At 37.7% G+C, this 54849-nt stretch overlaps 1 protein-coding gene across 10 annotated transcripts; it reads left to right on the forward strand.

The window, feature by feature from the left end:
• Positions 1-6834: 6834 nt before the first annotated feature.
• RIMKLB (ribosomal modification protein rimK like family member B) lies at positions 6835-47983 on the forward strand. 10 transcript variants are annotated; one of them, XM_033117325.1, is made up of 10 exons: positions 6891-7221; positions 8691-9506; positions 15983-16046; positions 17387-17518; positions 20338-20569; positions 30698-30928; positions 32789-32875; positions 34184-34387; positions 36026-39889; positions 40381-40407. In XM_033117325.1, the coding sequence occupies exons 5-9, from the start codon at positions 20395-20397 to the stop codon at positions 36487-36489; spliced, it is 1161 nt and encodes a 386-aa protein (XP_032973216.1). In that variant the 5' UTR covers positions 6891-7221; positions 8691-9506; positions 15983-16046; positions 17387-17518; positions 20338-20394; the 3' UTR covers positions 36490-39889; positions 40381-40407. The 10 variants fall into 10 exon arrangements, with proteins under 10 accessions (XP_032973213.1, XP_032973214.1, XP_032973216.1 ...); XM_033117330.1 differs by lacking the exons at positions 15983-16046; positions 17387-17518 and adding exons at positions 43362-43524; positions 46975-47983 and having other exon boundaries at positions 6892-7221; positions 36026-36171; positions 40381-42891; XM_033117331.1 differs by lacking the exons at positions 15983-16046; positions 17387-17518 and adding exons at positions 43362-43524; positions 46975-47962 and having other exon boundaries at positions 6892-7221; positions 36026-36171; positions 40381-40590.
• Positions 47984-54849: the final 6866 nt, after the last annotated feature.

Below are 54849 nucleotides of genomic sequence, written 5' to 3' on the forward strand. Positions count from 1 at the left end.
GGAGGGGAGTCATTGCCAGGCAGCATGAGGGGAGGAGGGGCTGGGAGAGCCAGTCAGGAAGAGCTTATGAAAGGGGTGGAGAATGCAGTCTGTATGCAGCCTGCAAGACCTCTCTGCAGATATTGTGTCTTTGTGAGCTGACTGCAGAAGCCATGTGCATGCAGAGTGTATGTGAATGTATGTGTTGCTTATTTCAGATTGTGGGTCTGTGTGAGCTGCTGACTGCAAGAAATGGGAATGTATTGTTGAAAGGATTTTGCAGTCAGAGTGCTTGTTTGTGGTTGTGTGGTATGTGTGACTGACTTTTTGCCAAATGCACTGTTCAGATTCCAGCTCTGAAAGTTTAGTGGAAGTCTAGCTGACTAAGCCAAGACACAACAAAGTCAGAAGGAAATATGGGGGCACCATCAGATGGAAATAAAGAGAGAGGCCATTACAACAAGTGAAAAGAAAACGGAGATTTGGAGAAAGGGGGAACAAGAAAACAAGAGAAGCAATAGAAATTCCTTCCTTAGAACAGGGAGAAATTTGAGAGGAAGGAAAGAAAAGCAACATTCTTCTAGAGAGAGAGAGACACTATGTACCCTAGTTCTTCTGATACCTTGGTGAAATAGTTCCTAGTTTTTCTCCCTTATTTCTTTCTAGACATGATTTATCATGACATGTATATTACAGGTATATTTTAATTACACCAAGGGATATTTAAAAACTTAACAATTATCCAGAAAGGAGCATTAACAGTTCTTAGATGAGAAAAAAAGGTTTTTTGTTATTGTTGTTGTTATGGTTGGTCAGGAAAGCTAGTGGATATAATGGAAAGACAGTCAGTTTTGATCAGAGATTAATTAAAAAGGATTTGAGAATTTTTTTTTTTGGTGATTAAAATAGTATGTGACGTGCATGACATTTCAAAAGCAAGGGTGTTGAAATATGTTCTATCTCCATATTGTAAGGATAGTTGTTATTACTATGATTATTAACAAAATTTTATAGGGACCACCTATACCTAGAATGAAGATTTAACTTCGTCACGAAATCATCTTCTTCCAGATCTAGGCAGATAAACACAGAGGCAGCATAACTTTGAACTTGGATGTGGGCTGAGGAAGGAAGTCTTAGTTGGGAGCATCCCAGTTTTGGTTTGTTGCCACAAGTACATATTTTTGATGATTTCAAAATGCCACCATTATGATGTCTTTCTCAGTTTGTTGATCACTTCAGTTTTTCAATGTAATTAGAAATTATTAGAATTATATTTCCAATACTACTTTTGCTTCACTTGTGAATGTCTTTTGTTTCATTTAGCCATCTTTTCCTCCTTTTCTTTCTACTTTTTTTATCTGCCTCCATCCATTGTTATTACTTCCATGATTCCCCGATTTGATTAAAATTCTCTGTTATCAAAATAATTTTTCTTTCAGGCTTGTTTTTCTTCTCATTCCTTTCTCGGGTGTCTTTGTATCTGGCAGAGGAGGTCTGATGGTGATACAGAGGTAGGGAATGAGGCCTGGGAGAAAGCTGGCAGGGAGAGGGGAGGAGGAAGTTGTTCTTCAGCTGTTTCTGCAATCAGCCAATAAGAGGCTGCCTTAAGCCCGCCTCTGTAAATTCCTCCTCTCCTGCCCCACAGTTCTCCCCCTCAGTGTCTTTCTACTTCCCCACCTTAAATTCCACCTCCCCTGTCCCCCACCCCATTTCTTGGTGACATCATTTTCTACCAGCTGTGACTGCCAGGAGACACTGACCTACTTTTGTCCTCTCTATTAGGAGCTAAACCCTGCTTTCTCTGCTAAACCCTGAATTTCTGCTAAACCATTTTTGTACCAATGTGTCAGCGGGTCCTTTTTTATTTATTTATTTATTTTTCTTTTCTTTTTTAACCTTTTTTTTTCATATTAGTTTCAGGTTTACAGAACAATGTAATGGTGGGTCCCTTTTTAAATGTCAAACATTTCACAGTCTCCCTCAAGATAGTAGTTGTATTGTTAGTATCTAAATTTTGAGAAAAAGCATAATGATAAAAAGCTTCTATGCGTTTAGCAAATTCATTTATGACTTAAATGGTTCTGTACTTTGTTAAACAAAATAGAATCTATATATTTGGAGAACAACACATATTAGTAATAATTTTTTGTTGAAAATTTATAGATATACTTGGTTAATGGACTCTTAGATCATTTGTGACAAATTCTAATATATATGTACTATTATTTTTCAAATGTTTGTGTATGGTGTTGCAGACATAAGCAAAAACAGCAGGCATCGATATCTAAATAAAACTTTACATACTAAGAAGTGGGGGGAACTGCAGACAAAATAATTTCATATTCTTTGGAGGGATTATAAGAAGTGGTTAAGAGCATGTACTTTGCTTGGATTCAAATAATGGTTTAACCACTTGCTAGTTGTGTGTGTTTGGACAAGTTACTTTGCCTCTCTGTGCCTCAGTTTGCTCATTTGAAAAATGGAGATACTCAAACCCAGTAGTGTTATTGGTAGTATTCATATATATATAAATGCTCAGAGGACATTCTATGTTCTAAGACATATTAGGTTTATTTTAAGACTGGGGACAGAGATATCACTATCTGTGCTTCAATTATTTCTGTGGTAATTTCCTCATTCACGATTTATTTACTAAGCATGCCAGTGTTACAGATCCTCTATTTTGGTCTAAGTTTTCTGTCCCAGTTGTCCAAAAAAATTCTTGAACAAGCAAAAAGGATTGGAACAAAAATATTAGAAATTTGCCTAGTAATTCCATTGTGTCACTCAACACAGATTTTCTTTTCCATTTTTTTTTTCTTTCTCTTTACTGTCTCCTTTGACTTTATATTATGCGGTTAGAATAAAACCCAAACTGAAAAGCACTGAGAGAAGAAAAATCAAGGAAAGAGTGGTTTGGGGATTCAGGTGGATTTGATGGAAGAAAGGTTAAATTGGAAAAACAAGGATGATTAAAAAAAAAAAATTCTAGCTCAATGACCAATATGGATTTGAAAACCAAGAGAATAAAATGATTTAAAAACAAAATGAAGAAATAGGGCATGTAAAAAATTTGTACAGAACAGATAACTTGCACTGTTTCTTTGCACTAAAGATAACCAAATGAACTTACTTCTTCAGTGTGCAAAAGACAGTAAAACAAACCAGGACAATCATGGTGGTGCAGGTCATTAGGATGCTTCTAACATTCTCTCATTCATTCAGTCTGTAAATGTTGTTAATCATTCAAGGTGCTGCTGGTGACATAGATGTGTGACAGATGTGGTTTGAATATCATCATTTCTGTGGTTGAAATGTCTACCAATTCAGTCGTGTTTCCCTGCATATAATGGGGGGGCTCTTGTTTTCTTTTTTCCCTCTTATGTTTAGAAGAGAACACACTGCCTTTCTACATTTACTTATTCCATTCTCTCTTCTTGCATTCTTCCTAGATTGATATACTTTTAGGATACTCCAGTGGACCAGGAATCAGGAGACTAGGAAATAGCCACCAGTGATTTTATCCTATTGCCTCAATTTTCTCTCCTGTAAGAGGGGACTAACAACATCAACCTGACAAGGATGCGTGAGGCTAAAATGAGTTTATAAATGTTGAGTGCTTTAAATAAAGAGCATTTTATAAATGGTTATTTGTTTCTTTAAGACACTAGTCTCAAACTTCCATGGATGTAAGAATCACTTGGTATACTTATAAAAATGCAGACTTATGGTTGAGTCCATAAACTTTGAGTTTGGCTCAAAAAATGGAAATACACAGGCTGATTCAGGTCAGGGGTGACAGCCAAGAAATCTGCATTTTAAAAAAGCATACCAGATTATTCCTATGTAGTAGAGAAAAAGAAATATTACTAACAACCAGAAACAAAGGAGGGGAAAACCCACATCATTCCTGTTAGTCTTTTTTTCTTTACATCCTTTCCTTCTCTGCTTCAGCCAACAGTCTTTCCTCCCTTTCCCCACCCTATCCTTCTTTGTGTCTGGCATTGGCATTTTCTTAGCATAGTTAGAGAGGCACTCAGTGTAATGTGCAGAAATGGAGTGGAGGAAAAGGAGGGGGATGTGGGTGGAGACAGGCTAGATCAGTGTTTAGCTATTCTAACTGTGAAGACTGTTGTCGGGCTGGTTTTAGCCGGCTAGCGGAGAGGAAACAGTGGGGTGAGCTAGATGTACTGCAGCTGTTCTTACTCTCTCTTATTTGCTAGTATAGGTTCTGATATAAGACACCCGCTACCTTTTCTCCAGCCACATGAATTTTATGGTAACCACATTAGATATCCCATAAAGAACACGATCTTAGGTACTGATAACAATCCTGTATTCATTCTTGTTTATAATTCTCCTTTTTACTACTTTGAGGCCTTTAGATTCTGATCAAATGCCAGCTTGTTTCCTTGTCTTGAAACCCAGGAGGAAAAGATTTGCACCAGATGGTGTCTATAGGGTACTGAAACATTTTTTCTTGATATGCAATCTAGATAATAGGTGAGTTATGCTTTTCTGGCTGATGTAGATATACACCAATGCAACAGAAGTAGAATCAGAGATGCATGGGATTGGTTGGAGCTGGGCAACTTTGTTAGAGAGGATTTTGTTTTCATCAAACCCTCGTTTTTATGTGCCTTCCCCCTAGTATCTTTATATTGTCTACCAATAAGTGTTAAAAATGTTTCTTCGGCCAGCCCAGTGACTCAGGTGGTTGGAGCCCTGTACTCCTAATGCAGAGGTTGCTGGTTCAATTTCCACGTGGGCCAGTGAGCTGCGCACTCTACAGCTAAGATTGTGAACAATGGCTCTCCCTGGAGCTGGGCTGCCGTGAGCAGCGAAGAAGGTCGGTGTGTGCTGCCTCCAGCTGCCATGTGCTGCCAGGAGAGGCCAGTGGCCAGCATGAGTGGCCGGCAGCCAAGGTGAGTGGCCGGCAGCCGGCTAGAGCTGCCATGAGCTGCCATGAGCTGCTATGAGCAGCCAACTGATGACTGGCCACCGGCGACTGACTGCCTTAGCTGGTGGGAGCGCAAGGCTCATAATACCAGCATGGGCCAGGGAGCTGTGTCGTACACAACTAGAATGAGAAACAATGGCTTGAACCGGAGTGCGGGGCAGGGGTAGGTGGAAGAAGGGGAAAAAAAAAGTTTCTTGCTGCAAATCTAGCTAATATTCTAACCAGCTAATCTGATTGGTTAATTGAAATGTCTCGGTAACACGTACATTTCAATACTGTCATATATAGTTAATTATTCTAACATCTCTGTTGTCTACACCTTGGTCTTCAGCTTGGCTGTATATTAGAATTTCCTGGAGGGCTTTTAAAAAACATTGGTGCCTGGATTCCAATCCCAGATATTCTTATTTAATCAGTGTTTTAAAGGTCTCCATTGATTCTAACGTGTTTAGGAATATGAGCAAAAATCTGGAAGTGTTTTGGTTCAGGCATAGGATGCACTTCAATTTCATCTCAAAGATATTATTTATCATAGGGTTGGTCTATAATATACTCCTTGAAAGTAGGTAACTATTTTTAGTTTTTATAAAATATTTTATAGTTAATTTTTATAGTTGAGTGTTAAAATACAGAGAAGTTTCTTCAGAAGATCACATAGGTAAGTGGAATTAGAAATCTGATCCATTCCAGAAGTTATCACCCTAGGTTCTCTGAGGGAAATCAGCAGAAAGACCAGACTCAAAAGATTGGGAAAGGAGCGCTGCAAAGAATTTGTTGGCTGAGGCCACTGAGAAGGGAGATGTGACCTGCAAGTAGGCAAACTGGTTAGGACATTATTTTATCTCATATCTGGGATTTCAGGCTGTAATAAATGACTCAGGTTATTTGGAAATGAACCTTCCATGTGAAGTAAGTAGCAGTCATCTGTTGCCTTTGGTTTTATTCTATATGATCTAGAAAGATTTAACAGAGTAGTAACCTAGTGGAAGACACTCATATACTTAGCCTCTTTTGCACTATAGCTTTTTAAAATATAGTCTGAGAATTTACAAAATGCTCTTAAATGTATAATCTCATTTCATTCTAACAGCAACCTTGAAATATATTCTTTTCAAGTCTCTGATGAAGTTAAGTATACTAATTAGCCCAAAGTTTACCCTGGTTTCTAAGTGGCAGCTGGTATGTACCACACTACCTTGTATCTTTAAAACCTGTCTTGAAAGCTTCTAGAATATATGACGTATTTTAAAAATTTGCCGCACACTATACAGAGGCATTGTGTATATTCCATACACGAATAAGGACTTTAATAGGTATTAATTATCTTTGTCCCCAAATCTTTGCCTCGGAGGCCATCAAAAAGGCTGAGCGGGAGGTGGGCTGGGCTGGGCTGGGCTGGGCTGGGCGCGAGGCAGAGGCGTACACTGCGTCCTAGAGGCTTGGTGGGCTCACGTCAGGGTTCAACGTATGATTGAATGTTGCCCGAGAGGGAATGTGAGGGCAGGGAGGGTGTACAACGGAAGGGATTAATCTCGCGGTTTCGAGTAGGGAACAAGCCTCGCCCCTCCACCCGTTTCCCTTTCTCCGTGAAGACGGTTTGGGGCGGGTGGGGGAAAGCGCGTCCTCGAAGCGCTCTCGCGCTCCCGTTTCCCTCCCAGTGTGCGCGCTCCATCGCCTCTTCGCAACCCCAGAGCCCGGCGATGGCCGCGGGTGGGGACCGGGTGCCTGGAGGGCGGGTCCCACACCCCAGGTGGCCCACCCCAGGTATTAGACCCGCTTGGCGGGGTTGGGCTGGCAAGCCGGGCCCCCGGCCCCGCCGGCCACCGCCCCCTCCGTACGCCGCGCAGCCGCGCCTGGAGGGCGGGGCCGGGGCGCGCGCCGGGGCTCTGCACGCGGCGCCTCGGTCTAGGGCAGCGCGGGGCGGCCTCAGCCGGCGTCGCGCGCGCTGTGTGTGAGCGAGGTCTCGCGCGCGCGCTCGCGCGCGCGCGGACGGCAGGAGAGTGAAGGAGCGAGGAGCGGCCGGGTGTGGGTGTGTAGGAACGAGTGTGTGTGGGAGTGGGGGTTGAGGGCAAGCCAGAGCGACCGTGAGGCTGTGAGAAAGTGGGCGAGTGTGCGAGGGCGCCCGGCCTGGCTGCGGGAGCCGCGGTGGCGGTGGAGGAGGGAGGCGGCTCCCGGCATCCCGACCCCATCCCCCTTCTCGGACCTCCAGCCCGCGCTTCCCTCCGAGGCCCCAGCCGGGCTCAGCTGGCCGAGTGCAAGGGAGCAGCCGTCCAAGCCAGGTGAGCGGTCCGATCGCTTCCCTCCCCCGGTGTCGGGAGTGAGGTGGACGCGCGCCCGCCCCGTGACTCCCTCTCCGCAGCGGACGGGTTCGGCCGAATGGACTCGGAGGCGAGCGGGGGCTCGGTCCCCAGAGTGAACCGGGCTGTGCGCGCCCACCCGGGACCCGAGGTTTGGGAAGGCCGGGGGTCGCTTCAGAGCCTGACGCGATGGGAAGCGAGGCAGAACCTGGGCGGACTTGTCGGGTGTGCTGGGAGGGGATCGGTGATGCCTTGTGCGTGTGACTGGGAGGACCGTGTTGGAGAGGCAGCGATCTCAGGCGTGAAGTATGGTCTCCCTGTTTTGAGCGGTGAGGGGGGTGTGGTAACCCTGGGAATGTGCTGTGCTAACCTGTCCCCAAGAGTGTGGTCATCTCTGCTGCCCCTGCTTCCGTCAGACAAATTCCTGTGGTATGACCGAGGGAGGAGGATGTGGTGTTCTTCCTACAGTCATGATGTTTTTAATTCCATGTTTTCCTCCTTACGTGTAAATTTTAGAGCGTGACAATCATTCCTCTTTCCTTTGACAGCCCTCTGAATAAGAATGGGGTGACAAAATAATTGCCTGTTTTTTTTTTTAAAGCATTTGACCCTGATGCAACTTCTACCTCCTCCTTCTCCCCTTTAAAAAAGCCTAAATAGGGGCTAATTTCAGAATTACTTTACTAATTTATCCTTATGTATGATAGCAGATTTGTAATCCCAGTATTTTATCCCATTTGTGTTTATGAATAGAGATGGGGCGTTAATTCTGTCCTGTGAGTGGAGGAGTTATTATGCTAGCTGTGTTGGATGTAACTTACATGTGAATTTTCAGGGTGCTGTTTTCCCATTAATTACGGAATTGTTCCCACATCTTTGTGGAGTTGGGTTAAATGCTAAATCTGTATGGGAAGTATATGGGTAGCTTAGTATGGAAGATATTTCTTTTTTGTGGGCTTGACACGTTTATTATATTTATGGATGATTTTAATAACTGTAGCCGTTAAAATTTAAATGTTACTTAAATTTCATTTTAATCCTTTCCAACATTGGGTAGTTTAAAGGTCATTTTTTTTCTTTTTTTTAAACGATTCATTGTCAAAATAGTTTAAGATATTCATTTGGAATACAACACTGGAATTCCAGTCATAGAGATTTAACACTTATTTTTCTATCTTTTAGAATGAAAAAGTCTAAACAGTCATAGTTAAATTTTTTGTCTGATGGTTAATTGTGTTACCTGGTTAGTGTGTCAAAAGGGAGGAGGCCTATTTTGTTTTGAGGTAATCTTTTGTTTATTCCTTTCATCCTGGTTAGTGCTATTAATTTCCTTCTTTCATGTCATAGATTTAGTTGTTAGTTTGGCAACATGGCTGTTGATGTTTTTTTCTTTCTTTCTCTCTCTCTCTCTCTTTCTTTCTTTCTTTCTTGTCTTCTCTTACCCCTACCAGGTGCTGGAGTCTGCTTGTCAGGGAGGGGGGCAGTCTGTCATTCTGAGAACAGAGAGCCAAGAAGGGGAACAGCAATTTCAGTCACATACAATCTTCCACTCAGTCTAGAGCCACCTTTTTCTTTCCGACTGTCCCCCTGCAGGTGGTAAGGAGCTGCATATCTAACCTTTAGACTTTTGGCTACCAGTTAAAATCCACTTAGTTTCTGTGGGGATAGCTTTTAAATTTTTTTCTCAAGTTTCCTTAGAGCCCCTCTTGATAGCATCTAGAGGTGGAGGGGAGAGTGACATCAAGAAACTCCCTTTTTCCCCCCTTTTCATTCAGTTCCCTTTTCCTCTTCAGAGGGAAATTGCCAGCAACATCTTATAAATCCTCTACCCCTTCTCAGCCATATTGTGAAGAAACAGACTAAAGTGAACATTCTGTTTTCCTCTGACCAATGAACACCAAACAAGTTTCAGGCATTAGTTGGTTGGTGGCACAGGATGAACCAAATCCTTTAAAATATCTTCCAATTCTTCCTTTGCCTAATTTGTATCCACCTGGGATTTGCTACTGGGGTAAGTCACTACACTGATTTTTGTAAACTTCTTTCCACCCTTTGAGCTGAAAGACTGAACAACATGAACCCTGGAAGGGGTTGAGGGAAAGGGACAGAGCAGAGCGAGTTGTCCTACACTTTGGGAAGTAGCTTTTATCATTCCTTGGGGAGCAGGCATAGAGACCTAAACTGAGAGAAAATGGGTGAAGGAAGAACTTCTAGACCCACGAACAACATGTGAAGAGTGAGAGAAAACCAAACATAAAGTAAGGAGGGTGAGTTTTATTGTATGTTGCTTCCTGACAACTGTTTTGGGGGGTACTTTAGTGATGTGGATTTGTAGAGAGAATTTATGGCAGGTTAGTTTAAAAAGTATTCTCTGCAAGTAGGATTAAGTTATAAGCATATGAGAAAAGAGCCTTTGGAAATTGTAATAGTTATTTTAAAATCTGAGTTAGTAGATTGTGATAGGAATGATTTTAAAAAGTGTTTTTAAATGTTAGCTGTACTGGCATGTGCAGTTGTTTCAAGAGAGGTTGAATAGAGGAGATTAGGTACAGATGTTGGGGAAATTGTCTTTCATTACTTGGAATATTCCTGCTTGTCATATTAAGGGTTGTTAAGAAATAATATAGTACCTACAAAAATATCTGTACATAATGTATTTCAGAGTCATGTGCCATATGTATCTGTGTATGTGTTAGGTTTACAAAAAAGGGCTTTCTGGTTTCATAGTAATGAATGCCATGGTGTTATTTTCAATGTTTTCTTTTCCAGTTTTTTTTCCTTTTAAAATTGGCTTGGAGGACAAAAGCCACAGTGCTCGCCAGCTCTACTCCCTTAGAGCCTGATCTGCATAGAACCCATCTGCTTACATCTTTTTTCCTCATCTTACTAAAATTGTTTTTTTTCCTCACCAACTTTAATTGTTAACAAAGCTAATTATTTCAGGATCAGTTGTGTAGTAATGACGGAAAATAGCGTTTGGCTTGGTTGGGTTGTTTGTTTATAAGAAATAACAATTTTTGATAGCTATGTTTTGATCGAATGGGATCCACATTTGCTTGGTATTTAATGTTGAAAATAGCTATGGTTTTTTTGATGATCCCTTATGATTCAATTCAATATAGCAAACTCCTTAAATTAACTCCTAACCCTTGACTTTTGTGTGTCATATATGAGGTTCTATGTTGCCCACTGGGGATAACAGCAGATAATAAAATAGGGATTCTATCTTGATGGCATTTACAGTCCAATTTCATTGATCCCTGTACTTTCCATCTGTCAGTCAGTATCCCCAGCAATGTCTGGAGGAATCTACTAGATTCTTATATAAAGTGTGTACCAATTTGTGAATTGATGAATTAGCAAGACAAATTTGTGTAACCATTGATACACCCAATTCATTTTTACTACCTTTCTTTCAAAAATGGCATCACGTTATCAATTTGTGACCAAAAACAAATCCAAACCTAGCCCTTACTTAAATGTTTTTAATATAGTCAGCTCCTTATAGTACATTCTTCTCTCCCTCTCCCTCTCCCCTGTCCCCTCTCCCTCCTTCTCCCTCTCTTCCTCACTCCCTCCCTCCCTCCTCCTCCTCCTCCCTTCCTCTTTCTCTCCCTTCTTACACTAGCTCTTGGCTTCATGTTCTTCTTAGGAAGAAGGTCTCCACAATAGAACAAGGATTTGCTACATAAGATGAGATGGATTCTGTTACTGCTCTGCTGTCTCTTGTTTGACAGCATTTTAGACTTTGATACATCTTGAAAACTACATCTTGAAAATTCATGCAAGTTTACCCAAATAGTAACCTTTGAATTCCCTGATGCTTTGGAGTTATCAGTTGTTAGCCATATCTATAAAGCGTTCAGCTGGAGTACATTAATAGCTTTCCAACTCTTTTTTTCAAAGTAATATCCAAATGTTCAAAGAAAATTTGGCCCAACATTTAACATGTTAGATGAACTTTGAGCTATACAGTGCATTGTGTCTCGGGATCATTTTTCAAATCTTGTGCCATGTTCTAAAGATACTTTGATACAACATTCCTCTGTTAAGTGAAATTTTAAATCTGTTAAAATTAGAAATTTTATTTGCATTCTAGAGTTTAATAGGTTTTATGTACCACAGACTATTTTGGGAATTTTAGTAACTAAGCTACAGGTAATTTAAGTAACACCTTTTCTCACCTTTTAGTTGAAAATGTGTAAAAATTTATATGTTAATTTGCTTATGACCTGTTTTTCCTTTTCCAATTTTCCTTTCATTCTGGTAAAATACATACAACATAAAATTTACCATCTTAACCATTTTTAAGTACATAGGTTAGTGGTATTAAGTACATTCATATTGTTGTACAATCATCACCATATCCATCTTTGGAACTCTTTTCACCTTCCAAAACTCAAACCCTATACATGAAAAACAACTCCCCATTCCCCTAACCCGCCAGTCCCTGGCAGCCACCATTCTCCTTTCTGTCTCAATGAATTCGACTACTTTAGATACCAGAGCGTAATGTCCTCAAGGTTCATCATGTAGCATGCATCACAATTTAATTCCTTTTTAAGGAATAGTATGATATACTACATTTTGCTTATTCATCTGTTGATGTTTGGGTTGCTTCCACCTTTTAGCTATTGTGAATAATGCTGCTATGAACTTGTGTGTACAAATACCTCTTTGAGACTCTGCCTTCAGTTCTTTTGGGTATATACCTAAAAGTGGAATTGAATTGCTGGATCAGATGGTAATTCTATTTAAAAATTTTTTTTAAAGATTTTATTGGGGAAGGGGAACAGGACTTTATTGGGGAACACTGTGTATTTCCAGGACTTTTTTCCAAGTCAAGTTGTTGTCCTTTCAGTCTTAGTTGTGGAGGGTGCCGTTCAGCTTCAAGTTGTTGTCCTTTCAGTCTTAGTTGTGGAGGGCGCAGCTCAGCTCCAGGTCCAGTTGCTGTTGCTAGTTGCAGGGGGCGCAGCCCATCCCTTGCGGGAATCAAACCAGCAACCTTGTGGTTGAGAGGACGCGCTCTAACCTACTGAGCTATACAGGAGCTCAGTGGCAGCTCAGCTCAAGGTGCCGTGTTCAATCTTAGTTGCAGGGGGCAGAGCCCACCCTCCCTTGCAGGACTCGAGGAATTGAACTGGCAACCTTGTGGTTGAGAGCCCACTGGCCCATGTGGGAATCAAACCGGCAGCCTTCGGAGTTAGGAGCCACCGGGCTGGCCCCTCTATTTTTAATTTTTTGAGGAACCACCATAACGTCTCCTATAGCAGCTGCACCATTTTATTACATTCCCACCAACAGTTTGCAAGCCTTCCAGTTTCTCTACATCCTTACCAACACTGTTTTTTTTGATAGTAGACATCCTACTACTACTATGTGTGAAGTAGTTTCATGGTTTTGATTTGCATTTACCTAGTGATTGGAGATGTTCAGTATCATGTCTTACTCATGACATTTTAACATCAGATCATGTTTAGCTGTATGAGGGCTGGGACTATATCTATTTGTTTACCATGGTATTTTTTAGGTATAGTGCATTGTAGAAACTCAAATATTAATTGAATGTATTACTTAATTGAATGCTTAGTTTTGTGTATTTAGTAGTTCCTTTATTAGAGTCTTAGTTTATCTGGAGTTATGACTAATTTTTGCTTTTTGCGGGGGGAGGGATATGGAAATACTTCTCCAGGGAGGTTGTGAAAAGGATATAAAAGTTATTAAATCGTTAAATTTAAAATGATTATCTTATTAGTGTAAGAAGAAAGTCACACTTCTAAACAGTACCATTACTTGTTGACATGTGCAACCTTGATATCAAGGGAATAATTTCCTTTAGCTTTTGAGCTAAGTATGATAGAGTATACTTGTTAAGGTAGAGTTAGTGGTCTGTAATAAAGAATCCCCAAATGTCTTAGACGTAAGCAGGATAGCGTTTTGTTTCTTTCCCATGCAAAAGACGTAGTAGGCAGTGCAAGGCCATGGCACCACACAATTGTTAGGGATTCAAGTTCTGACATACAGCTCTGCTTTTCCTCGGGTTGACTCCTGTCTTCAGAGTCCAGCCGGTTGTTAGAGCTGTAGTCATAACATCCTCATTCCAGGTAGCAGGATGGAGGAAGTGCCGAGGGAGAGTACACGTCCTAAGTATGCTTCCTGGAAGTTCAGTGCAGTACTTTCACTAAGCTCTCATCCGCCAAAATTTAGTTATATGACCACATCTAGTTGCAAGAAAGCCTAGGGACAGCCTTTTAGTTACAGCCTTTTAGTTACATGGCATTGTATTCTGCTTAATGTCAGATATCTTATTACTAAGGAGTAAGTAGAAAACGGATATTGTGAGGCAAGTGGGAATCTCTGCCATAGAATGTGTGGAATTTGAAGTCACTCTGGGCTCTACCACTTTCTAATTGTGTGAATTTAGACAAATCAACCTCTCTGCTTTACTTGCTAAACGAAGACAATAATGTGTCAAAGGGATGGTTGTGAGGATTAAATGAGAAGATACAAAAAAACTGCCTAGCACAGTATTTGGACATATACTCACTGAAAATGTGAATTTATTTGCTTTATCCAAATTTCCTTTAATATCTTCCCTTTAATATCTAGGTATAGTAGAAAAGAGTCCAAAGAGAGCAGAAAACCTGACTCCTAGTCCTGCCTCTATTGTGATATCTTGGGCAGGCCATTTCTTTAAAATTGGATAATATATGCTTGTGTTCCTCACATAATTAATTATATGAGATTAAATGAGAAAATATATGTGGAAAGTATTTTTTGAACTGTAAATGGAGAATATGTTTAATCTTACCTGTGTGCATTGTTTTGCCTTTGTCCTGCACATATTTTTTTGTATGAAGAAGGGGAATTTATTATAGGCACTTGTCTATATATTCCAAAGTGTTGCCTTTCCTTACCTTCATGGCTTTTTCTGTTTCTGTATAAACACTCAAGGTTTACTATTATTTTTCTTCAGTCTTTCGATAAAAGGAACATATTGAATTTGGTTAGGAAAATGGTTATCCTTTCATTTTTCACCCATAATCATGTATATAGCTTTTAAAAAAGGGTGTTATAGGTGAAAGAGCTATAAGAAGGAGAGAGTAAACGTGTCATGTAAATTTTGGGAAATTAGGTGTTTGCTCCGTTTTTGAGGTATATACTCTTTTGAGTATAAGGAGGGTACCCTAGGGACTGTCATACATTCCTTTTCTGTCACTGGTAAAGTCAGTTTTGATTAATATCTAGCCTCCTGCTTTTGCTTTAACAGCATTTCAGCCTACCTTTAAGTTCATGTAGTAAAGAAAATGACATTTTATAAACTCAGAATATCTAAACAGCAATATTAAGTGGCATCTTAACTAAAGGATACAATTATATAGGAACTTAAATAAAGGATACAATTATATAGGAACCTAGTTTCGAAAGGACATTCTTTTTGTGATCATTTATTGATGAACATTTTTAGTGGGTAATAGGGTAACTGGACTAACACAATTATTTGGTTGTTTTTGAGACACTTCTGAGTTTTTAGACTTATCATTTATTTTCTGTATCTTTAAAAAAATGTACGAAAATCTCTCCTCTCGCCAAATGGCAGATGATTCTCCCTTTTCCCCATTTTTCCTCTTAATGTGTTTGTCTCTACCACTTATTCCCATTTTTTTTCTCATTTCTAACAGCAGTTCAGATCCACCTCTGATAGACTTTTGGATAAAGGACAGGAAAGGGTAAATTTTCATAGATATCCCAAATTGTATTTTGTTTTGTTTTGTTTGGAGGGAGTTGGAAATAATTGGAGACATAACTCATTGAGAGAAAAAAGGCTTGATAAACAGATCCTTGGTTAAATCTGAAGCATTACAAAGTTGGTGTTAAAAGGTATGATTTTATTATTAAGTCACATGACTAAAGGGGGTGGGGAATAGATTAATGTTAAGGAATTGGCTAGTGTGATTGTGGTGCTGGAAAATTCTAAATCTGTATGGCTGGCCAGTAATTTGGAAACTCAGGCAGGATTACTATGTTATAGTCTTGATGCAGAGTTTCTTCTCTGGGAAATCTCATTTTGCTCTTTAGTCCTTCAACTGATTGGATGAGGCCCACCCACATTATAGACGATAATCTCCTTTACTCAAAGTCAACTGATTATAGATGTTAATCACATTTACAAAATACTTTCACAGCAACATGTAGACTAGCAACATGTTTGACCAAACAATTGGGTACTCTTACCTAGCTAAGTTGACACGTGGGGAATTCAGGTGTTGGAGCATGTTTGTAGTGACTAAAAATAAAAATTCATTTTTTCGATTTCTCAACTGAGGCAGTAGTAGGTAGCATTAGTGAGGGATGTCCAGTAGGCACTTTGAAATTCAATTTAGAGCTCCTGGTTGGAGAGAGATTTTTAGTAAGTCAATGAAATATTCAGGTTTCAGTGATAATAGTTGAAACTTGTCTGAGGATGACATTTATAGAGAAAGGAGAGAAGGGCTTAAGAATGAAGGCCTGAGGGTTATGTACAGGAGAGCTATCAGGGAAAAAGAGTCACAGAAAGGGAGACTGGAAGGGTGACTACAGTTCAAGATACACATATTTATAAATCTGATACAACTTCTGTATTTCACATACAAGACAGAATGACGTCATTGGAAGCACATCTGTAGTAATTGCCAAATGTAGTAAATTTTAGTTTTTATATTAGTATTCATTTTTTTCTTTTCTAACCTTTATTCTTTTTCAGTCTTTTGATTCTGATTTCACATGCTATTCTTATCTGGATTAAAGAATTTTCCTAATAGTAAGAGGTATGTTAATATCTTCCAATGGTAGATTGTGATTGTGCTTTTTTCCTACCAGAATAATTACTACTGGGGAGGGGCCTCACAAGAAAAATAAATGAATCACTTTATTTATGACAGTGACTTTTTTAATGGTGTGCCTATCCAGAAGTTTGCATGAGAAAGCTATCTCTAATATAAAAGTAAATTCTCTCTGAATTTCTCTTTATTTCAAAAAAGCTACTTTAGTAGTTTACCAGTAGTATTTATTTGGTATCTGATATTTATGCATAACATTGTTTTCCTTTGATATTCTGGGGGAAATAAAGAAATGGAGGATGGAAATTAATTTATCTGAGTTTACATTCTAAGAGGAGAAATATTGTGCTTTAGTGTATATATATATATATATATATATATATATATAGACATTTGCAAATGCCGTATTTGTCTTACACTGTTGGAGAATAAACTCTGTATTACAGGTATCTTATTGGGTAACCAAACCTACTCCTTTAAATGTCAGAGGAAAAAAAGGAACCACTTTATTTTACAGGGGACTTTTTTTCGTCTTTTAAAATAATGAATATATTATGAACTTTTAAAGACTCAGGACAGTCATTTATTTGGTGTAGTTTTGGGCTCCTGGTTTGTAAATTTACTGGTACGCTTTTAACTTCTTAACAAGCTTTTTTGTTCTTTCTTTTTCCTTTATTTTAATGGGTAGGAAAAATAGCAAAGCAGATGTTTTAAAATAATAGTTAGGGAAGGAGGAGGCCATCAGAAGAGGTGCCAATCTGCTGGTCCCCTCCCAGCCCCACTGGAAGGTGTTCGTGACCAGGCCATGGGGGTGAGGATGGGGGTGGAAATGACAGGTGATGTGGAGCCTCTGCCTTTGGGTTTAGAGAGTCTTCATGGGTATGGTTAGATGTGAATCCCAATGGATCAGCCTTAAAAATGCAAGCAGCCACCACAACATCAGCCCTGGGCACCGAGGATGGCCAGCTGCTCGTCCTCCTGTGGAAACAGGAGTGGGTCATTGAGTGGAGAGATTGTGCCCTTTCATTCCCTGGCAATAAACTGGTCTCTGGAGATCACTGTAAAATATAGTGGATAAAAGACTCTTGACAGGTGTCACTTGATATCAGCACTAATGGAACTATAATTAACAAGCTGAAGGTTGTTAGAATCAAATGTGCCCTTTACAAACTGAGGATGTCATCTACTTGGTGTATAGTAGGAATAACGAGTTGGAACACAATGTGGCATACCTCTATGAATCTTTACATGAAAAACAAGACATTAACAATCTTTTGAGGCTGATAAAGAAAATGTATTCCTCATGACTAAAGATACCTCAATTTTAGGTGTGCTGATGACCCCTACAGCCTGCCAAATTACCTGCCACTTAGGTGGGCTTTGAGAAACCACAGCCATTGACACTAATGTCAGATCATCAATACAGCCTCTACCTCTTTCATAGAGTCTTCTTTTACAAGGTGAGAGCATTCCTCCAGTTCCAAATCCTAGGGTGCAGGCATCCCTTCTGAAAGGATGTGGTCCATTTATGGCAAATGGTGGTATCTGTAGCTTTGCTTCCACTCTCCCAGAGAGGGGTGTCATTTTCTTTGTTAGAACCCCAGGATCAAGAGAATTTGGAGCCCATTAAAAAGAGAAGGAAAGGAGATGGGGGAGCCCAATCTGAACATGCAGTTGTTTGTTACGTACCAGTGTAGAAACACCCAAACTTTATGCAGCTGTGAAGCCAGATGTGATGGAGACGCTCACGTGCATCATCTGTCAGGAGTTGCTGCACGACTGTGAGACTGCAGTCCTGGAGTGCTTTTATTGTTTGGCTGTAGAATCACTGGAAACACCATGTTGGGTTGCCATTGAGGCCTGTGCTTTTTCTGAGAGCCGACGTATCAGTATTGGCGGAATGTTCATGCTTCCCAGTTGCCAGTGGCTTAACATCCCATCCTGATTTCTGTTGGGAACTGCTGTATTCGTGCAATACAGTTTCATACAGTGAAATTCAATCGTATTGGTGAACAGACAATGTTCAAGAACTTAAGAGTCGGGGAGGCACTTAGATTAGAGTATTGGTGGTCAAGGACAGTGTTTTAAAAACTACCCAATATAAATATTTTAAGGGCATTTTTACAGTTCTCCTCTCGGGAAACTGGAGATCTCCACATTAGGTACTCTGGTGTGACTTTTCTTTTGTGGAGTTTTTCCTTCTGAGTGAGACCCTTCCTAGTAGGCTGAGAAGCTTTATAAGGGCCATGTCCTATCTTCCTAGTGTGTAAGAATAATTTGAGTTATTACCATATATCTAGCCTAGGGCTCAAGTGTATGTGTTCTTGACCACAGCTGTGGAACAAGGGCAAAGAGGGCCAGGAGGTTCTGGGCACAAGACATCCCCTCTGCTGGTTACTTGGGTCTCAGCCTGATGCATCACCACAGCTGAGAGTTTCTCCCGCTTGCTTTTCCACAGCTACAATCTCCTCTCTCTTGCACATCTCCCACATTATTTCTTCCCTGCTTTCCAGTGACTGATGCCTTTGAAGGCATGGGTCGTGGGGCAGGCATGGCAGGCCAAGGTTCCAGGTGTGTGTGTAGTAGTGTCTTTGTCCCACGATGTTCTGGTCTTAACCACTGTGTGCATCTGTGGAGCAGGCTCTTCTGGCTGAGACCCTGGGGAGGGACCGAATGGTGCATTAGGGACCAGTACCAGTTGCTGTGACGCTGGAAGCCATCCATCTGTATGACCACTGCTTCCTCTAGTTCTTCCACTTGTCTTTTCCTTCTATGTTTGCCAAGTTCTCTGGAATAATACCAGAAATTTTAGTTTTGAAAGCAAAAACTAGTTTTTTGTTGAAATAACCTGTTAACGTTTGTTAATAAAACTTACAACTTCGCTTCTTCTTAGGAAAACGATTTTTGACTATTGTCTTATAATGTAAAACTCTGAGAAGCAAAACTATTTGTTAAAAAAAAAGTCCTTTTTTGCATTCTAGTGAACAAGCTGTGTTTATTTTTTAAAAATCTATTTAAAAAAAGAATAAAAACACTGAATAAGCGCATGCTGTCCTGACGGAAATAAACAAATTTTAGTAAATGGACTTTGACATTTATTTTGGTTATTTAAAGTTTTTTCCGACATTCTCAAATTACTTATTTTGATTAAAGTTGCTGTGTAAATGACTTCAGTGTTGATGCTCATCCAGTAATATAGATGCTGTGCTATTTTCTCTTTTTACATACCCATAAATATGTTTATAATAAAATATACGTATAACAAAATAAGGGAAGAAAATTGAGTAGAAAACATAACATGAATAGACGTGGTTGGAGTTTGTAGTGGTGGGAGAGCTATAGGGACATACTGTCGAGATTGCAGTCTCATTTATTTTGTATGAAAAGGATTTGCATTTTTGGGGAGGGAATAAATTCATCAAAAGTAGATGATCATAGTAAAGTATATTTCTAGACAATATACGAGGCGTGATTGAACAATACGGTGAATGTTTAAATAAAAATTTATTACAGTAAAAGACACATTGCCACTAATCCTCAAAATACTCCCCCTTCGAACTTACTTATCCCATCATTCTTGCCACTTTCTGAAGCAGTTTTGGAAGTCCTCTTTCGTGAGTGTCTTTAGTTGCGCTGTTATGGATGCCTCGATGTCCTGAATCATTTTGACTTTGGGGAAGAGCCAGAAGTTGCATCTGGTGAATAAGGTGGATGAGAACACACCGTAATGTTTTTATTTGACAGAAATTGCCGTATATCAGAAACAATGTTGTCATGATGGAGGATGGTTTACTGAACATTTTAAAACACACCGTCTTGTCTCAACCATAGCTCACACCTGACTGACTGCACCGAACAAGTTGAAACTTGTCTCATACTGTTACTAAGGTTCGATGTGCCACTTCCTGTATTGAAGACCCCTGCCTTTCCATTTGATGGCACTCAGCAGCCAGCATTCACTGTATTTTTTTTATCACACCTTGTATACTATAGGGAAAAGCACTGAAAGTATCTGATAAGTGCCGGCTGTAATTAATTACAAAATTGCAGTGCTAAGCAGCTTTCCCAGTGGAAAATGGAGAAATATTATGAAAGGGGAGGTTGTCAGTTTCCATATTTCTAGTGGTGTAAAAATTTTTAATTTGAATGAAAGGGGAAAAGTCATAATATGCCATTATCCTGTTTGTATAGTTAGTACATGATCACAGCATTTATTTGTGTAAAAGCCAGCAATTAAGTAGATTTCTTAATTTGTATGTATATTTTCTCTTCCATCTAGGAAGGGTTTACAATCAGGAGGAAATAATCCAGGAAAAGGAAGAACACGCAGATCAACATGTGTAGCTCTGTGGCAGCCAAATTGTGGTTTTTGACAGATCGTCGAATCAGGGAAGACTATCCCCAAAAAGAGATCTTACGAGCATTAAAGACCAAGTGTTGTGAGGAGGAACTGGACTTTAGGGCCGTGGTGATGGATGAGGTGGTGCTGACAATTGAGCAAGGAAACCTGGGTAAGTCTGTACTAAGTAATTTTTTTTGGTTTTTACTTAGAATATGGTTAACTCCATGTTTCTGAATAATTATGACAAAGGAATTGTTAATAGCCTTATCATACTAAGTATTTTCTAATCTTAAGAAATGGAAACATCAGTATTTATTAAATCCTTTATTGCATTATTTAGTAAATAGTTGGGAGGGAAATTAAAGATAACTTACTAGTTTTCTTTCATTATTACTGTCTTCTAGTTTTAAAATACCTTGTTTATAACGTACTCCTAAGGGAATTTGTAATTTGTAATCCATGGGGGTCCTTTTAGTAAATGAATCAATTCACATGTGATTCCTACTGTTTTTTTCCCCCTTTTCCGCCTCCCCCTCCTACTTCCATTCAAACCGTTGTTTCTCAGTCTAGTTGTGTAGGACACAGCTCCCTGGCCCATGCTGGTATTATGAGCCTTGCGCTCCTCCTGGCTGAGGTGGTCGGTTGCTGGTCATTGGTCAGCAGCTCACAGCGGCTCACAGCAGTTCTCGCAGGCTGCCGGCCGGCTCACAATGGCTGCCGGCCAGTCATGCCGGCCACCGGCCACTCATGGCAGCACGTGGCAGTTCATGTCGACCCCTGTGTGCTCACGGCAGCCCAGCTCCAGGGAGAGCCATTGTTCACAATCTTAGTTGTAGAGGGCGCAGCTTACTGGTCCATGTCGAAATCAAACCAGCAACCGCGGCGTTGGGAGCACGGCGCTCCAACCACCTGAGCCACCAGGCCTATCCACTGTTTTTTTTTCTTTATAAAAAGTTTACACATATGGTATAAAAGACTAATAGGTTTTTTAATGGAAAAAAGAGTGCTAATGATTTGACTCAACTGATGATAAGTATGCCTAATATTTCATATTTTTTTTAGGATTATAAGGGGAAATACCATGGAAATGTATAAAAATTCCTTAGGAATAATTTTCAGGAATCTTTTACATCTTTGCTTTGGAAAGTTATGGCTTGTTACAGCTGAATTGGTCATTTCTGTTGTGGAGCATTATATGGTAGCATATAAGTGGCACTTTTGATTAACTTTCAGAAAATAACTTAATGGTTTAGTGATAGTGTTGGATATGGATATAAGTAAACCAAACACTTAAAATGCATTCTAGATCATTTACGTGATTTTGTGACAGGAATCATAATGAGGCCATGCATTTTAATTTCCTCAACATTAAAATGGAGAGATGGTTTTTGTGAGAATTAATATGCAAAGTACAAATCTGCTATTTTAGGGTAATTTCATTCATAGGCTAGTTAATAGATCCAGAATCTTGCATGATTAATAACATGATACCATAGATTTAAGTAAGTAGAATTTCTTAGGAAAATTCACTCTTTGTTCTCTGCCCTCTTAATATTTATTTATTTCATTCTCAGTACCTTTTAGCAGTTATTGCATCTTTAGAAATGACTGCTTTAGTAATGTTTCTAAGTTGTTGGAATTGAGTAACTAGTTACTACCTTCATAGAAAAGATAGGTGGCTATCTTTTCTACACATACATCAACACATATATCCTAGGATGCGTTTTTCTAATTGTGTAAAAAATATCATTGGGAATTTGCTGGGGGATTGCATTGTCTCTGTAGATCACTTTGGATTCAGTCCATTATTCTTTAATTTCTTTCAGCAGTGTTTTATAGTTTACATTGTACAAGTATTCACCTCCATAGCTAAGTAAATTCCTAAATATTTTTATTCTTTTTGATGCTATTGTAAATGGAATTGTTTTTGTAATTTCGTTTTTAGATTATTCATTGTGTATAGAAGAAATGAAGCTGCTTTTTGTGGTTGACTTTTTATCTGTTACTTTGCTGAATTTATATATTTGTTTTAACAGTTTTTTTTTGTGGAGTCTTTAGCATTTTCTCCATATATTAATAAGATTATATTATCTGTAAAAAGAGATAAGTTTACTTCTTCCTTTCCAATTTGGGTGCTTTTTATTTCTTTTTCTTGTCTAATTGCTCTGGCAAGAACGTCCAGTAGTATGTTAAATAGAAGTGATGAAAGCGGACATTCTTGCCTTTTCCCTTACCTAGAGGAGGCTTACAGTCTTTCACCATTGAATGTGATGTTTGCTGTGGGATTTTCATATATGGCTTTAATTACGTGGAAGTAATTTTCTATTCCTATTTTGTTGAAAGTTTTTATCACTAAAAGATGTTGAATTTTGTCAGATGCTTTTCCACATCATTTGAAATGATCATTTCTTTTTTCCCTTCATTTTGTTGATGTAGTACATTACATTGATTGGTTTTCCTATGTTGAATTCTTCTTGCATTCTAGGAATAAATCTCACTTTGTTACTGTGTATAATCCTTTTACTATGCTGCTGGATTCTGTTTACTATTGTTTTGTTGAGGATTTTTGCATCAGTGTTCATAAGGGATATTTGTGTAGTTTTCTTGTAGTGTCTTTGTCTGGTTTTGTTATCAGGGTTATGCTGGCCTCAGAATGAATTAGGAAGCATTCCCTTCACCTCAGTTTTTTGGAAAAGTTTGGGAAGGATTGGTATTAGTTCTTTAAATGTTTGGTAGAATTCTCCAGTGAAGCCATCAGGTCAGCTGGTCCTAATTTGTTGGGCTAATTCTGTCTCTTTAGCACTTCTTTTCCATTGTTGCATTAGTAGACAGACCTATCCCCAAATAACAAAGTTATTTCATATAATTAAAACATTTTAATTTATTCTCGACGTTTTTCTTAAATATTCCTCTGGAAGTTTTCTGTTAGTTAATTGCAAATGAAGGAGAAGGGAATAGTTTGAAAGCACCTACTATATACAAAACATAGCACTAGGCATCTTAGGTACATATATCTTTTCCCCCTCCTTTTCAAAATACCAGTAGGTTTATATATATATATTTCTTTGTTATACAAATGACGCAAACAGTATCAAAATATAAAAATGAAAGCAAATATCTGAAATTTTGTCATCTATAGATTGATCACACGTATACGTACATGGATTCATAACATACATGCTGTTTTTTAAATTTTTTTCACATGTCAAGGTGATTCACGTCTGTGTGCCAAGATACTGTAGTAGGCACTGGAGATGCAAACTAGAATAGCAAAATAGAATAGTCCAGGGGCTGGCCCGGTGGCTCAGGTGGTTGGAGGGCCGTCCTCCTAACGCCGAGGTTGTGGGCCAGTGAGCTGCACCCTCTACAGCTAAGATTGTTTGTTAACAACGGCTCTCCCTGGAGCTGGGCTGCCGTGGGCTACGGTGTGCTGCCACGAGCGTGCGGTGGCCAGCGTGAGTGGCTGGCAGCCATTGTGAGCAGCAGGAGGTCGGCAAGAGCTGCCCTGAGCTGCTGTGAGCAGCCAGTTGGTGACCCATGACCGACTGCCTCAGTTTGTGGGGAGCGCAAGGTTCATAATACTACCATGGGTCAAGGAGCTGTGTCCTATACAACTAGACAGAGAAAGAATGCTTGAACCGAAGTGGGGGTTAGGGGGATGGAGGGAAAAAAATAGAATAGTCCAACTGGTTCATGTCTTCTTTAACCAAAGTGGGTGGCAGGACATTATGCCAAAGTCAAAGACACAGATAGACACTAATTATTATAAAAGGAAGTATAGTGTGACATGAGAGAGTACACCAGTGGAATCTTGTTTAGGTACGGAGATCAGAGAAGGCCTTTTTAAGGAAGTGACTCTAAAAACCTGAAGGATGGGTAAGTGTTATCCAGGAGTAGAATGAGAGAAAGAGTATATGCGTTGCCCCTAGGTAGGATTTCTTTGCCATAAATTCCTAGAAGAGGGTATCACTTTTCATTGCCAAACTCCTCCAGAAAGGTTGTACTTATGTGCCTCTTTCCAATATTCTCTCCAGTGTGATTGTTATCATTTTGATGTTAATTAGACAAGGAATGGCCCAGGTTGAGTTGCTTTCTGTTTTAATCTTTTGGAAATTTGGGCTGTGATTCCCAACCCAGCTGGACAGTGGGATATACAGTTGGGTATTTCCTTAAGTCAGAAAATAAGTTGTTAAGTATTCAAAGGAAAAACCTTTACTGTCTTCAGTCATCAGGAAGAAGTATCTTTAATGAACTCAGATCTTCTCCCCCAGCCTTCCGCCTATTATCAAAGTAGTTGGGAGCTTGATTATATTTAGTCTGCATGCTAAATTAGTCTACAATTTTGTTATTAATTCTTCAGTGAGATACCTGAATAAAATTTTATCTTCTCTGCCAGTACCAAGTGATTATACCTGTCTTATCAGTGTTTACCTGTCTTTTTCCAAAGTATTTCAGGAAAGTGAAGTAATTGGATTAGTTGTACCTCTAATACTTTAAATTCTTTCACATTTAGGGATCAAATTGCTCTTGGAAATAGCTATAGTTTTATATGTGATGCTGAGTATTACAAATTAGGGTATAGCTGTATGAATAAAACTCACTATGATAAATTACAGACAGATGCAGTGAGATAAACTGGGAAATGTGACATTCTTGCAAATAAACAAGCAGGTCCTTATTTATAAGTGCCATGTCAAAGTAATTCCTTTCATTATTTATTGTTCCATAGCTTTCAGTTTATATTTACTACTACTTATATTTATTTAAAATTATATGGTTATATAAATATGTTTATATTTCTCTATTTTTATTTATATTTATTTATAGGTGTATTCAGAAAGTTTTGATATCATGCAGTTGTGATTGCTAAAAGTTGGGTAGAACAGATTGACATAAACAAGTATTTATCTTTAATGTGGAGCCACTGTTAAAAAGGTTTACCCTTTTTCAAAGTGGACCACGGGCTCGACATTTAAAAGGTTTGCCTACATTACAGGATGCTTTGCTCTCTCTCTCCCCTCTTGTACAGTATGTTGCTGTTAGAAGACTGCAGTAAATTTTTATGTCTAGCTTCATTAACAGTTACTTAAATTACATATTTCCTCACTTCTGTATAGCTTTTCTTTACCATTTCAGTAAAGATTGCTATTATATTTTATGTATGAAGAAACTATAATAATAAGGTTGGATATAGTATCTCAGCTTTTAATTTTCAAATCACATTAGGATAATAGTAAGGAAAATAATTTCATAAACACAAGTTTTCATGCTAAATTAGCAAAATAGAAGACTATCATCTTGTTTTTAATACTGAATCCGTATGCATCAAATACTAAATAAACCAGAAATATTTGATCAGGATTGAGGACAAAAGCGTTCTTCCAAGTCCTATTGCTAGTAACAGTTATCATGTGTCAGCAACCTCCTCTACCCCACTATTGTAAACTGAGAGTAATTGAAAGCCACTAACAATTACTAAGGACTTACTGTGTGTCAGTCAAGTACTTTAGATGTTTCCCCTCCCCCCCATCCTTCTCAGAACTTATCAGGTGTGGCTAGGATTTTATCCCAAGGTTCAGATTCAGAGTATCTTGAAAAGTAGGTGCTCAGCAAATGTTTTTGAATGACTAAAATGACTAGATAAATGGATGAATCCCTTAAGGGTATTTTGTCTTTTTGTTTATCAATTTCATGAAGTATTTCTCCTAAGCCAGTTTTTTAACTATCTGTAGAGAAGCTAAAGAGAATGTACGTAAACATGCAGAGCTTGCATGTTTAAGCATTTATAAATAAAATCTAAGGAGATGTATTATTTTAGCTAGTGACATCAGTGTTCTCTAAATTTGGTATGTCTTTCTTCCTTTTGCCAACTTTTGGCATAGAGTTGGTTATCTTGACCTCAAATTCTGTATTTTATAATGGTACTTACAAAAAAAGCTAACCAGTCATTACCTTCCATAAAAAAATGCTTTAAAAATGGATAGCCATAATGATTGTGCTTGTTTGCTTGCTTTCTGTTTTCCCTTTCTCTTTCTCCTTTCTTTCCTTTCTTGTCAAAAATTTTTTATTCAGTTAATTGAATTAAAAAAATTAGTTCATCCATTTTCTCTCTTTTTTTTAAACACATGACTGTCAGCTGCAATGCAGTAATCCTCAGTGATAATGAGGAACACTGTTATAGTAGTCTTCCTTTTGTTTCTTTCTGTACCAACTGATGAAGGTCTGGGAAAGGAATTTTATTGATTCCTCATCATTCCCAATAGAACTTACCTGTGAAGAAAAAAATTTGTCTCTGCCTGGGATTGATAGCTAAATAAGACTTAGAAACAAATTGGAGGGGAAAAGGATTACTGAGAGTGTTAAAGAGGGATATTTTGATGGGAAATACAAAATATATCTTGTTAGGAAGCAGCCAAGCAGATAGGAAAGGCATATATATTCTTATAAGAATGGATTCTTAAAGAGTGGCATTTGTTAAGAGTGTCCAGGAGATCAGTAGCAGAGTCATAAGAGATGTTACTTTGCCTATTTTGGCTCACATTCATCTGTACCTTCCCTTCTTTCCAGCCTTGGATCACCTTCTCATTGCCTAGAATAACAAAGTGTTTCTGTTACTGAAGGCATTGGATTTCTTTCCATCCTCAATAATACCCATAGTGTACAATGCAGATCTGACTGCCTTGGGTAGAGTAGTACTCCTATAGTCCCATTTTTCTGGTGGCAGCAGATAGGTTGTTGCTACTGGAGGTATGTATTGAGCATGGAACAGTTTCATTGCTTTCTTTACCCCATTTCTTAAAAAGAGCAAAAGCTGTCTACAGTTTAGGGAAATGAGAAGATAATGTAATAATGGTTGAATTTTCTTGACAGTTGATGGCTTCTCTTTTCCTGATCACTCAAGCTTTTCTCAAAATTCAATCTTTTTGTTACCTCTGTTTTATTTAGTGAATTTGATCATTCCCCCTTGATAATACTGACTTTTCTTATCTTTCATAATAGTACTTACCATTAGATTTTTCTTGTTTTTTGACTGACTTTTCCTCAGGTTTTTGCTTCCTTATTGACATCCACCAAATCTTGGTTCTAGGTTTCTCTGTTTCTTCCTTTTGTTTTTCAGTCTGTATATCCTGATTTCTTTAGTGATTACATCTTGGGCTGATTCCAATAAATAAATAAACACACACAGACACACACACACATTCCATAGTATCAATATGAATTATATATGCACATATGTAATAGTTCCGATCCATATTTCAACTATTACAGAGTAGTTCTACTTTGTCCTTATGTTATCACCAAAATCTTTCATATTTAGATGCAAATTCAGCATCTTCTGTTCTAAATTGGCTTCCCTTTCCAACTTTCTCATTCTCCATAGCCTAGTCTCACACTTTTCACTTCCAATCTGGTCACTAGGTTTTTTTTTTCCGATTAAAAATAATAGTAATACTCTTTAGCTTTTTTTGAGTGACTGTTGAGGCAAATCACTGCCAAAGCCTAAGGAATGAGAACGTGCAGGATTGCAGAAATCTGCTGTTGCTGATCTCAAGATGCCTGTAGCAGCACAGTGAAGGATTGTAAGGAGAATGCCTAAAGCCACTGGCGAAACCTCACATCTGCCTGATGACCATGTACCTACCCAGAGCTGCCTCTGGAGAACAGTGACTTCCACTTTAAAATTTTGTGTAATTGTTTCTCATTGGATTCTCTAAACGGAATCCTGTTGGCAAAGGAGCATGGAAATGTTTCTAGCCCCTGCCCTAACGGAGAGATTAAAAGATGGGGGTGGGGTAATAGTGTGAGGTGTCAACAGGTAATATTCAGCACACACCCTCAGTTACCTTAGTCAGAACAGATGAAAACTCTTTAACTCAGAATTTGTGGATCCAGCAATTCCACTTCTGAGTATTTACTTGAAGGAAATGAATGAAATCACTATCTTGAAGATACACCTGCACTCCCAAGTTCATTGCAGCATTATTTACAGTAGCTAAGACATAGAAATAACCTAAGTGTCCATTGATGGATGAACGGATAAAGAAAATGTGTGTACATAATGGAATATTATTTAGTCAAAGAAAAGAATGAAATCCTGCCATTTGTGACACATTGATGGACCTTGAGAGCATTGTGCTAAATGAAATAAGTCAGACAACGAAAGGCAAATACTGTATGATCTCACTAATATGTGGGGCCAAAGTCCTTGATACAGAGAACTGTTTGGTGGTGGCCAGAGGTGAGGGTGGGGTGGAGGAAATGGGTGAAGGTGGTCAAGAGGTACAAACTTCCAGTTATAAGATAAGTAAGTTCTGGGGATGTAATGTTCAGCATGGTGACTGTAGTTAACAATACTGTATTTATATTTAAAAGTAGCTAAGAGTAAATCTTAAAAGTTCTCATCACAAGAAAAAAATTGTTAACTATGTGAGGTGATGGATGTCAACTAAATTTAGTGTAGTGATCATTTCACAATATATACAAATACTGAATCGTTATGTTGTACACCTAAAACTGATACAATGTTATATATTGAATATATGTCAATAAAAATTTGTGACTTTGCATGTTTGACACCTTAACTGACCAACCTTATCTTTTATATCAGTACAAGTTGTAATTGAGGCAGACATTGTTCTTCTTGTTCTTTTTGTTCTGTGACTTCAGCTACTCCCTTACATCTGAAGTGTCTTTCTCTTTTCTTTAAACATACAGTATCTCAAGGCTTATGCCATAAGTCAGCTGTTACCTGTCACCAATCTTTCCTGTATCAGGACTTCTACCATGTTTAAAAGCTAATGTTATAAAAATTAATACATAGAGTCTCTCCCACTAGAATGAAAGCGTCTTGAGAGCAAGGGTCTGTTACGTAAAATTTCCCAGGGCCGGAAGACTGGAGAAAGGCTGACAACTGTCGTATAACATGGTGTTCATTAAGGGAACTTATTTATGAGGCATGTCATGGCAGGCACTATAGGATGATATAGGACAGAGCAGGATGGATAGGGATACTGGGGCATAACTTGTCCCAGATGAGGGGAAAATGTCTTACGTACTTGATCTGGGGAGGGCCAGGGCGTGTTACAAGAACCAGCATGCCTAGGGCACAGGGGAGGGGTCGGGCACTTTCTGAAGGGGTTTAGGGGAAGCAGTCTCTGTTCGGGGCCAAATCTAGCTCAAGGGTCAGATTAGCAGTTAATCATGTCATGGCGCAGTCTCCTCCACAGGACCTTATCTGCCTTATTTACCAATTTATTACCAACTTTTAGAAAATAATCTGATGCATAGTAATTGCTTCATATTTATTGAAAGAATGAATGCCCATGAATAAGAGATTGATCATATGGTATATCTATAAAATATAATTCCATTTGGTCCCCTAAAAAAAAAAGTGAAGGGAATAAAACTATATATGCACTGACATAGAAAGATGTCTGTGGTATAATTTTAAGTAAGTGAAAGAAAGTGACATAAAATAATATAAAACACTTCATTTTTCTAAAAGTTACATTTTTTTTTTCTATACTAAGATTAATGGTGGGGAAAATACATACTAAGTATTAACACTTAAGTACCTGTGATGTTGAATGGGCGGTGAATACGTTATATCTTTTTGTATTTGAACTTTTTAAACAAGTATATCTATTATTTTTTAATGAAAATAGGTGTTAAGGATTATCTCATATAAATACCTTGTTTCATTACTGGGGAACTCTTTAAATAGAATGGTATTGGATAAAATTACAGAAACTTCTTTTTTTAAACTATTCTTTTCATTATGATATCAGACGTCCTCACTTAAAAAAAGAACATAAAGAAAATAGAGAATTGCATAGAGAAAAATGTTAGTTTCCCATTCTGCCTTCCTCTTCCTGCCTTGCCACCCACTCAAACTCAGAGAGAAGCCATTTACATCATTTACTCTTGCATACATTTTCTCTGCATATGTAAACACAGGTAAAACTTATTCTCAGATTTGCTTTTTTTAAAAATTCAACATCTGAACATTTTTCCATCTCTGAACACAGAGATTTATGACATTCTTTTTAATAGCTATGCAGTATTTAATTGTATTGACATGTACCATAATTTATTTAACCAGTACAGAAGTTTATCATTAAATTTTCTTTTTTCTTACAAAGAAATATAATTTAAGGAGGGATGTCTCTTTGTCCCAATGAAATGTCAACAAAATAGTACATTTAGTTTTGTGACTCAAGCTTTGATATGCTTCTATTCCTCTATTTTATTGCATATTTCATTTTAATGGTTTTGGCTTCATTCCTATGTATTTCAGGTCTGCGGATCAATGGAGAACTAATTACTGCCTACCCCCAGGTGGTCGTAGTGAGAGTACCAACCCCTTGGGTGCAGAGCGATAGTGACATCACTGTTTTGCGCCATCTAGAGAAGATGGGATGCCGTTTGATGAATCGACCTCAAGCCATCCTGAATTGTGTTAATAAGTTCTGGACATTTCAAGAGTTGGCTGGCCATGGTGTTCCTCTGCCAGATACTTTCTCTTATGGTGAATTCACTAATAAGTCATAACCTAACTTTTAGAGAACTGATTGTTTTGAAAGCACATTAAACTAATAGGGTTATGTGATACAAGGAAATTTGTGAGCATGAAAGAACTTCTTACAGAAGTGATTTTCAGTTTTAACAAACTGGCAGTAGAATTATGAATCACGTTCTAATATTTAATTCCATGATATGGGTAGAACAGACTTAGCAAACTTTTCCTGTAAAGGGCCAAATAGTAAATATTTTGCGCTTTCCAGGCTATAAATTCTGTCTTGTGAGACCTTCAGTAATGCTGTTCTAGTGTGAAAGCTGCTAAAGAAAATGCTTAAACAAATGAATGTGGCTGTATTCCAATAAAACTTTATTACAAAAAAGGCAGTGGGCCAAATCTGTCCCACAGGCCTTAGTTTGGCAGCTCCTAAAAGATAATAGAATTTGATGACGTCTCTAATATCTGTTTATCTTTATTACCATTTTCATGATAATTCTTCATAAATATTTTCTTATTTCTTAAGACGATACTATTTTGGGTATGCATTCTGATTTGTACCAGTACTTCTTTAAAGTACAATAAAAATATCACAGCAATACCGTATTGCTATAAAAGCTTCTAGCGCTTACTCTTTTTATATTTATCTGGTCACATATCAGTAGCAAAGAAGTCAGAAACGGGCACAGGTTACTGGACCACACTTTGAGTAGCATTGCTATAAACAATATTACGTTAATGTTTTCTACCTTTCCAGTTCTTCTATTTCGGAAAGGATAAGATTTACTATAAATCAGTACAGTTTTTTTAATAGATATTTCTACAAATAAATGTCCCTGTCCTCCTCTTATTTTTAATATTCTTAAAAAGGGAACTCTCCAAGTCTGTATGGCATATGTGATACAATTGGCTGTTTTTAGCACTTGCACAAGAGACAATATGAATAATTTGAGAATTTTATCTTTCTGATACTTTTGGGATGTTGTTGCTTATATCATGGGTCTATTATTCTCATGTTAAGAGGATGGAAAGGAGAAAAGGTTTAACCAAATTAAATATTACCTGTGCTCTAATAGTGAAGGTTTAAAATTTGGGGACTGAATTATCTTAATTTCTCTAAGCTGCAAATTTATGGCATTGCAGTTGTTTAATGAACTGTTTCCTGGTTTAATTTTTCTGTATCACCATGGTATTTTTTTTTATAATTACAATCCAATTTTGCTACTTGTGTCATTCGTTCTTGGGCAATAAAAACAGTAAGAGGCAAGATTTAACACACAGGTACTGAATAGCTCAGTGTAGAAACAACTCTGAATAATAATGGAGATAAGAAAATTTAATTTGTATATTTGAGAGAGGGGTGTGTGTGTGTGTGTGTGTGTGTGTGTGTGTGTGTGTAAACGTGTGTACACATGCACATACATGCACATGCAACATCTTCGATCTTGGATGAGTCTTCTGAACTGACTCATTTTTCTGTTTCTTAATCCAAACAGGGAATCGAATATACTAAAGTAGACCGTGGGGTTTCTATTATTTGTATGGTGGAAGTATAAAGGATAAAAATGTGAAAAATGGTATAGAATTAGGAAAAATTGTTTTAGCTGAAGGATACTTAATTTCTTTAGGTTGGATATTAGAATATTTATAATTTAAGGTAGGTTTTATCTATTTTAAAAGGCGTGGTTGCTTTAAACTGATGTTTAACTGTGCTTTTGACTTTTATTTATTGCTTTCTCCAAGAAAAACAAAATTTAGTCATCAGGTCCTTACCTTCTACCTCCCTTGTCTGGCTGACCTTAGTGTAGATAAAATTCATCACAAAACACCTCTACTACTGTTTTTAAATTTCTTTTTTTTGTCTCCAACCAGGTGGCCATGAGAATTTTTCTAAAATGATTGATGAAGCAGAAGTACTGGAGTTCCCAATGGTAGTGAAGAATACACGGGGTCATAGAGGTATGTATTAGTCGTTGCTTTGGTACCTAATTTTGAAATTTATTCTGGAGAATCAGTAAGGGTATTATACAGTAGAGATTTTTTCCTTAGATCAGAGCAATTATTTTGTATTTGCTCATGGTTATTGATTAGACAGTAGTCTTATCAACTGAAATGTATAGCTTTTGAAGCAGGGATTCTAAAGAATAATTAGAGGGTAATTGCTAGGTGTATGGTAACCCAGACTTACAGTTTCCGTTTGGCTATTTCTGTTCATTTAGTGGTTATCTTAGAAATTTTAAGATGCACACTTAATTTAGGTGGAGTCTCAAGTTAATACCTTTACCTTTCTCTTCAACAATGCAAGGACTCCACATCACAAACTCCAATCATTCACCCTCCCAGTTTTTATAGTTTGAAGACTTAAATGTATAAGGCAGAAATACAAAGCTTTAGAAGACAGTGTATGAAAATATCTTAATGACTTAAGATTAAGGAAGGTTTTCTTAAGGCATAAAGTGATTCATAAATCCAAGTGCTTCATGAGATTTAGTGCCTTGACAGGGATAGCTGGATCAAGGTTCAGCTGGGACTGTTGACTGCACTGTTTATATTTGGCTTCTCCAGTATGGCAGCCAAAAAGTCTCAGGGCTCCTAGAGGGATACTCCAATGACCCAAAGAAGTGACATGAGCTTTTATGACTTAGCCTCAGAAGTCATATAGAATTGCTTCTGCTGTATTCTGTTGGTTTTGAAGCAATCACAAACCCTCCTAGATTTAAAGGGATGCAACATAGATTCCTCCTCCTCTTAATTGGAAGAATGTTAAAACATATAACTATTTTAAAAACAGCCACTTCCGTTGGCGTTAAAATTTACACATAGACCAATGGGACAGACTAGAGAATTCAGAAATAAAACTAGATGTGTAGTGACATGCTGCTATTTTACTATATACAAGTATAGTATATTAATATATTGTACAATAATATATGACATGTTTTAACTTAAAGGGAAATATTTTGCTAATAAGTGAGGCTGGCATTGTCTAACCTGGAGGAATACAAATTTTAGATACCTACTCACAACATATTGAAATAAATTCTAGGTTACTGTAAGAATTTGGGCATAGAGGGACTCATAAAAGGAGATTATTAACTTCGTTATATACATTTTTGCATTATCACTAATTATCATAACTATATTACTTTGGTTAAAAAATAACTGGTTCTGAAAGAGCAGATTCAGACAAAAAGATGGAGGTAATAGATAGCAACCTACCCACAGTTTGATGACTTGCATATATTTTTTATTCTTTTTCAATCACAGGCAAAGCAGTTTTCTTGGCTCGAGACAAGCACCATTTGGCTGATCTAAGCCATCTTATTCGCCATGAAGCTCCATACCTGTTCCAGAAGTATGTTAAAGAGTCTCATGGACGGGATGTACGTGTCATTGTTGTGGGAGGCCGTGTGGTTGGCACCATGTTACGTTGTTCAACAGATGGGAGGATGCAAAGCAACTGCTCACTAGGTAAAAATGATGCAGGTGTCTTTCTAGTATATAAAGGAATATTACAGCTTGTCTAATTAGTATTTGTGTATAACTACAGAGCTTTTTACTTAGTTGAAAAACACATTATCTTTCATATGTAAATATGATTAATGACTTACCATGAATATAATAAATATATTTTTCAGTTGTTTTTCTAGTAATGAAATTGAATTTCTCTGAATCATGAATTAATATTTTCAGCCAGGCGCAATTTGTAACTCAATTCAGACATATATGAAATATCTGACCAGAATTAAAGATTCCTTCTTTGTTGATATGCTTATTTTGTGTATAATTGGAGTTCATTTAAGATGGAAGTGCCCTAACTCTTTTTACCCATTGGTCCAAACAAAATTGCTGATTTTGATTTATTTAGATGTGTATTTTCTGAGATCTCTTATTGTTGAAGTGCCTTAGAGCTTAGTCTGGGTTTTTTCTTCTCTGTTTGTTTCACTTTCTCAGTAATCTTATCTAGCTCAGTCTTCCATATTTCTTATCTTTCTTTTGTGATTTCACCTCAGGCTTTTTGTATGTGCTTTGAAGTATTTCTTAACACTTGAGTTTCCAAGTTATGGCTCACAAAAGTGACTATACTTTCCTTTAGTTCTTCTAAGTTTTTAGTTGGGTACTCATGTTTTTGTTTTAGCTTCAGAAAGTCTTTTTGTGTTGAACTTGAATCTCCTTAAAGTGCTTGTATTTCTTTTATTCAAGTCATAGATGGCTTGTTATTTTTTTGTTGTTATCAAATCATGGCTCTGCTCTGATTTTTTGGAGTATTCCAGAGGGGCTCAGTCCTAGAGATGCTGAGAAGCAGAGTCATTTAATTCATAGGCTCGTGTGCCAGTCGTACTTCAAATGGACTCCCTCCCTACTCTTCCAGCCTCGGTGGAAGGGAGGACTCAGCTTACCTTTGTAGTTATATTTTGGCCTCTTTGAGGTCAAAGACATTAGGCATATTTTTATAATGCTGATGTCAGTTTTCCTCCTGTGGATACATAAAGCTTTTTGAGTCAAGCTTTTCTCCAAATTCTTTGCTTTCTAGTCCTTATTTTGGAGCTTCCTGAAACTAGTCTCCAAACGAGAAAATCTAGTTCTAATTCCTTTCTCTCAGACAACAGTAAACCCCAAAGCTTCACCTACATTCAGTCAGCTACCTTAAGCCCCAGAGTCCTTTTGGCTGAGGAATGGCAGATAGATGGGAGTGAGAACTGTAGAGGAAGTGTAGAGGAAGAGGGCTACGTTTAGGTCCCCTTGTTCAGGTTCCCAGATTCCAGCCTGTCCTTTATATCCATATTATTCATCTCTTAATTTTTGTCATAATTGTATTTTTGCAAAAATTCCTTGTACTTGGTCTATATTATTGAAGTAAGATAGGCTTCAGTGCAAGTTTAATGTCTTCTTCAGAATAAATAGTACATTGAAAAAGTACTAAGTCATGAATTCTTTGAGAGACTGAGTTGGAAGGGGATTCCCCAGTGAAGGAAACTTAGACTTCAAAGTCCTGATTTTACACTTTGTTTTCACTAATTTACGATAAAGGGTTATCCTTAGGGCCAGTTTTAGTTTTACTGCAGATATTTATCATTTTGGTAACTTATTTTGTTTCCCCTTTGCCAGGTGGTGTGGGGATGATGTGCTCATTGAGTGAACAAGGGAAGCAGCTAGCCATCCAGGTGTCTAATATCCTGGGGATGGATGTGTGTGGCATTGACCTGTTGATGAAAGATGACGGCTCCTTCTGTGTCTGCGAGGCCAATGCAAATGTAGGTTTCATCGCCTTTGATAAGGCTTGTAATCTAGATGTAGCTGGTATCATAGCGGACTATGCCGCCTCCCTTCTGCCCTCTGGCCGGCTCACCCGGCGTATGTCCCTGCTCTCCGTGGTGTCCACGGCCAGTGAGACTAGTGAGCCGGAGCTGGGTCCCCCAGCCAGCACTGCTGTCGACAACATGAGCGCAAGTTCCAGCTCTGTTGACAGCGACCCTGAAAGCACCGAGCGAGAACTGCTCACCAAGCTCCCAGGGGGCCTATTCAACATGAACCAGCTGCTAGCCAATGAAATCGAACTCCTGGTGGAGTGACTCCACTGGTAAATAATTAACCAACAAAACCCTTGTAAAACTTTCTTCTTTCTTTTTTTTCTTTTTTTAAAAAAACCAATTTGCAATGCTGTTCATGGAAGATGCTCAGGAAGATGAGAGAAAATTTAGTAGGATTAGTTAGGAGAAAAGAAGAGGGAGCTAGACAGGACCTCTGCTATTAAGATGTTACTGACTTTCATTTGCAAATTCTACAGCTAGAGAGGCAAAAGAGGTGAGAGAGAGAAAAATGTGAGGCTCTTATAGTTACCCTTTTAAATTACTCAAAATGTTGTATGCTCTCAGGCCATGGGAAACATAAATTTTTTTCATAGTCCCTTTTGTTTTTACACAGTTGATACAAATTTCAGAGTAGTGTAACTTCACATTGTGTTGCAAAGATTTGTAATGGGTGAGGAAAACATCTACCGAAATTACATGAATTTTTTTATACAAATCTGAAAATTCTGGCTTTACCGTATTAACTAGCATCTTTATGTTCATAAAGTCTTGAGGGGCTCTTATTGGGATTTATTATTTTTGTTTTTAGTTTTATCCCTTAATTTTGGTGGGGGGGGCAACATGAATATGACCCAATAAAGGTTTCTTTAATGACAAAATTGGCATGTTTGCATGATAAAAGGGAAATGAACAGTATTGCAATATCTGGTACACAAAATAACATTTACTCCAATGTAGATAAAATTACACTCATTTAAAATATGTGCATTGACCTGTATTTGTTAGTGTTTTAGTCTTTTTTGAAAGATATATGCTCTGTTAATGTTGCATTTTTTTTTTAAACATGCTAGTCTAACATTCCCTGATCTATGCCTGCATCTTTAACAATGGCCAAAGTGAAGAAAATGCTACCTTTTTTTTGTTAACAAGACACTGACTTGAAACGTGTGCATATAAAGCTTTTTATTTTTTCCTTTTTTCTTTTGGTGGTTGGGCATTTAAAGAATAAGGACTAGGAAAAGTATTTTGAGGGGGTACAAATCAAGGGCCTGTAAGTTCTTACGTATAAAGCTGAAGTGATTTTTAATCCCAGCATTATATATTTGCATTTTTCACATTTTAGGAAGGAGTATATATGTGTCTGTGTGCACGCATGCATGTGTATGTGTTTTGCTTTTTGTTTACACCAACCATTCAAAAAGGATAGATTCTAGAAAATGGAGCATGGTGGGCAACACATTTTTTTACTTTAAAAAACAGATGAGTTGTTTTCATAACTATACTCCCCTAGGGTAGAGATACTCACCTGCAGACAGAAGGAGAATAGATGCTTCTTAGGCCTTTTTGTGTATATGTTGTTTGGTTTTTTTTCCTTTGGTTTTAGACTGTTCAGTGTATGATTTATTCAAGGCTATATGCTTTTCTTCAATGCTTCTGGCTGTTCGTTTTCTCCTATTACACATAGGTTTTGAGATCGGGTGGGCTGGACGTTTTTGTTTGGGGACTTAGCAGTATTAAGTCTCTTATATAGCCCTACTCTGAAGCCATCAGTACTCTCTACTCTTTATATACCTTTACTTTCTGAATTTATAAAAGCCCCAAAACTGCACATAATATGAGCCTTTAAAACATGGGTAAAACTATGCCAGTGATGGTTTGGAAGGTGTGTTAAGAAATGGAGATGCTCCAGAGCTCAACGTACTTTTTTTAAACAGCAAGTTCCATCTCCCTACAATCCTCTGAAGCTTATACCCAAGTCCTTTCTTGTCTCTCCAGTGCTTTTTTCCTTCAGATGGACTTTAAACTTTATCTCTTGGACACTACTAGAGAGACTTCAAGGCAATAATAAAAGATCAGTATTAACCAGCTCTAACACAGGTTTGATCATGCTTGTACAGTTTTTCTCCCGTTTTAAAAAGGAATGTAATAAAATTTGTTTTTTTCCATAGAATGAAATAATATTAAAATTGAGTGAAAGGTTGATTGTTGACAAATAGAATAGTACCTCTGATCTGTGCGGTGTTTCATTTCACCTCATAAAAAGATACGTAAGAGGAGTTTCTAATTCATTTTATGATACTCTAATCTCATCTAAAAGAATTTGACTTGAACAGGTTTATTATGGGACTTACATAAGTACCTCTGACTCATTAAATACTTGGTACTTCTTTCACAGAAAGACCATACTTTGGAGGATGTACACTATTTGGGAAAGAGAAAGAAATAAGGGAGAAAGAACTACTTAATTAAATCATTATTCATATGTTTGTGTAGAGACTATCTGGTTGCCACCTAAATTATGTTACATACACTTTGAATAGTTACATATCACATGTATGTAGATTAATGAATTTTAAAACACAAATAGAACACTCTTTCTGATGAAGTATTCAAGGTTTGTGTTGGGTGGGATAAGGCACCAGGAAAAATATAGATAGCCTCTTAAAAAAATTTTACCAAATTAACCAACTATATTATAAGGAATATCAGATATATTAATTTTATTCACTATCCATCTTTTGTGCATTCACACTATATTAAAACTTAGCTTTACCAACCTATTTCTGGATTGTATACTCATATGTTAGACTGAAAAGGGAAGGAATGGTCATTTTAGACTTTAAAAACATGAATATCTTCTTGAAATCCTTCAAAAATTAAGGTAAAGAAAATGAACATATCATTCTGGAAGAACCCCCATAAAACAGCCCAGATAATTAAGTGAAAGTTAAATATATTTTTATATTGTTCAATAACTTTTGTTTAATCTTTATTGCTATTATAAGAGGTAAAAATGTATTTATCAAATATGTATAATCATTATGCCAAAATCTGAATTACTGTAAAATTGTGCATTGTTAAAATTGTAATTAATTCTGAATTGTATTTTAAAAGTAATTCTTTCTGATACTGTTTTTTGTCACCCATGATGAAAACTGGACTATTATATATATATATATACACACACACACACACACACACATACATATAAATATGAACTATTCCATTTAAAACTTTTAATAGTTTTTTTTTCTTTTTTGGTGCCTATAATTGATTGGTCATTTCTGCTGGCTTTTACTGCACTGAACTTTAAAATCTTTCTGTATATGTTATCAATAAGAAAATACCCTGGAACATTGTAAAAATCCATCAAGAGACTTGCTTTCATCAGCACTTTATCAGACTTTTGAGAAGTTATCGAAGGCATTGAAAGAAGTAATTGACTTTCAAAATCATCTCTTCTTTTTCTCAAGAAGAAAACAATGGAAAAACAAATTCTCTTCATTCAGTGAATCCCCAGTTTGGGGTCTGGGGAGCTAGAGACATTGTGAAATCAAATCTTGTGTTATTTTCTCCTGGCTCACTCTTTTTGAGAAGGTTAATGGGCTATGTGGCTGGTGAGACACGATCCCCTCCTAAGAAAATGTAGGTGCTCAGACAGGTAACCTCTGCTGCTACTGTTTTTATTTGTTTGTTTGTTTGTTTAATTTCATTTAAAATTTGTTTTTGTTGTACTAGGATATTTTAAAATGTAATATATTGCAGGATTTATAACCAGGTTTATTGCTTTCTTTTCTTTTTTTTTCTAAAAAAAAAACAAAACAAAGTTTCATTTAAGATACATTTAGGCGCCTTTGAAGCTTGGATTTTGGAATGTTTCAGTAGTGGACAGAAATCTGCTGTCGGAATCTTCTAGTCTTCCAGGTTTAATTTGAAGTTTTTAGTTTTGCTTTGAATTTTTGTGTGGTATTTTATTTCTTTTATACCAATGCCCTTTTGCCATGATGTTTTGGGGTGGCTGCCTAACTCTAGTGAAAATTTTTTCTATATTAACGAAAGTTTTGGTGTTTACATTCCTTAATATTTTGCATTTTTTTAAACTGTTTTTAAAGAAATATTCTAACTGCTTGCACTGTTACTGTTCTTTGCCAGCCTTTTCAGGAGCCAAAAAAACAAAAACAAACAAACAAAAAATACCCAGAGAAAAAACTTTCCTTCTTCCCCCTTCCTGATGATGAGTGAGAAGTATTGAGAACTTTCGGGGTCAGTGCCCTTCTAAACTCCCCTTCCCCCAATAATGCAGCTGTATAATGAATGGTAAATGCAGCGGTTTGGATTCAGGCACAGCCCAGCTGCTTGCAGGTAATTTGACTCTTTCTCCTTTCTTTCCATCACAAGGCTAACTTTACTTTCCTTTAAAAAAAGAATTTATGTACTTTAAAGGCAACCATGGATTTGTAATAAGTCTCGTTTTAAAAAATAATGCATAACTATATCTAACAAATAATTTGATTAAAAAAGAACTTTTGGGGGTAAAGTTTGAATTGGTTGGGATGAACTCAGGACTTTCTTTGGGGATCTGCTTTTAACCATATAGATAACTCCATTCCTTGCATTTATGTCTATAATTAAGTATTCAGAGTGTGACTTTTTTGGCTTTGTTTTTGTTTTGGGTTTGTTTGTTTCTTCCATTGTGCTACTCTGGCTTAAGCTTTTTCAGAGGTTGGTGTTCCGAATACACAGTGAGCTCACAGTATAAAGACATCAATTAGGAGTTGACAGGTATGGAAAACTAGAGCTTTGAAAAGGTAAAATTAGGTTCTAGGTTACGTGTGTGGTAATAACTCACCATAGCATTTAGTTGACCTTAGTACTTTTCTTTCTGTGACATCATTCTGCAAGTGAAAGGGAATGATGAGCCAAAGATAGCAGAAAGCATTTCTGTTATTGTAGGAGCAGTGTGATTTCAGAACTAATCATTTTAGCATTTCTGAGACACTAGTTCTAACACATATGAGTAGTTTTTGAGTATCATAAAATAATGGCTTGAACATTAAACTACAGGTTTGAACAGATCAGAGGGCATTTCTGAAGCACAAGATTGTTAAGCAGATTAACGAAGGCCATAAAACAAAATTAGTGGCAGGAATAGGAATACAACATTTCCATTTTAATAGCCTTCCTGTTTGTTAATATACTACCCCCTCCTCTGTATACCCCAGCCCAATTACCCTTTCCTCCTTTTTCCTGTTCTTTCTAAAGTTTTTGCTCTGATATGAATTATTATCATTTTGGGAGACAATCCTCTTTCTAATAGGTAGAATTTCAGTAATAGTAGTCAGGACCTTTTCAAGGTCCTATACTTCTGCATAATTGTATCCTGTGGCTTTAAGATGTCCTATCCAAAGATTTCCTTTCCTGTGGCTTTAAGATGTCCTATCCAATAAATCACTAGTGAGTAGGAAATCCTGGCTTGTAATGTTATTTCTACGTTGAAGGCATGAGATAAATTGTAACCTGTTTTGTGCTTTAGTTCACTCATATAAGATAGGGACAGACACTTCCCTAACCATTTTAAGACAAAAATATTCATCTGTCGAACTGAAATTTACTAACAAAGGAACCCCAACTACACTCTTGCAGGAATTTATGATGTACACTAAAAAAGGCTTGTACAGGAGAACCTTGTTCTCTTATTGATAAGAATGGCTGGCATTAGAATGTGTGGACTATGATTGCGTGGGACATGGAGAATTTAACAGCCTCCATTCTGCTGCCCCATGAAGAGTACTGACTTGATAAGAATGATCTTGCTTTCAGATTTTACCATATTCAGTTTGTTAGATAGGTCTTATATAGCATATATATATACCTGGCTGCTATTGTGGGGTTTGGGAACATGAGGGGGGGGTGAATTGTTGTTGTTTTAGGTTTCAGTCAGACAGACATTCCTGTGCCCCAGTTCCCAGAAGCACAGCAGGCCTCTAGGAGCATCCGTGGGAACGGCGCAGTCCTGCCATCACCAACTCTCCTGCTCAGGCTCATCCCATATACAGAGGTCAAAGGGTGGGGTTTGAGATGGGGGAAGGAGTCAGAAAGTAGAAACAATGTCACCGCAGTGCCACTGTTGACTAGCCTTTGGTGCTTATGTCAGTTTGTTTTATTTTTAAGTTGGCAAAACTACATATTTTTCTTTTGGGGTAAAGGTAGTTGGGGGGGTGGAAGAAAAACAAGCCATTACTATTATTACTAGTTCATTATTGGATGCTATTTTTGAGTAGCTAATACAGAATAAATTTTGAATCCTAGACCCCAATGACAAAGAGAATGGGAATAGAAATGAATCTCAGGATTTTAACAAACATAAAACATTTATACGGTATTGATTTCCAGTTCTGCAACTGCTGTTACATTTGTCATTCTGTCACCCTTTTTTGCCCTATTCCTTTTATGTATGTATACAGTTTGAGGAAATGTGCATTTGTGGTCAGTCCTTTTAAAAGGACTTAATGAATTTATTACTCTTGCAAAAAAAATACCCAATGCTTATATGGGCATACAAATACTACCCTATTTTAAATGTAGGTGGCGTATGTGTTCGTGTTTTAATGTATTCAGAGCCATTGGGCAATAAGCAGTCCAGAACATTGAAAACTCAAGCAGGTAAAGCACCTAACACCCGTAGTTTCTAGAATTAACTTTTAAACACTCCTTTATTGCTGCACCTTCCACAATTCTTTTGGTAGTCTCTGAACTTAAAGTTTGCAGGAGTTGTAGACTACCTAGTTAAAAATTTAAGTTATGCATTAATTCATAAGATTATAGGGATAGGTGAAGAAGGAAAGTATAACCAAAAAAACGGCTCCTTGAGATGGCAACTGTTGAGTGTCTAAATCTTTCCTTTTTTTTTAATTTTTTTTTCAATTTTCCCAGCTTAGCATGAACATTGATCATACATTGTTTGATTTTCAGTGATTGGGATTTTTGTTTGTCTTGACTTTTGGTGGGGAGGTCTTTCTTGGGGAAACAATGAGGAAGTTTGTGCAGATGTGAAAATATGAAATGTTAAAGGAATTTTTCTGTTTAATCTGAATAGTAAGCAAGAACTTTTTCTGTATACCCTTCTGCTGCAGCAGAGAAAAAAAATGGTAGGTGGCCGCAGAAGAAGAAGGAATTCTTCAGATTGATGGCGACTGACAAATTCTGCAGAGAAGAGATAGAGCATGACCTACCAAGTAAAGTAAAGGCGGCAAAAAGTTGAAACGGGACTAAGATTCCTAGATTTGACTCTAAATGGTAAGTTATTTTCAACTAAGAATGTGTTTTCAATCTGACACTGGTGTTACATAAGTCACTGATATGTAATCATACATGTTACTAGGTCCTTGTTTTAGGATGAATTTCTTCTAAGTAGTGTGCTATTAGTCTTTACTTTGAAAAAAAAAAGTTAGCGATGTGTAAAATTAGGGATTTCTATCCAGTAAATTGATATATGTGAACCTTTTTTTCAGATTAATAGACATATAATTGACAGATAAAATTGTACGATATTTAAAGAGTACAACGTGATGATTTGATATACATATAGATTGTGACAGGATTTCCCCCACTGAGTCATTAACACATCCAATATGTGAAGCTTAATGTTGGCAAAAATTAAGCTATCTCACAGTAAATCGGATTTTTTTTTTTTAGAACTTTGCAAGCTAAATGAAATATGCATTATTAACGATTTTGTAAAAATACGTTTGTCCCCTTTTTAGTGGGAACACTGAGGGGATAACAACAAAAGTATATAATTTGAAAAAATTATGGGGTAAAAGTGATCTTTTCTTCAATTGACTATCTTTTTTTCTGTCTGGTCCCATTTCCTTGTCACTGTGTCTGCCCATCACTTCTGCTCTGTATGTTCGGCTTTCTTACGGTTTTTGCTTTTCCTCTTTTCCTCTTTGGTTGTGCTTCTGCCTCTGTGTCTTTTTATCTCTCTCACCTCAGTCTGTCTGTATGCTTCTCTCTTTCATTCAGTCCCTCTGAATTTTACTTTTCCAGTGTTACCATTTTTCATCTCTGCCTGCTTGTTTTTCTTTGTGTGTACCTCCCCCTTTTCATTTGCATTCTCTTTAGCTGCCTGGGTAAACAGCTTTATTTCCTTTGCATTGACAACTGCCCTCAGACATGTGAATCTTTACATTTTAGAATTTGATGAGGCTGAGTGGAAGAAACTAAGAAACCTAGAATTAAAAGATATAAATTTCAGTTTTTAAATTTATAAGATGCAGACCTGTTTACTCACTCAACTACTTGTTTATTTTAACTATAGTATCTTTGTTGTTTCTGGCAACCAAACAGTTTAAGATCACTTGAAAAGGCATACGGTTCTTAATCTTAGCTAGACTTATAACTTCAAATTAATTCTGATTTTTTTATTGAATTTTTTTTTAATTGAGGTATAATTGACATAATAACATATTAGATTCAGGTGTACAACGTAATTAGTCAATAATTGTATACATTGCAAAATATTCACCACAGTAAGTTTAGTTAACATCCGTCACCACACATAATTTTTTTCTCGTGATGAGGACTTTTAAGAAATACTCTTTGCAATTTTCAAATGTTACACAGCATTATTAACTATAGTCACCGTGGTGTACATTATGTCCCCATGACTTACTTATTTTATAAGTGGAGAGAAAGCAATTTTTAATTTTCATATGAAAATTAAAAGTAACTGATCTAAATCTTTTTTTCTAGGATATGTCTGTGAATATTTTAGAATGATTTCTATGAGCTTCCCCCCCGCCCCGCCCCCCCCCCCACTCATGCTGGCTGCCGTCCATTCACGCTGGCCACCAGCTGCTCATGGCAGCACACGCCAGTCCACCCCGATCCACACCAATCTCCCTCTGCTCAGGGCAGCCCAGCTCCAGGGAGAGCTGTTGTTCACAGTCTTAGCTGTAGAGGGCGCAGCTCACTGGCCCATGTCGGAATCAAACCAGCGACCTGGTGTTAGGAGCACAGCACTCCAACCACCTGAGCCTTTCTATTAGCTTTCTTAAAGTAGCAAACAAATAATTCTTTTCAGGTCTTATAGATGGTAAAAACAGGATATCCAGAAGAGAAATTATTACTTAAATAAGAAAAGGAATCCTGACTCCTATTAATATCCATAGTAACAGATTGAGCTACTGGCCTACAAAGGCCTGCCATGGAAGTTTAGAGTGTCCAAGCTGGAAAACTTAAGAGTTTATACTCATATATTATCGTCTTTTTATTTATTTATTTACTTTTATAGATTTTATTGGGGAACAGAGTGTATTTCCAGGACTTTTTGTTGGGGAACAGTAGTGTGTTTTTCCCAGGACTCATTAGCTCTATTCAAGTCAAATTGTTGTCTTTCAATCTTAGTAGTGGAGAGTGCAGCTCAGCTCCAGGTCCAGTTGCCGTTGTCAGTTGCAGGGGGGGCGAGTCCACCATTCCTTGCGGGAGTTGAACTGGCTACCTTGTGGTTGAGAGCCAGCACTCCAACCAACTGAGCCATCCGGGAGCTCAGCAGCACCTCAGCTCAAGGTGCCATGTTCAGTCTTAGTTGCAGGGGGCGTAGCCCACCATCCCTTGGTGGAAGTCGAACCAGCAAACTTGTGGTTGAGAGCCCGCGCTCCAACCAGCTGGGCCATCTGGCCATCCGGACCTCAGCGGCAGCTCATTGATTTCATTCTAGTTGCAGAGGGCGCAGCTCGCTGGCCCATGTGGGAATCGAACCGGCAGCCCTGTTGCCCAGAGCTCGCGCTCTGATCAACTGAGCCACCCATCCACCCCCATATACTATAGTCTTGAATTTGCTGGTAAGGAAACAAAAGTTCATAGAAGTTAGTAACTTGCCCCAGATTATAGAGCCAGGACTAGGACCCACGTCTTCTAAATGCCAATACAGTGTTCTTTGCATTTAGGTTTAATTTTGTTTGTTCAGGCATTTTGGTACTATAATTTTATGTTTTGTGTGATGTAAAAGAGATGTTCTTGCCTCAGTTTATTTCCTGTTGGTATAGTTTTTCTGACTAAAATAAAACACAAGTGCCTATCCTTATTATGGGATTGTTAGGAATAATATTATTGACAGATCTTTATACGATTGTGTTTTTTAATTAATATGAAATCCTGTGTCTAAATTTGGGCTGATTTTTATAAAATATAAATTATCTCTTTAATACAGTTTAAATTAATCACAAGACAATATGCTTACCTGGATGTCTAATGGAAATAAGTCACGAAACTCAGGGATAAAGAAAAAAGAAAAAAATGTTGGCTGTTGTGCTGGCAACATCTTAATGAAGTAGATAATATAATGGACTTGTAAATTGAACTATTGATTCTTCACCTACTAGAGAGAACAAATTCCAGGGAGTTAAAATAGTTTCTCCTAAAGAAGAGTCAAGTAAATTTGGTAAATAAGTTTGCTCTTATGAACCAACCATAGGTTTAAGCTTTTAGTTTTTAATGATAAGAACATAAGATGTCTTCCAAGTCAGAATCAGAGTATACATAGTATACCCTTTTCAGCTGAGATCACCAAGGTAAAATGTTATAATTACAAAAACACTGGCTGTGATTTTTTTTGGTAATCTAGACAATTTGTAATATTACATTGTCACATTAGTTAATTTCTATCTTTTTTTTTCTCATCCAAATTATAATGACTGTTTAAACTGTGATTCAAGTGAGCCGTATGTGTTTTTCTCCCCCTAGGTTCTTTTGAAGGAACCAGAGATCCCTTTTGCTTGTTACCTCATTCACAGAAGGACGAAGATAGATTTGACTTTGTTTTTACAAATGGAGGACAGAAATACACAGAACAAGGAAACAATACCTCTAACCTGTTTGATTTAATGTATTTTCTAAAATAAAAACACCAAAACTGGAAATGAAATAGCATGGGATATGATTCATTTTTTTGGGCAGCTATTTCTACCCACTCCATCTTATATGAATTCACTTCAGTTCTTATATCTAGACTTGAAGTCTAGCCCACATGTGTCATTCTCTTTTTCATTTTCTTCACTTTTTACAAGATGAAACTCCTTTAGTTCTTGACAGACTGATCTCTGTGTAATATATTCTGAAATGCTTATTCTTTCTTTTGGCACGTAGACATGTGTTTACATATGTATTACATGGATTTTGCCTTGCCTCTTTCATCACATTTGTGTCCATGTTTAATAATTGTTGCTATTTTTTTCTTTTTTTTTAAATTTCTTAAGAAATACACGCTTTTTTCCATTTAATGTGACAAAGCTCTGGCACATACTTGTCACAGCACTGCTCATTACGTTTTAATCTTGTAGCTAGACACCATGTCTGACCTAGTGTATTTGTGTTATTTTTTTCCCTTCAAATTTTTGTGTGTTTTTAAAATTTTATTAAATTTATTGGGTTGACATTGGTTAATAAGATTGTATAAATTTCAAGTGTACAATTTTATAATATATCGTCTACATACTGCATTGTGTGCTCACCACCCCAAAGTCAGGTCTCCTTCCATCACCGTATATTTTGATCCCCTTTTGAATTGTAGGGGATCACATACATACATGTGTATACAGATGCAGCCCTACTACTTTCAACAAAGAATTGGCTTTATAAAGATTGATACAAATTCTACTTTGATTATGTACTGGTTATATGGCCTTTGAACAAGTCACCCTTTTGAAGCCATAAGAGAGTATTTGTAACAAATGGAAATAACTGTACCTACTTTACTAGATTAATGTGTAAGGATTAGCTATGCTGTAATGCATGTATAGTGCTTAGCACACAGTTGAGTAATAAATACTAACTGTCCTTTAATTCTGTAAATTTTGGTTATTTTATTGATATAAGAGCTACTGAATCTTTTCATCTCAGATTTAGAGTCTATATGGTTTTCTTTCATGATTTCCTTTCAGTTTTCCTATTTTAAACTTTCATGAGATCTTGTGGTTGGGACTTTGTATGTTTTGGTGTGGTGGGGGCGGGGCACATTTCTAATCTAGACTGATTATTCCTTATCTCCACACTTCATTGGCTAACTGAGGAGTTTTATATAAGAAAAAAACCTGTATCTCTTTTTTTACCTCCAGATTGTTTTCCCATCTGCTCATAACAAAAATATTTTTTCTTTCTCCTAAATCAGGAGAATTAAATAAGTAAGGAATATGCATACCATACACCCATAAGTAATAATTTAGGATAGTATGGCTTATTTTCCCAAAAATGATTTGAGGTGAGTTAAGAGATGCGTTAAATGGAGAAGATTGGGATGAAGCCAAAGTACAGAAGAAAAAGATTAAACAAGGGTTAAAATGCAAATGTGTAATATCATGTCCTGCATATTTGCTTAGAGGTGGAACAAAATTGGCAAAGAGCAGAATAAGACAATTAGAAGATTCGTGGTAAACCTTAAGATAGAAGAAAGTTTATTGCACAGGTAAAGCAGTATTTCCTGGTCCTGAGATGTCCCTCATTGCACATCAATATCATGACAGCATGACAGTCCAATAAAAGCAATTCAGTAAGAAGTCCTCTTGATTGATAACCTGAGCTGATCTGATGATAAAATGTAAGATTTTTCTTAAAGTGACCTAGAGCTGTCTACATAATCACTTGGATTATTTATTTAAAATATAGATTCTAGGACCCTAGACATGAACTTTTGGGTTGCTAGGAATCTGCGTTTTGACAAACTTCTCAAATGATACACACGAATGTTTGAGAACCACCTCCCTAAGTCTTGTCAGCACTGGTCACTTTAAGAAATACTGCTCTGGAACAGGATTGGCAAACTTACTCTGTGGAAGGGCAAGTAATAAATATTTTAGGCTTTCCCTCCTACATATGGTCTCTTGCTTTTTATTTTTAATATTTTAAATAACTAAAAATGTAAAAACCATTGTTAGCTCACAGGTTGTACAAAACAGGCTGACCCTCACTCTAGAGGAATGAGCGGATTACAGGCCTTAGGCAATGATCTGTAAATGATACTTCTAAATTGAGGTTTTGTTAACAGTAGAGTTTGAGGTTATTTGCTGTGGTATGAAAATGGATGTATTGAAATTCCATGTGGTGAACCAAGAATGATCCTTTGGTAGTCAAGGAAGGTGGAAGAGTTGATATTCTCATGAAAGTTAACCTAACTAGAAATAACTAAACAGAAAGGTGGAAGTTGTAAGACCAAAAAATGCTAAGGCACTGACTGAATCCTTCACTTCTTAAGATCTGAAAGCTTGGTAAATAACAGTATTACAAACAAATGGCCTTAATGTTTTGTTTATTTTTCTTTTTTTAGTTTTACTGTACTCAGCAACTAATTACACAGGAAGAATCTTTTAAAGGTCAGGGCTTTGTGAAAGGGGCTGCAACAGCACTCAGTTGTTGACATCTGAAACTTACATGGTATAGATTTGAGAGACAACATGGATTAGGTTATTAAAGCCTGTGTTCCTGAAAGTCGTATAGCATCAAGAGATATGGATGGTTTTGGATAATCTTCCCCATTTGTTTACTGATTATTGTAATTTTAAAAGTTTATTGTTTGAGTCCTCCAACAGGCTGACACTAAGATGGAGCCTCAGAGTTACATGAAGGAGATGCCTGTGAAGAGCACAAAGGATAGGGAGCAGTAGGCAGGGAAAGCCTTCAGACTGCGGCATGAGTCTTGACACCTGTGATAGAAGAGTTAGAAGTTGAGTAAAAAGAGCATCAGGTCTAAGCTGCTCTGAGAAAGTCTCTGCCAGCTCGATGAAGAATCTCAGAGCAGATTACCCATTATAGTAGTCCTGCGTTGGGAAGAAATGGCCTGGCTAGTAGGCTGGAAGCAGCCTGGGGAGAAAGCATGTGAATCCTGCAACAGATCAGAAGGAGTGGCAGCTGGAGGCCACTTGCATCAGGTTTACTTTTTTCATTCCCCAGCTTTGATATATAATTGATACATAACATTGTAATTAAGGTATGTAATAGTGATTTTGATATATGTGTATGTATTGCATAATTACCACAGTAAGTTTAGTTAACATCCATCACCTGACATAGTTATAATTATTTTTTGTGATGAGAACTTGAAAGATCTATCCTCTTAGGAACTTTCAAAGATACAATATAGTATTGTTAACTGTAGGTCTCCATGCTGAACATTATGTCCCCAGGACTTACTCATCTTACAACTGGAGGCTTGTACTTTTTGACTACCTTTCTCTACCCACCCCACTCCCTTACCCTATCTCCGGCAACCACAAATCTAATCTCTTTCTATGAGTTTGTGTTTTGTTTTAGATCATACACCATTCTAGTTTTAGATTCTACACATGACCAAGATCATACGGGCTTTCTCTGACTTACCTCACTTAGCATTATGCCCTCAAGGTCCAACCATGTTGTTGCAAATGGCAAGATTTCCATCTTTTTTATGGCTGAATAATACTCCATTGTATCTGTATACCACAGTTTCCTCATCCATCCTTTGCTGTACACTTAGGTTGTGTCCATGTTTTGGCTATTGTAAATGATACAGTGAACATGGGGTGCAGGTATCTCTTTGAGACAGTGATTTTATTTCCTTCAGGTATGTACCCAGAAGTGGAATTGCTGGATCATATGGTAATTTTATTTTTTGAGGGCACTCCATACTGTTTTCCATAGTAGCTTTACCAATTTACATTTCTACCAACAGTATACAACAGTTCCCATTTCTCCACATTCTCACCATCATTTAGCCCTTATTTTTTTGATGATAGCCATTTTTTTTTTAATTTATTGGGGTGACAATTGTTAGTAAAATTACATAGATTTCAGGTGTACAATTCTGTATTACATCATCTATAAATCCCATTGTGTGTTCACCACCCAGAGTCAGTTCTCCTTCCATCACCACATATTTGATCCCCTTTACCCTCATCTACACCCCCCGCCCCCTTACCCTCTGGTAACCACTAAACTATTGCCTGTGTCTGTGAGTTTTTGTTTCTCATTTGTTTGTCTTGTTCTTTTGTTGTTGGTGGTTTATATACCACATATCAGTGAAATCACATGGTTCTCTGGATGATAGCCATTGTAATAGGTGTGCAGTGATATCTCGCTGTGGTTTTGATTTGCGTTTTCCTGATGATAAGTGATGTTCACTTTTTCATGTACCTGTTGGCCACTTGCATGTCTTGTTTGAAAACATGTATAATATATTCATTTTTTAAAATTTCTGCCTATTTTAAAAAATTTCTTTTTTTAATATTTTCATGAAAAATATACTTAGCATACAACATTATATTAGTTTCAGGTGTATACAATAGTTATTCACCAGTTATCTACCTAAAGAAGTGATCACCAGGCTGGCCTGGTGGCTCAGGCGGTTGGAGCTCCGTGCTCCTAATCCTGAAGGCTACCGGTTTGATTCCCGCATGGGCCTGTGGACTCTCAACTGCCGGTTCAACTCCTCAACTCCTGAGGGGATGGTGGGCTGTGCCCCCTGCAACTAACAACAGCAACTGAACCTGGAGCTGAGCTGCGCCCTCCACAACTACGATTGAAAGGACAACTTGACTTGGAAAAAATCCTGGAAGTACACACTATTCCCCAATAAAGTCCTGTTCCCCTTTCCCCACCAAAATTGTTTAAAAAAAAAAAAAGATGTGCTCACCATGGTAAGTCCAGCAACCACTTACACTCACAATATTACTGACTATATTCCCTATGTTGTACATTACATCCCCATGGCTTATTTATTTTATGTCTGGAAATTTGGAGCACTTACTGCCTATACCTCCCCCCCCCTTTTTAATTTTTTTGTTACAGTTGACATTCAATATTATTTAATATTTCAGGTATACAGCATATGGTTAGACATTTATATAATTTAAGAAGTGATCCACCTGACTAGTACCCACCTGGCACTATACATAGCTATTACCATATTATTAACTATATTTCCTGTGTTTTGCTTTACATCCCCATGATTATTTTGTAACTACCAGTTTGTAATACTTAATGCTTTCACCGTTTTCACCCTGCCTTACTAAGCCCCCTCCCATTTATTGCCCAGATAAATCTAGTACCCATCCGACACCATACATAGTTGTGACAATATTATTGACTATAATCCTTAAATGCGATACCCTGCATCCCCATGACTACTTTGTAACAACCAATTTGTACTTCTTGATGCCTTCCCTCTTTTTACCCACCACCCCAACCCTCCTCCCATCTGGTAACCATCAAAATGTTCTCTGTAGCTATGAATCTGTTTTTGTTTTGTTTGTTTATTTTGTTCTTTACATTCCACATACAAGCAAACTCACATTTGAGTATCTGTCTTTCAGTGTCTGACAATCTGCTCAGCACAATACCCTCCAGGTCCATCCATGCTACCGTAGATGGCAAGAACCCATTCCCCCTTCCCCAGCCGATCCGTGTGTGTGTGTGTGTGTGTGTGTGTGTGTGTGTGTGTGTGTGTATTCACCTACTCTTTAGCCGTTCTTCTGTTGATGGACACCTAGGCTGCCTCTACATCTTGGTCATTGTAAACAATTCTACAACGAACATAAGGATGCACACATTCCCTCGAAATAATGTTTTGAGTTTCTTCGGATAAATACCAGGAAGTGGGATTACTGGGTCCTTCTTTGTCTCTTGTTATAGCCTCTGTTTAAAGTCTATTTTGTCTAGTATAAGTGTTGCTACCCTACCTTTGTTTCCATTTTCATGGAATAACTTTTTCCATCCCTTTACTTTTAGTCTGTGTGTATCTTTCAATCTGAAATGAGTTTCTCATAGGCAGCATATGTAAGGGTTTTGTTTTCTTATCCATTGAGCCACCCTGTGTTTTGTATTGGAATATTTAACCCACATACATTAAAAGCAATTGTTGACATACAGTTATTGCCATTTTATTGATGTTTTTGATTTTTTTTCCACCTTAAAGAAATCCCTCTAACTTTCTTTATGACATTGTTTTGCTGGTGGTAAACTCTAGCTTTTTCTTCTCTGGGAAGCTCTTTATTTGTCTTTCAATTCTAAATGATAATCTTGCTAGGTAGAGCACCCTTGGTTGTAGGTCATCATTTGCTTTCATCACTTTGAATATTTCGTGCCAGTCCCTGCTGGCCTGCAAAGTTTCTGTTGTGAAATCAGTTGACACTCCTATGGGAGCTCCCTTATAGGTAATGGACTGCTCTTCTCTTACTATTTTTAGGATTCTCTCTTTCTTTTTAACCATTGCCATTTTAATTATAAAGTATCTTGGTGTGGGCCTGTTTGGGTTCATCTTGTTTGGCACTTTCTGCGCTTCTCCTGAATTTGTATGTCTATATCCTTTACCAGGTTAGGAAAGGTTTCAGTCATTATTTCTTCAAATAGATTCCCAATCCCTTGCTTTCTCTCTTTTGAACTGGTACCTCTATGATACAAATGTTGTTATGCTTGATTTTGTCCCAGAGATCTCTTAAACTTTTTAGATTCTTTTTTAGATTCTTTTTTCTTTTTACTTTTCTGATTGGGTGTTTTCTGCTACCTTGTCTTCCAAATCGCTGATTCGATTCTCTGCTTCATCTAGTCAGCTGGTGAGTTCTTCTAGTGCATTCTTCATTTCAGTTATTGTATTCTTCACTTCTAACTGGTTCTTTTTTATGGTTCATGCCCTTTTTTATGCTTGCTATCTCTTTGTTGAAGTTTTCACTAAGTTTGTTGAGCATCCTTATAACCATTGTTTTGAACTCTGTCACTGGTAGGTTGCTTGCCTCCATTTTGTTTAGTTCTTTTTCTGAGGTTTTCTCCTGCTCTTTCATTGGGGATGTATTTCTTTGTTTCCTCATTTTGGCTGTGTCTCTGTGTTTGTTTCTGAGTATTAGGTAGGGCTGCTGTGTCTCCCAGTCTTGCCTGGTGACCTTATGTAGTAGGGGTTTTGTGGGGCCCAGTGGCAGAGTCTCTCTGGTCACATGAGCTGGATCTACATGAGTGTCCCTTGTATGGGTTGTGTGTGACCTCCTGTTATAGTTGAGCCTTGATTGCTATTGGCATGTCAGTGGGTGGTGTTGACTCTCAGTCTGGCTGGCTGTGGGGTTTGGCCATGTCCACGCTTATGGGCTGCTGTGCATGGGGGTTTACCCCATGGAGCAGGATTTGTCCCAGCAGACTGGTGCCAATTAAGACTGGCCTTTGTGTGTGCCACTTATGGGGCTAATTGGGTGGTCTGCTGTCGTCTGAAGCCAACCTTCAAGTAGGTTGGCTCTGTGGCCTCTTGGGAGGAGCTTTGGTACAGACCCAGGTCAGCCACTGCTTGTGACCAGCTGGGGACTACCTTGTAGGAGCTCCAACGCAATTCACAGTTGGTTGCTTCCTGTGCTATACCTGGAGGGATGTGGGAGAGGCCAAACTATGAATTGAGGACAGCTGGCACCAGTACCGGGTCTGGGGTAGCTCTGGAAAAAGCTAGGATACTCGGAGGCCTAATGCTACCTGCCGGCTCCTGTAAGGTTCAGTCTCTGATAAAGCCTCCTGCTGATCTACAGTTAGGTGAGGCAGGGCCTCATTGACTCAGCAGGATGGAGCAGCGGAGCTCACTAGGCCAATCAGATTTAGATTTGGTCTGGGGGGTGGGCTCAA

The sequence above is a fragment of the Rhinolophus ferrumequinum genome, chromosome 10 (assembly GCF_004115265.2).
Source record: "Rhinolophus ferrumequinum isolate MPI-CBG mRhiFer1 chromosome 10, mRhiFer1_v1.p, whole genome shotgun sequence".
Classification (NCBI taxonomy): Eukaryota; Metazoa; Chordata; class Mammalia; order Chiroptera; family Rhinolophidae; genus Rhinolophus; species Rhinolophus ferrumequinum.

Bases quoted from the DNA above. Each gene is read 5' to 3' on its own strand.
- RIMKLB (XM_033117322.1), top strand. From the start codon at position 20,395: ATGTGTAGCTCTGTGGCAGCCAAATTGTGGTTTTTGACAGATCGTCGA. The intron at 32,876-34,183 runs GTATGTATTAGT...TTTCAATCACAG, and splicing joins GAATACACGGGGTCATAGAG to GCAAAGCAGTTTTCTTGGCT. The intron at 34,388-36,025 runs GTAAAAATGATG...CCCCTTTGCCAG, and splicing joins GCAAAGCAACTGCTCACTAG to GTGGTGTGGGGATGATGTGC.